The sequence below is a fragment of the Pseudochaenichthys georgianus genome, chromosome 11 (assembly GCF_902827115.2).
Source record: "Pseudochaenichthys georgianus chromosome 11, fPseGeo1.2, whole genome shotgun sequence".
Taxonomy (NCBI): Eukaryota; Metazoa; Chordata; class Actinopteri; order Perciformes; family Channichthyidae; genus Pseudochaenichthys; species Pseudochaenichthys georgianus.
In genome coordinates this window covers 11,412,311-11,474,120 of record NC_047513.1, presented here as the reverse complement: position 1 = coordinate 11,474,120, position 61,810 = coordinate 11,412,311, and the positions used below count along the sequence as shown (strand labels likewise).

Sequence of the window (61,810 nt, the reverse complement as noted above, 5' to 3'; positions counted from 1 at the left end):
ATATGTATATGCAAAACATGTTTGTTGTCTTTGCACAGCGCTGAGGTCTGTAAGAACATCTCTTCTATGCAGCTAAAACGCATACATTCAGCGGTTTGAGTTTAATTTGTTTTTAACATGACATGTCAAAACTTGTTCTGTGACATTAAACCACCTTATGTTTTAAAAAACCATTTCGTCCAATTAAGGTCAAATGTTCAATGATCAATCACTGTCAGGATCATTTCCATGATCTCATTCACAGTTACCACACACTGTGTTGGTCATTGTTACACAGTGAGGTTTAGCCACGGGCCGCTTAACCGACAAACAAGCTGCTGGAGGAAAGGGAAAGATGAAAAACATTTAACCCTCCTGTTGTCTTCAGGTCAAATCTGACCGATTGACTACTTTCGTCAATCATAACTTTTTTGTTGTACGTTCGATTGCATTAAGGCTTCATGATATCCTTCACCATAGACATTTGAACATATACAATTGCTGATCACCACTTTCGTTGAATGTTGGATGATTTAGTCAACTTTGTAACACCCATGGTGTTCCCGGTCATAAGACCGTAAAGAAAAGGAATTAGTAACCATCCGGATCAGATAAAACACACACACACACACACACACACACACACACACACACACACACACACACACACACACACACACACACACACACACACACACACACACACACACACACACACACACACACACACACACACACACACACACACACACACACACACACACACACACACACACACACACACACACACACACACACACAATTTGACACATGTCCCGCTCTTATGTGCCCATCCCCCCACACGGATCACACCTGGCCCACGCAATACATGTTCAGTGTCTATTCTTTGTATATTTACTGCAGTTTTTCATGTACCAGTAGTCTGATACAATGTGTACAGTTTGAAAGGGTGTTCAATGACATTTGGTGATGATCAATGTTTTTTGTGTTAATGTAATAGCAGTTAAAACAGGACCGGTCACATTTGACCACGAACACCAAAGTAAGGGGGGGGGAACAAAGACAATAGGAGGGTTAAGTGAGATTTATGACTCAATCACGGAAACGGTTTTACATAAATATGCTCTGGCGGTACTTGCTTGTGCTGAAATTTGATATAACCTCACATGTAGGCACATCGACATGCATAAGTGAAGATGTGTAATGAGGAAATATATACATTTAATATGTGTGCGCATAAGGTCACTAAAGCAAAAAGTAGCAAGAAAAGAATTACTAATGAAAATCTGGGCAGAGGACCACATAAACCAACCTGATCTCACCAGAATGCGTGACTCCACCACGACTTCTTAACACCACAATGCGTGGTGGAGTCACGAACTTTGTTACATTTACGTGTCGGCACCACGCAAACAACCCCAATGTAAAGTGAATGAGGCTCCTTTGTCGTGGTGCACACACACATTTCTACAACGTCCCGCAGTGAGCTTTTATTCTATAAAACGTTTTTTTAAATCTACTTTATAGCTTGTAGTAACTCACGGGAGGCTTCTTTTATTTTATTTGTATTCATAATAATTTTTATTTTTCGTCAGAATGTAAAAATTACATTAGTTACGAATTTGTGTTCTCAAAAAATAGTGCATTGTGTTTAATGCAACTGGGATTTTTATTAAATTAGTTAGTTTCTAAGGAAGGCCAGAGCTTCAGCTGTGTCAAATAGATTGTTCCCTTTAGTTAACGTTATTTAAAAGATAATGATCATGTCCCCTGTATTGTATTACGAGCGTCCATTCCCATTGGATAACGGAGAATTTTACACCCGGAAGTAAGTATTCTCCTTACTGTCGATTGATTTTACAGTGATATCTGCACTACTCATGGACTAAAAAAACCAGATTGTCCTTGTTAATTACACAACATTGATTGGTTTGAATTGTGTGCAATGCTTTTGTATTTTTCCCCTTCGATTCGGAGAAACAAATGTTTTTTCGGTGTTTTAGGATGGCCGAAGACACTACACTACCCAGAATCCTCAGCTATCGTTTGGGACTACACCATGTGCTTAGCTTGACAAACCCCGTGATCAGTCCTCAACCTCTGTGATTGGATGTTGGAGTGGCAGTGTGCAAGTTTACACAGAGCGTCAAAAAGGACTTTGAAATGGAATGAAACCCATCGACGGCACACTATTCAAAACAGGAATCGAACGTGTCCTACCCCCCCCCCCTTAGGTCACAGGCTCCTCCAACAGTGCTACGCAATAAAACAGATAGGCCTACACAGAACAAATAGTGAAATAGTGCAATAAGAGTCTACAAGTGATTGGAATATGATATATTAGATAAATAATTTCTAAGTAGCAACCAGATGAATGTTATAGATGTTGTTTCTAAGTTCAGGTGTTTAATAATCGTATAGCCTGTGGGATGAAGCTGTCTCTGTGTCTGGTGGTTTTAGTCCGGATGCTGCGGTACCGCCTGCCAGACGGCAGCAGACAGAACAGTTTGTGGCTGGGGTGATGGGGGTCTTTTCAAATCCTGAGGGCTTTCTTTAAGGTTAACCTGGTATTTTTACTCAACTACATTTATTTTAGTTACTTTACAGATTTGGATTAATAATGTGAAATATAAACAACCCTTAAATCAGACTTTAGTTACAACTGAGTGAAATTCAGTGAAGGTGATTGTCAAGTGCCAACAATCAGGAGAGATATTTGATAGTTGGTTGCTTGAGAAGACTACATATTTATCTGCAGATCCATTTAAAGCATATTCATTACTCGTTATTCTCTAATAGTTCATTAAAGACTGTATATAATTGCTATTTTGCACATCCCTTTCAAGATTTCAAGATTTTCTAAGGTTTATTGACATATCATATACACAACAGTGTAGTTATGTAATGAATGAAAAACTTGAGTCACAGGTTCCTCAACAGTGTATTACAAGACATCTATCAATATGTGTGTATACTTCCACCATTACACTGTCGTATTCTACACATTTCTTATACTATCTACATACATAAGATTATAATTAATGTGTATAATATCAGTTAAAATAAGTGCTTCAACATAGTTAACATTGCAGGAAAGTTGATTGTCAAGTTCTAAAACAAACCATGCAATTTAGACTTTGTCAGGCTTAATATTTATCTGTAGATAGATACCCCCAAAGCTTTTTTCCTATTTAAAAGAAGACCTTAACCTTAAAGTATTATTTAATGTTTAAATAAAGCCTTATTAGTTTGTCTGTTTTGCACATCCTCCTATCAGGCACTAAACTGTTTTATTCTAGATATCATTTGAGTATCTTCTTGATATTTTCTATTCTATATTTATATCATTGACCTTCTACTTTCCCACTATTTTGTATGTACTCTTAATATTTAAATGTTTTCATAAAATATAACACATTCAAAAGTGCTTTACAAAAATGAAAGACATTAAGAAAAAGGCATTTTAAACAGTCGTTAAAAGCAACACAATCTTCCTGCATTCCAATTACTCTAAACGTGCAATAACGTGCTTTAACCAGTAGGTGGTTTGGGTTAAAAAGCTGTCAAGTTTACAGTGTTAACAAAATAAAATATACTGCTGTTTCTGGTTTAGTTTACGACGAATATTATTTTGTTATTGTTTTGATATTTGTAACACAAAAGCGATGGAAAAAACCCACAGCAACACAGAAAATATGGTCTTAACATGACCCAGTGGTCCAGTAGTGAATAAAAAACAATAATATCAAAACAAAATATGACTACTAACTTTATTGTGAAATTAAAACAGAACGGTAAAAGAATAGTTTCCGGTCTATTCTGAGCCCGATCTCTGTAGATAAATAAAGAACTACGACAGATGTGTAATATTTAATGCAGCCAAACCATTTATTACAATGTATTCATGTGATGACTTTCAAAGAGTAACGGAGCGTCCACACTACAGCTTCAAAAATAGCTTGGAGCTGGGCGTGTCTGGTGCTTGGGGATTTTATTCAAGCAACACGACCAACAACCAATCACATGAATCTCCCGCCCCCGACATACAAAGCAAAAAACCCCGGGGATTTTATGGGAGCAATATATATATAAACTCCCCAAACAGGCGAAAACCTACCAGTTCCCCCCACTGCCTCTGCCTCCTCCCTCCATGCCTGGTTCCTCCGGTTTGTATCCCGGTAGGTGAAGAGGGTCTGGTCAAACAAAACCGGGTGATTGCTACGGCGATAGTTAGTTTCTCCTCCAACTTTTTTTGAAATATAGAAATGAACGGCGGGATATCTCTCCCAGCTTAGACGCGGTTTGATTGGCTACGGCTTCAGCTGTCAGATTTTCAGAAACGGGATTTGATTGGCTGGCGCTGGCTACTCCGGCGTCTCCGGCGACGGCGGAGACGGACCGTTCTGCTACCCACAATTCAGTTCGGCGAAAAAGCGAGGCAACGTGACGTCACCCCATTGAAAGTGAAGTGAATGGGCAGATTGGAGTTTTCGACGCTGTCGACGCTGTAGTGTGGACGGGCCGTAAAGCAAGCACTGCTGAATAAAGTATGATTTTCTCTTTTACGAAACCTTTTTTCATATGGAATGCAGTTGGAGGTCAACCAATCACAGAGCTTGAGGACTAATCACGGGGTTAAGCTAAGCACATGGTGTAGTCCAAAACGATAGCTGAGGATTCTGGGTAGGGTTCTGCCATCCAAAAAATCTTTGTTTCTCCGAATCGAAGGGGGAAAATACAAAAGCATTGCACACAATTCAAACCAATCAATGTTGTGTAATTAACAAGGATAATCTGGTGTTTTTTAGTCGATAAGTAGTGCAGATATCACTGTAAAATCAATCGACAGTAAGGAGAATACTTACTTCCGGGTGTAAAATTCTCCGTTATCCAATGGGAATGGACACTCGTAATACAATACAGGGGACATGATCATTATCTTTTAAATAACGGTAACTAAAGGGAACAATCTATTTGACACAGCTGAAGCTCTGGCCTTCCTTAAAAACTAACTAATTTAATAAAAATCACAGTTGCATTACACACAATGCACTGTTTTTTGAGAACACAAATTCGTAACTAATGTCATTTTTACATTCTGACGAAAAATAAAAATTATTATGAATACAAATAAAATAAAAGAAGCCTCCCGCGAGTTACTACAAGCTATAAAGTAGATTTTAAAAAACGTTGTATAGAATAAAAGCTCACTGCGGGACGTTGTAGAAATGTGTGTGTGCACCACGACAAAGGAGCCTCATTCACTTTACATTGGGGTTGTTTGCGTGGTGCAGACACGTAAATGTAACAAAGTTCGTGAGTCCACCACGCAATGTGGTGTTAAGGAGTCGTGGTGGAGTCACGCATTCTGGTGAGATCAGGTTGACATAAACATGCTCTTATACATTTTAAAGAAAAATATAAGATTGTGTAGGCCTGTGAAAGGATGCAAGAACAATCTATTTTGAGGTAATTGCACTTCTACAGCACTGTGTTTCAGAGGAAACATGCATTTTATAGTTGAAAAGACGAAAATGAACTTCTTTCACAGGAAGAGGGCAGACCGCGTGTTTATGTTTCTGATTGAGGTTCCAGCTGAACTGTGTGGAACGTTTTGTTGCATCAGATAAGATCTGCAGAAACCTTCTTTGAAACCAGGTCAGTGCTTTCTGTTCTATAGGCCATTACCATAGACTGAATGGGAGATAACACACTTTTCTAGTCCCATATTGTCTGCAGAATCCAAATTCAGATTCAAGATTTCTCTTTTTGTCCCACAGAGGGGAAACTTGCATTGTTACAGCAAAGAGGCAATACCGCTTAGACAAACGTAAAACAGTAGGAATCAAGTGTCAAGCACACGTAAATGAAATAAGAATCCAAGACATATTCAAAGGAAAGATAAGTAGCAGCAGAAAACTGTGAACATATTGACGTATCCCTTAAGGCAGATGTAGCACGATTTTTAGAAACAAATGACTGATCTACATGTCCAACAATTACAGAGCTACAAAATCAATTACTGCAAATATTGATGATTTTAAATCCAGACAAAAAATATTATTTAATTCATTAATAATTAATACATTGTTCAAGCACTGTTAACAATTATTTTAAAAATGCAAGGCCTTGTTATTATTAATATTATTATTATTATTATTATTATTATTAATATTATTATTATGTTGAACATTTTCATTTATTCATTTCCTTTCTAATTCTAAATATTTTATACTGTATTATATAAACTTTGTATTGTGTTGTTTTATTCTCTCTGTACAGCTTTAACTTCCCTCTAATGTGCATTAAAAATAAAACTCAGTGGTAAACCTGTTGGCTAAACATGTTATGTTTTATTCAAATTCAATCCAAATCCTTAATAAAAAAATCTGGTCGTTAAACCCATTCAGAGAGAAGGCTCCTAAAGGCTTTCAGATGCCTGGGCTGGATCCACGTACTTGAGTTATAGCCAGTGTTCTTCTTACACGTGTTTAAAAGGAAGTCTTGAAGAGTGACTCATGTACTCACCGTGCCTCAGCAGAATATGCAAATACTCATGCTACATGCAGGGGTGTGCTCCACTGCATGTCAAGACATGAAGTGCTGTTCCTCAATGTCAGAATGAGGAATGAGGGTGAGTGACAGGCTGTTTTCAGGATCACTTTTGAGATACTTTTGGAACATTATTAAATCAAGACTTTACTTGTAATTGGGTATTTTTAGTCTTTGGTATTTGCAACTTTTACATAGGTTACACGTTTAAGTACTTCTCCCACCTGATAGCGTTATCAATACATTTGATTACATATTTTTGAATCTAATCTTATTTCATCTTTTCACAAGATACTTTTGTACTTTTATATTTACCTCAAAGCTTCATTTAAATACTGTTTGAATGTAGTAAGAGAAACCAAGCAAAGGTGGGAGCTGACTTGATGAGAACATTTGTGGGAAATATGATGTGTCAGAATATAAGAAAACCTCCAACTCCGAAACATACTGACACTTGAAAACAAATCACCGGGTTAGGCGTTTGATGATGACTCCTCCTGCTGGATATGCAAATACAATGCAGTAGTGCTTTCAAATTTCACTCTAAAAGAAGGAAACCTAAGTAAAGATTGTTCTTCTTTATCCACAATGTTTAAGTTTGAGATAGAATAAGGTATATTTGATGTTAACTGATGATTTTGGTGCAACCTTGCTTTGTTAGTTTATTTTGTGAAGTAATGACCACAACAGGTTTTCTTTTATCTTCTTGATACCAGAAACGTTTATAACTGTCATTTAGTGAATAACATGTTTTGTGGTCCATTAGTATGTTTAGACTGCTAAAGTGTGCTTTTCTAATAGTATACAATTATTATTTTAAATAGCTGAGCTGTGGGTTTTCTTGTGAAATGTTCTTTCTAGTTTTTTTACCAAATAAATAATTTGACCTCTCATTTTACTCTGGTTCAAGATTAATACAAAAAGGTTCTAGACGAAGAAGAAGAAGAAGAAGAAGAAGAAGAAGAAGAAGAAGAAGAAGAAGAAGAAGAAGAAGAAGAAGAAGAAGAAGAACTTCATTACCCAGAAGTCAAATAGATCTTGCACATGCGCAGTGTGAATCAATATCATGACGCTTATTTTGTTGTCTTCTGAGCCAAGTTACTGTAGCTGCTGCACTGTCTCTGTGATAATAACAACACACGTTGCAGTGATGTAGCACACAGAAGAAGGACTAAACCCTGCTGTGAGCAGCTAACGTTAGCTAATGCTAAAATCTGTTATTTAAACTAAAGTGGCTCCGTTTGACAACCAGCTAGCTAACTAGCTAGCCAGACAGGCGCTACAAGCTGCTGTGCGATGTGCTGCTGTTTGTTTTTCTCCACAGCTAACTAACTCTGCTGGCAGGCGGCTAACAGAGCTAGCTAGCTGCGTGTTTTAGTGTGCGGTGTGGGGCAGAAAACACACCGCAGGCAGACCCCTCCTTATGCTGGTGTTGTTGCCCAGTGTCCGCTAAAATGTGGCAGAGTGTCGGGCTCACACTGCTGGTCATTGTGGCCACACTGGTTTGTGCGCTGCTCTTCATGCTGTTTGGTGAGTTTAAAGGAAATAACCTCGATCAGTTACTTACGTAACAAGCTAACTTTCTGAGCCACACTGTACCTTATTTATCTGTAACAAAACAGCTTTGTTTTTGATAGATTGTGAGGGCACAACACTGCTAACTCATAAGGATATATGAGTTAGGGTCCTATCATGTTCTTGATATACACATGGTAAGGTATTGTTGTTGGGGTTTCTTAGTTCAAATGAAACACGGATAAAAGGAGGTGGATCTTTTTAAAATGCAGCTTGAATGGTAGATATCCGTCCTGCTACTGTGAGATATTACTGTCTGGATGTATCGTTAATGTGTCATAAGACTGGTAACACGCTGCCCCAATAAGAGGCTGCAGGAGCGGATTACATATTGGCTGATCTCCTTAAGGAATATTGGAACATTTTCTGCCCTAATGTCTAACTATTTCTGTTAAGTTGTCTTGTATGACAGGTCAGGGTGTATTACATGTCTGGCACGTTTCGATTTCAGTACGGCATTTCTATTTTTATCACGAGCAGAGCTGAATTCACAACATACCCCTGCTGGCCTCCAGCAGAGTCTGTTTTTCTATCTCCTCCTCTTCCTCCACCTGATCAGTTTATGTCTCTTAATATATACTGTAACTACAGATCCAGGGCTAAGCAGCTGTTTTCTTGAAAGATAAAACACCCTGCCATATTAAAAAAAAAACGAACAATAGTTTTGAAAGTATTTCCAGAGTCCCAAAATAATCCTTTGCCATGGTAGAAGAATTATACAAATGATCTACTCGAGTAAAGTACCAACACGACACAATTAAAATATAAATATGAGTAATTGTAATACATTTAAAAATATTACTTAAGTGTAACTACAGAAGTATTATCAATCAAGTAAAAATAGATTTTATGCAGAATGGCCCTGTCAGTGTTTGTTAAATATAATTTTTTGATATTGTTATTATTATTATTATTGATGTTTTAATATGTTGGAGCTAGTGCTGTGCGGTATGACAAACAACTCGTGACAAACAAAACGTATCTCGTTTGTTTTCTAAATTATCACGTTATATCACAGTATTCATTTATTTTTCACTGATTGGAAATCTATTTACATGTATATGTTTTGGCCCCACACAAAACAAATGATCAGTGGTGGCCCTTTATGAGTCTTGTGTGGTGAAGGGATCAGAATGCATGGAACAACTGCAATATGTAAACCATTTTATTGTGCAAACTTTGCGTACCACATAACAACTTGCAACAAAAGAACTGTTTGAAAATGCACATTTCAATACTTCTTTTATGATTGACCTCCAAACTTAGGTTCAGAATAAAAAGTGCAACTTAATAAACCTTGCTTCACTCCACTGACACTACTCAAGTACACCAATAAAACTAGTGCAAGTTGGCTGGCACTGAACTTTTATCCTTCAATATAGAGACTTTATCAACCGTTTAACACATTTAATACTCAAAATGGCTACAATATGAACACCATAAAGCACTCTAGCTGAACATTATGTACAGGCTAGCGAGGCTACATTAAGGCTTTGCCAAAGCTTGTTGAGCCCTGAGTCGGAGCCAAATTCAACCACTTCTTTGCTTTGTTTAAAACCATAATATTATAATTCAGTTGTATTTAAAACATGGATCTGAGAAGAACTTTAAAGAAAGACACTTTTTTTAGTTCAGTACTTAAAGGGGACCTATCATGCAAAATGCACTTTTGTACGTCTTTTATACATGAATATGTGTCCCCGGTGTGTCAGGGAACTCACCAAGTGTCAGAAAACACAACCCTCTCTATTTTCCTCCATACCCAGATCTCTAAAAAAGGGGCTGCAACGGATCTGATACAGACTGATCCAGATTTGAACACTTTACTGACGTCAGTAAAGTGACGCTACGGCTATTGGTCAATTCTCCACCTATCTGGGGAATGAGAGGTTGGGCCACGGCCGGCCATTGCTGCTCGAAAGCGCTGGAGATGCTGTAGTACATATGCCAGGCCTGTAATGGCGCGTTTCCACTGCAGCGGGTAGCTCGCTTTAAGCGTGCCGAGCCGTGCAGGGCCCGTTTTGGTTGCGTTTCCACTTGGCCTAGTACCGGCTAGCGGGTCCTAATTCACAGTTTTTCTGGCCCCATAAAATCGTGGTTCTAGTGCCAGGAACAACCAGGCTGAGTCGGGCTGAGTATGCTAAATTAGAGAGAGAATTGCTGGCAAGGGGGCTACAACTACAACAAGATGAACATATTTGACCGTGATTTAATTGTAATACACGTTTCAAAATGATGCCGAAGTAACAACATACTGATACCGGTTAGTAAAAACCATGAATTAATGCTTTGACAAGTCTGCAGACAGACGGCAGGCGAAAAAACCTTTTAAAATGCGTGTTTTCTAAATGGAGCTTGGCTGAGCTAACGTTATATATGCTCCGACCGTCCACACTCACAGCAACGGCCTATACAGACATAAATAAACCAGCGACTGTATTCGCCATGACACAGGCAGTCTGTGGTTTGTACTTGTTTAACTTGTGTCTAGTTTCTGAACAGATATGAGGAGCTGTGAGCTCTGAGTGCTAAGAGCTAACGGCTGTGTTGTTTTTCTGGGGCTCTCATTGAAGATGACGTCACGGCTCCGCCTACACTGCGTTACTATAGTAACTACCCCAGTTCCTAAACTGTAATGGAAGCGCAGCATTAAAGTGAGCCGGGCCTAATAAGGCCTAACCAAACCGAGCGAGGCCGAGCGAGGCCTGCAGTGGAAACGCGCCATAAGTGGCGCTGTAGTCTGCCACAAAAGCAGCGAAGAAGACTTCCCTTGCATGGTTGCCATGGTTGCCCTTCTGTTTATTCTCCGCTGTGGCTCTTTTTCCTCCCTCCCCGAGGCAAGCGTTTGTGCCTCGTGCTTTAAAACAAATGAATAATGACTCTATATAATCATATGTAAGGGATAATGTGCAGCGGCGCGGTCATTATGGGGAAAAGAAAACCGACAGGCTGATCAGGAGCCCGACGCGAAGCGGAGGGATCTAGATCGGCATGAAGGTGTTATTATCCCGTTATGTTATTATCATTATCCCGCTTATTACATGGCCACATGCTCAACAAAGTAACGACATGACTCCCAATATTAATTGAAATGCTTTTATGGAATTAGAAAATTATTTGATTGATTTAAAAAATAGTTGTATTGATTTAAATTGACATGCATCCGCTAAGTAAAGTAGTCCGTTGTTACTGTTTGAACTATCGTAGCAACGGCAGGAACTGCTTCGATAGCGTTTTTGAGGAGCTTTTTGAATACAGATTTGAAAACATCGTTGCTTGCTTTAAAAGTAGCACAATTCATTATGTCAAACCTTGGAAAGTATCTAGATACCCCTGCCCTAATGCCAAAGTAACTGCCAACTCCCCTCTCCTGCAGGGGGGCGTGGTCAGTTGCAGCTCACAGAATCAGCCCCCTGCAAAAACAGGGCTGGAAAGAGCAAATAGAGCGAAATGAGGCATGGCTAAAATGGGGTATTTTTTTTTTTTATATTTATATACTTTATATAGGTATGGCCCTACAATATATGTTTCAAATATAGCATGATAGGTCCACTTTAAATAAATACACAGCTGTTATTTTCCACAGCTGCCCTTCTGTCCATCTTGATGAAAAGTAAATACGATATTGAAATTTATTTTTGCAAAATAGCCCATTTACCAGCTCTATCCAGTCTGTTGCCTTTAAAAATAAATAAATAAATAAACATACTATTAATTTTAAGAATATGAAACAATAGAAATTGAAAAATATTGTGTCAAATGATACTTTTAAATGTTGGTTCATGTTGTACACATCTTGGAAGAGACGTCATTTCTGGCCGCCATCTTTTTTTTTTGATTGGGTTAAAAATATTCTGTACCACTTTACAATAAGACTACCCTTATAAAGGGTTCATGAAGGGTTTATAATTAGGTTGTAAACATTTTATTAATCATTAACATCCATTTATAAAGCAGTTCTAACATAGTTGTCATGCATCAACAGGCTCACTATTTGGAAAGATGACTAAGCCTTATATTGGCTACTTAGCAAGAATCAACTCAGTGAGCAACAGACACCAAGGATGCTGGCTGATGAAGAAGACAAAGTAAGCTAGGTAGCCAATATAAGGCTTAGCAGTACAGTACATGTGGGCTCTCTATTTGGCAAACAACCGGTCACAGTTGCCCTGTTTATCTCATGTCTTATAAAAGCTTATTAATCATTTATAAAGTGTTCACAACCTAATTAATAAATGAATTGCAAACTATTCGTAAACCCTTTATAAGGGTAGTCTTATTGTAAAGTGCTACCAAATATTCTAATCAGAATCGGCTTTATTGGCAAAGTCTGTACATTTCTTTGTGTATACTTTCCTCTGTGACTCAGTGTAATGTTACTACATGAGGTTCACCTGTGGTTTTAAGACTGCCTTTATATGCCAGTAAACATCCTCTCCCCCTGTCTGTTTGCCCCTCAGGTTGGTATGTAGTCTGGCAGCTCTTCCTGTCCAAGTTCAAGTTCCTGCGCGAGCTTCTGGGAGACGCCAGCAGCCCGCAGGCGGAAACGCAGCCGCCCGAACCCAAGAGCGAGTGGACAGCCAGCGCCCCGACGAGGAGTCGACCCCGGAGCGCACGCCAAAGAGTCGCCTTCACAGAAAACACTTCGTAAGATCCTTCACACTGCCACTGTTTCCCTCACTCACCACCCCTCGCTCTGAACCGCCATGTGTGATCGTCAGAGGCGTGGCCATTCAGCCCTCCTCTCCACCAAGACACTTTAAACTGACCAGGCAGATCTCCTGGTTTCAAAGGGAAAAGCCATTACTGTCCTTTTCTGCGTGTTCATTCTGGGTCATTATGTTCTGGGGCTCACCTCACGCTCCTCCTCTTATCCTGCAATAGTGACGGCCACGCTGCTTCCTGCCACCCATGTGAAGTATCAGAGGACACAAAGAGATGTGCTCATTTTAATCTACATGTTTTAATCTTGTCTTAGAAAACAAAGTCTTACTTTGAAAAAAGTAGGCGGTTAAAAATGAGCTTGTCTGCATCATTTCAACAACTGAAGATAACCCGAGAGTAATTTGTACAACTGACGATTTTCTTTTCTTTGATGGAGTGCAATGAGAGGAATGTGTCTGCTGGTGTTTTGTTGTTTCTTGCACAGTGTACTCTGCGTTTAATGGACAAACATAGAAACTGTCAGTAGATAAGGCCCAACGCCTCCCAGATGAAGATATCAAATAACTTGTTGTGTAAAATGTGACCTTGCAACTCCTCGTTCTTTAAAAATAAATAGATTTATACGTGAAGAGTCAGGAGAAGGTTTGAAGGCAATCTAAGTGTTGAGAATCAACGTTGTTACTTTATCAGTCGGAGCAGCGAGGCTTCCTCTCCTGTTCCCCGTGCCTCGGCTGCACATGTGCCAGTTTAGATGGCATCCACTGTTCGTCACATGACCTCCTTTTTGTATAGCTGACCGGTTTGAATCCATTAGAAATCAGAGCTGACCAATATCTGTGTGATATTCTCCCTCCAGGTTCAACTCATGTAACTCTTGCACCTTTTGATCAGCAGTGATTCATTTTCTTCTTCAGTGGAGCAGTAGCTTCAAATAAATAATACCATGAGCACTGACCTGTGTGTTGGACTGTTTGTATGGACATTTGATTTATGGTACCTTTGTCTGTAAACATACAAATGACTTCTAACTGTAGAAAGATGACGATTAAGTTGAACAAAAATGTAATCCTCCAGCTATATTAATACCTGATCAATCATTAAGGTTATTTTTTCATCAGAAATATTTAATATTACATTAAATTAAACATCTCTTTGTTTTGTACTGACAAAACAAGACGGCCCTTTTGACTTGATGAACTTGGGTGGGTATTATTCACTATTTCCTCACATTAAGAGACCAAATGATCATTCGATAAATCGAGAATATTATCGGCAGATTAATCAAAGACAAAATAAATAGTTAGCTTAATGTTAGCATTATATAATATTTAGTTTCTCCCTTCATGAATCTGGACTCATTACCACAAATAGAAAAATGTGGAAACATGATTTGCGGTCCAGTCATTTGATGGAAAATGACAATTGCTCAGAGAATCTAGCTAGTTAGCTATATGCTAATGTTTTTCTTCTATTATTACAAGGATTTGTGATATACCATTATCCCCTTTCCTTTGGTAAAGGAGGGTCCTGTGTACCCTATGACGAGCGAGGTCAGATAGGAAGAATTGAAGCACCTTTCCTTAGCAGCCAACCACCCTGTTTATATAAAGGCCTCAAACCAACTGCCTGTTACGCTCAGAGGCTTCATTTTGTGGAGGCAGAGCTCTGGGGAAGGTCCCAAAAAGAACAGCAGCCTTTGTAACAACTAAGATATTCTTAGTTATAAGGAATCTTCCTTGAGATGACTGCTTGTCTAGACTGGGGATCACTTACAGAAGGATAACCATCACTGACAAATCCTCAGCTAGAGACTAATGAAAGCATTCTTGGAGTTTGAAATAATCCATTTAAGGAATCTCTTAATTTGAAGATGATTTTGCTAAGAGGTGAGATTGGATTGTTTGGCCTCCTTTCCAAGCAACTTGTCAGGAGGATATCAGGCACGGCTCATCATGACTAAGGGACAAGTCGCCATAACGTGAACCCAGCTAAGCTAAAGATTGCTGTGCAGATTTGAAAATGTCCGGCCTTTGCCGAGCCCCATCCAACCTGACTGAGCTCAAGAGGATCCGCACAGAAGATTGGCAGAACAATCTCCAGATCCAGGTGAGCACAACTTGTATTTCATCATATAAGAGAATGTAATCTGTGCCAAAGGTGCAGTCTAATGAAATCAATCAATTTGAGATGGTCTGAATAATGTGTCATTGGTTAGGTTTTCACCAGGTTTTCGTATTAGATGGAATTTGCATAACAAAGTAAGAGAAAAGACAAAGAAAAGCAAGCAAAAATCAAGAAACAATATTGAAAAATAAAAGACACAATATGTTTAACAAAAATACTAAACCAAAGAGGGATATTTACAGGTAACTTGTTCCAATCAGAAGGAACACAAAACAAAATGTTTCAGATCAAGGGTCTTTGTAATAATTGTAAGTGTAAAGTAAAAGGAATAACTTTTTTGGAAAATAAGGATTTTAAAAGTTGAAACGTTTTTTTTTTAAAGACATTGTTCTCCAGTCAGACTTGGACCATTTTTGTCAAATAAAATAAAAATCTGATTAGTATTATCCTGGAGGACTTTCATTTGAGCTACAGCTCTCCCACCGTCTCCCAGCTCCAGCAGTATGTTCAGCTGTCTTGCCAGCAGATGGCAGTGTGGCACAGATAGAAAACAGACAAACTGTCACAGCCGAAAGGGGAACACTTATGAGCAGCATGCTACATAATACAGTCGATTCACTATTGGCAGTGTTGGAAAGGTTACTTACTAAATCTAATATGTTACAAATTAAGTGATATAATGAGACGTGTTACTTTAAAAACGTATCTCACAAATGTGTAAATTGGGCAATAAAGCTATACAATCCCGAAAGACATAAATCTAAACCAGGCAGTTTAACCCTCACATCACCAGTGCCAAATAAAGATAATCAACATATATAATATATATATATATTTTATTCTACATAAAGTGTTTAAGCGAAAATAATATATCTGGCTTAAACCCCTTCGAATTAATGACTTTAATTTAATGGCATTTTTCATTAATTTGGTAATTTGAATACATTGCTGTGTTACATGTATTTAGTTGCTATTTGTGAGATAAAATCCATCTACATAGAGAATAAAATCCATCACTTTCACACTTCTTTGAGGATGGTTTCAAACTTATAACTAGATTTAAATAAACAGTTAATTTGACCTTTCTTAGTTTTGAAGACAGAAATGAATGATAAAACATATCAAGCACCTTCTCCTCTTCTTGTTGTCTCTGCACCCTTTAAGCTGTGGCTGGATTACCATTAATGACTGCCCCTGGAGTGAATGCAGTGAATTCATCTACTATATGCATAATATCATTTGAGCTTTAAAAGAGCATTTTAGTCTTTGACTAAGCTTAATCCATGTCAGCCCCGGGGGTCATTAGTATTCCTAAAGTGCTTGAGCATAATACAACGCAGGGATGCAATTATTGTGGCGGCAAACATGCAGCACAGTGAGGCCCAAAGGATTCCATTGACTTATTGTCAAAACTGGCACTCTTTCAAAGTTCAAATGTATTGATTTTCCCCAGAGCTTGTGTCTTTTCTCAGTCAGCTCCTTCAAAACTCAAATTATTATTTTACTCAAGGCTGCAACAACCAACGTATCCTCTATCTGCAGGCTTAACTTTATATTTAGGTCGAGGAACTAAAAAAGGAGGTGATGGGAAGTAGCTACATTTACTTTATTAAGTTTGATTTGCTTACTTTACTTTAGGGTTTGCAATTTCTGTTACATTTCAGAGGGAATTATTGTACTATTAACTCTATTAACGTTATCTGACATCTGTAGATAGATCAAAAAGGATTTAAGATGTATTATTAAAGAACCTGCACCTTATATATTGCTTAAATTTGTTTACCAGCTGCAACATTTAAATGAACGCATTAATATATATGCATACATCTAATCCATAATACTTCATTCAGATACAGGTCAATCTTCATGATGAGTTCCATGAAGTACTCAGGTCTTTATAGAGGGCCCTATCATGCTCATTTGTAGGCTCATATTTGCATTTTGTTCCTCTTGGACACTTTCATGTTCAAAAAGCCCTTTATTTTTCTTGTACTGCCTGTGCTGCAGCACCTCTTTTTACCCTCTGTCTGAAACCAGAGCCCAGTCTGCTCTGATTGGTTAGCTGGCTGACTCTGTTGTGATTTGTCAACTGCTTAGAAATGTCCCGCCCTTTAGCCTATCACGTACAATGTGTCTAGCCAATAGAAGCGTGCGTGTTACATAGTGATGTCATTATGTTACGAAGTGAACAAAGGACTACAATGGAGGCGTTTGAGGCAGGGGGGGATGTGTGGGAGAGACATTTTGGGATTTCAGACCCTTTACATGCACATAAACCTATAACCCTAGATTGAAGGGGAAACCCCCAAAAGCCTAATACTGTAGGGCCTCTAAGTAAAAGTGGAAATACCAGTGTAGAAATCCTGATACAAATACAAGTAAAGCATTTCAAATGTGCATAAAGTTTGAGCATTCAAAAAACACTTGACCTTTGGAATACATATAGCATATATATCATGATTTTATCAGATTATTCATATTTTGTATTTTAAACCAACATTGTCAAATAAATGTGTGGATTAAAACATATAATATATGCCTCTGTATTGTAGTGAATTGGACATATAAAGAAACTGGAATATTTAAACTAAAAGTAGCCTACCTACACATTATAGTTAGGAACAGTAGTTGAGTAAATGTACATTCCACCACTGATTTGTATGATTTCTAATTGAGTCATTCTGAATGCATGGCTCTTACTTGTAACAGTATGTATGCACTGTAGTGTTGTACTTCATCCATGACTGCCCGCTCTGAGGCGTTTCACTGTGGTATGACTCAGAAGTTGAGCATCCCCTGCATCCATCGTCTCCTGGAAACACATGCAGGACATTAAGAAGCCGCCCTTACAGTAAATTGACTTTGAGGCGAACCTTCACTGGTACTTTTATTCATCCTAATGATGCCCCTCTCCCTCACAGAACTTTTCTGCCTGCAGCTGGGGCAGCTTTTCAGAAAAAAACATGCTGAGCTACGAAGCTGTAATTTCAGAGCCTGCAAATACGTTAGAGGAAATGATTGTGGTGAACCAAGGAAATGACATCCTCTCTCCTCCAACTCTCTCCTCTGTGTAAACAGTCCAGCTCTGCTCCTGCTGTCGGCTGCAGATACTACACATTATCTCCTCCATGACCTCTCCCTGTTTGTTCACTGGCAGACAGGTGAGCAGCTGGCTGTCCCCCTGCTTTATGTCACTGCTACATTTCCATCTCAGCAGTCCCAACACCTGTTAGTTGTTTCTCGTCCTGACTAGACGGTATCTCATCTGGGAGCGCGGTGGAGACAGCTGCTCAGGGGATTCAGCATAATGCAGCTTTAGCTCTGTCTCTGCAGCACCTGACGTAGTTGTTGAATTGTGGCGAAGCAAAGACACTCATTTATGAGATGTTTGGCAGGCCGTCCCCTGGTGACAGAAGACACACAGGAGCAGAGGGACTGAGTGTTCTCCTGGTCTGAGTGCATCTATTACAGCTGCCGGGACTCAAATAACTCATGGATTCAATCCATCCACAGGTCGAAGCATTAATCAGCTAAAAGCTGTTTTTCTCACTTCAGAGCCATGTCCTCATGCTGTGGTGGAAGATCGATTCAGATCGTCTACATTTACTTCCCTTTTGGAAGTAAATGTCCTGCGAATACTAATCTCTCGGAGTCAAAATATATTTTAAGTAGGCCTAAAGAAAGTAAAAGTATCCATGATGCAGGATGAAAAAAAAAGGATTAGATATCTGGATTACAATGATTGACTAAATGCTGTTGCACCTGGTAAAGGTGGGGTTAATTGTACTGCTTGCTAGCTAATCCCAATACAGTATATGGTACTTTATTAGTTTAGTCCATATTTGCGAAGAAATTAGTAAAGCTAAACAAATGTAGTCAAAAAAGCACATTTGTTGACTCTAGTCACATGATCTTTTGATGAAATATCAGCCTAAATATCATACAAGTTTCTATGTATATTCTCAAAAAGATTATCAAGGAAGCATCCTCAACTACAAAACTAGTGCTTATAATTAGCTAATAATAGGCTAACGCTAACCAATCAGAGCAGACTGGGCTCTGGTTTCCAACAGAGGGAGTAGATAGCTATATTAAGTATAGACATAGAAAAACAGGTCAGAGTATAGTTTAAAGCATGAACAATCAATTAAAAGAAGATAGGACACAAGGCTTTTGATCAATGGCCTCCGAGTCCATGTTTAAGGCCTTTTGAAGATTATTCATGTTTAAGGTGCACTCTCACTGAATTAAATCTTTGCCATACAGTAAGCCAGCTTTAAAACTGTTCTAAACTTCACTGCTTCTGTAGTTTTTCCTCTGTTGGCAGGGAATGTCAAAAACAGCCTTGTAAAAATGGGCCTGACATCTCCTGATTTACCGTGTCTGTGTGCAGTTTGTTAAATGGGAACCCTCATCGCAAATTCCTTTCTTCCTCATCTCCCCGGAGAGCTCAGAGTGGGATGCAGTGAATAATAAAAGCAGTTGGGTTGCTTGTAAGTGCCAGCCTTTTGTGAGCCCGAAGGATTTTTAATGTGATTTTGTGATTGGGAGCTGAAGCCTCACTGCAGTCATCTCTTTACTCCTCTACCTATAAAGCAGCTTTTCTCCACAGGCAGAGACTATATTTCACTCGGCTTATAATAAAAGAGGGGCAGGTGAAAACAAAGGCTGCATGGAGTTATATCCTATAGCCAGTTACTGTACACACACATCAGGCCTCAAACTCAAATGTTCCCAAGAGGCAGTGTCTGAACATGTGATCAATTCACTTCACTTTGAACCAGAGAAAATGCTTTGCAGCTGATCGGGTAAATCTGGAAAAAACATGTTTCCCACCGTCCAGGGAACATACCTCATTATTCTCCATGTGTCATACCTAATGTTCTTAATCAACGTGAAGAATTATTTGGCAGAGGCACATCCAGTGGCGGAGCCAGGACATTTTCAGTGGGGTGGCCAGGGTGGAACCAGTGATCATTTTGGGGTGGCATTGAAATCACTATTATATGAACATAAAAATACATCTCACTAGAAAATAAGGGTTTATTTAAGGCACCTACAACACACCTCTACATTATTTGGGATTAAGTGGTGGAATAGATCAAATAATATTCAGTATATCTAACTATTTTTTTCGTATTCCCGGCAAAGTATCAACGAAGCTTACATTATACAAATATATGCAATATACAGACTGTTTAGCTTATGATGATCAGCAGCACTATGAGCTCATTCTCTCAGTGTATCATCAGGAATACAGAGACACACACACATCATTTAAATTAAGAGTTTTTAAATTAAATGATAGGTTAAGAATAAACATCTTAAAGTAAATTTACAATAAACAATAGCCCTTAACCCTGTAAGGCCCCCGGTTGTAATTTTACAACATTACTTGAAGCTATCCCAAAAAAGTCAGTAAATGTTTTGTTTTTTTAAAGACTACATGTACATAGTCAAAAGGTACTTTTGTTCAGCCTCACAATGCTATTGGGTAGTAAATGTGTTATACTGTAGGTCCTGCCCTCTGGCCATACACACCAGGGATTTTGGGCCCCATGAAAATATATATCACATTGGGCCCCACCACCAGGCACAGGCCACGCCAACCAAGCACAATTGCTGTAACCACACCTCCAGAACCCAACCGACTCATTTATGCTTTAAATAACTCTACCTGTACAGGTTTGCATCTATCTTGTAGTCCAATACTAACTGCACAATATTTACTGACACTGAGCTGTGAAAATATAACACTTATGGGGGGGACAGGGGCTGCTAAATCTAGCGATGGATCTGTTGGTCCTGGCACCAGGGGGAGGGACAACTGATTTAGTATGAATAGCTGCTAAAAATGTACCTGCATTTACTAAATGTCAGCTAAAATAGGAGTGAAATTAAAAACCTGCATAGATATTAACAGTACTTAATGTCAGCTTAGTAAATAAAAAACATACAAATTATTATTTACAATGGACTACGCTTAGCTAACAGACACATTTCCACCACTCATAGACCACACCCACCTTTTCTTTGAAAAACTGGGTGACATAGGCCTACTGTCACCCTTTAGTCCCTCTCTCTTGTCTTTCTCTCCTTTCTTTTCTCTTTTGAAAGCCTGACTTTGTTAGTCGTTGAGACATGGTTCACACGTAAGTACTAGCATCCTTGCTCCTAACATGCTCTCACTCTCTGCTAGAAAGTGCCGGCGGTGCTGCACCGCGTTTGGAGGCAGGACCAAACCATTACATGTAAATAGAGGGGGGTGTTCAGAGGTTTTGGATAATTAACTTTTGGAAGAAAATAAGTTAAATGAATTGTAAGTTTAGTGAGTACGTTATCAATATAACGTCCTATTAATGTTAATTCTTGATGAATGATGAAAGGTTACTTTGTAGTGACCACTCATTAATACACTGGGTTACATAATTCACACATGGAACTACAGTTGGGGGTATTGTTCCCACACGGACATGTTACGTGTGCCCCTCCTGGCTTCTCACTCTTCTTCCTGGACTGCAACCGGACAACATGACCTTAGCTGCTCTCAAATAAAGTACCCTTTTGCGCCTTCATTGCACCGCCTCTGACTCCCTATTTCTCGGCACTACACTGGTGACCCTGACAACGTCTCGAGAAGTTTCCGGGATGGACCCGAACACAGTTTTTTTCTCGAAATGTCGGGGATTTTTTGGAGTCGTCCGTGGCTGCCACCGGCACGTGGACTGAGGCTCGGTGCGCGCCCCGCAGAATGGCTGGGGACGTTGCTCGCCATTCCCGCATCGGCCTTCCAACCAACAGGGGGACGATGCACGACCTGCTGGGTAGGGATGAACCCGATTGCTACCTCGTGGGGTTGTTTCTTCGGGGCGTGCGGCTGCACGTCTCGGCTGCGCTAGCTGACGACGACTAGCGGCTAACCACGTTGGCTAACGACGGCTAGCAGCTACCGTTGGCTGCCAGCTAGCGGCTAACGGCTAGCTGGTAACGGCTGTCGACATTCGTCGGTTAACATCTGACTGTTAACAATTTTTTTCCGGTGCCGGAGAGGAGGTTCGACCAGCCGGTTGACTTCGTGTGGACACTCTCACCTTTTCACCACCTCGACGGCGGTAACCAGACGTTTTCATCGGCGCCTGGGTGGCGCGCTTCTGGTCCCCGTCTCACCTCGACAAGTTCGGACGTCGCCCATGCTTACATCGACCCATGGGTGGCGCGCTCCGGGACCCTGTCTGGCCTCTCCTCTGTCCACGGCTCCTTCCTCCCGGGGAGACTGCTCCTGCCTCCCGGCGATGCCTCAAGGCTTGCCAAGGATTTCGTGCCCGCCGCCGCTGTGGGTTTGCCTCCCGGGGAGACTGCTCCTGCCTCCCGGGGAGACTGCTCCTGCCTCCCGGGGATACCTCAACGCTTGCTGAGGACTTCGTGCCCGCCGCCGCTACTCGTCTGCCTGCGGCCGGGTTGCGCTCCTTCCTCCCGGGAAGACTGCTCCTGCCTTCCGGGGATATCTCGATGCCTGCCGAGGACTTCGTGCCCGCCGCCGCTGTGCGTCTGCCTGCGGCCGGGTTGTGCTCCTTCCTCCCGGGGTGACTGCTCCTGCCTCCCTGGGATACCGCTCCGTCCTTTCGGAGACTTCATGCCCGCCACCGCTGTGCCTTCATCTGCGGCCGGGCAGCGCTCTTTCCTGCTGGGGACCACCGGGATGTTCACGCCCATCCCCACGTCGCAGCACAGCGACCCAGCTTTCTATATCTGGCGGAGGTGTTCTTTGTTCGCCACAACGCCTACTGTGGCCCCCCTTTACGATGGCCCGTTCCGGCCCGCCCCCACCCCTGGTGGGGATGCCCTCGTTGGGGCCCCTACCCTCTCCTGCGGCCCCCTTTCGTCGGCCCGTTCCATGGCCCGGCCCTCACCTGCGACCCCACCCTCCTCGGCCCCTGTGGTGCTTCCTCCCGGACACAAGGATTTTATTTTTATTTGTTTTACTCTCAAATAAAGTACCCTTTTGCACCTTCATTGCACCGCCTCTGACTCCCTATCTCTCGGCACTACAACTTAAACATTTTTTTCTTAATGTTCTAAAATAGTTTGGGCCCCCGTGGTGAGGTGGCCAGAATTCAGCTGGGGGTGGCCGTGGCCACTCCCAGCCACCCCCCCCAGCTCCGCCACTGGACACATCATCCAGCAGCCATCTTAGCCGGACCCCTTTCTTAAAGGTCCCATGTCATGGCCATTTCTACTGATCATAATTCCATTGTTGAGGTCTACTAGAATAGATTTATATTGTTCAATGTTTCAAAATCACATTTGTTTCTCATACAGCATCTCTGTATAGTATGTGTATTCACTCTCTGTCCTACATGCCTTGTTGGAGCTCCTGCCCCCTCCCCCCTCCCTGTGAGCCCACTGTGCTCTGATTGGTCAGCTCGCCCACTCTGTTCTGATGAGTCCACCACCGTTACAGCGGAACATCAGTGATTATGTGTTACAATGGCGTTAGCAACCAGGAAATGAGACCAGTAAGGACAAACAGATGAGAATGCTGCGTGGGGTCTGGGTGCCGTGTTGGCGGGACGTTGCGGGGCTCTCTGCTGTGAGGAGGGGACAGTGTGAGCTGGGTTCATTTCCTGGTTGCTGCGTAGGGTCTGCGAGACAGCGAGACATCGCGAATGGACACGGGAAGGGGTTAAGGGGGCTGCAGCACCCCCATCTGCGAGGCTCCACTAGCACCCGCACCCACCCACAAACGCGGCGCACCTACAGTGTAAGCGAGCCACAGTTTCGCCACTGCGAGGCTCCACTAGCGCGTGACAGTTTCGCCGCTGAGAGAGTGTGTGGGTGTGTGAGGAGCTCCACGGATTGGTCCATTTGGACCAATGGGTCCATTTGGGTATGGTCACGTCACTGTACCCAGGAAGAGAAAGAGAAATCTCCAACGAGGCGTTCTGGGGCAGCATAGACAGGTATTTTCTGTGTTAGAGTTTTACTCGCTACAGAGTGTACTTTGAGGGTTTGTGACTCTGCACACCGTTTACATGCAGAAAAACCTTCATAACACACAAGGGGACGGGTAATAACCAGAAAAACATGACATGGGACCTTTAAGATTATTGGGTACAGTTTACCCTGTGATTGAGTTTGACAAGACGTTGGGTTGCTACAGTTGCATAAAACCCCTAAAACCAGCAACATTTGATTTGCTTTGGATACATTTACTGTTCTTGTAAATTCAGTTTATGAAATCTTGCCGTCATACAAACTTAAAAAGCTCACTCAAGGTCCAAGTTTCACTTTTTTGCAAGAGCCTAAAACAACAACCGGAGCTTTAATGTTCAAATAGAAATGCATTATGTTTGAATCTTTCTGAATCTCATGGTCTTCATCACTACAGACAGTTTCATGCCAAGCTCCAGAGGAAAAATAAATATTATTAATATTTTCTTTTCACAAGAAACACTTTGACGCTCTCATAGCATAGCATTCCCGTATGTGTCGTTTTTTCTGTTTCCGCCAACAACTTGTGGCCAACAAATGGCAGCAAGCTGGTGAAGACCACAAGCATTAAAGTTCATTCTTTACCTTGGAAATAGAAATCTTAAGGTCCAATTACTAGATTTTCTTCCAACAGGGCTTTATATGAAAACTGAGAAAAAGCCGTCTGCCGATGAAGCCCATGAAATGATGATAGCTCCAAAAAACTATACATTTATATTTCTGTGTTAAAAGTAATACATGGCAAACTAGAAAATGCATTTCCAGCAGAAAATGCGTGCGAATGCTGTATAGTGTGAACATGTATGGCTGAATTTAGCTGAAAATGCAGAAAAAGCTGAATGTGTTATTAGCTGAATGGTAGCTGCTTTTAGCTAAATAAATGCAGAAAAAACTTAATATTTAAAAGAAAATGTTTAAAAAAGGTATAAACAACAACATGTATAGCCTTGATGTCCTGAAATAGCTGAATAATGTAATAGTTGAATGGTTTCTGCAGCTGAAAATAGGCTGAAGGAGTTAAATATCAGATATAAGTAGTAGTGAATGAATTTGTATTAAGATGAGAAAAGAAAGTAAAAAGGCTTGGGAAACCTTTGAACTAACTTGATGGTGAATGATCTGTTTCCATGGCAACGGCATTTTATGACATCCCATAATACTCTTAGATGTGTTGATGGCTGCATCGTTACCAAACCTGTGAAGTTTTGGGCCATTTCGAGTATTTTCACTGAAGTTATGAGAAAACCATGTTTCATGGTGAGCATTGTGTTGCCATGGCAACGGCATTTGAAGAAATCTCAAAACTGTCCTGGAGATGTCTTCACGGCTGGACTGTTAGCACACATGTGAAGTTTGAGCACTCTTTGAACATTTGCATAGGAGTTATAGTGACATCATATTTTATGGCTAGGGATGCGTTTCCATGGAAACGGCATATGGTGAGATCTCAGATTTGGCGTAGAGCTGTTGAGGCATGGACCGGTGATATACAAGTGAAGATTGGGGGACGATTGGACCGTGTCCATTGGACTTATAGCGACATCATGTTTTATGGCGAGGGATGCGTTTCTATGGAAACGGCATATGGTGAGATCTCATATTTGGCGTAGAGCTCTTGAGGCATGGACCGGTGATATACAAATGAAGATTGGGGGACGATTGGACCGTGTCCATTGGACTTACAGCCTCATCGTGTTTCATGGCGAGTGGTCTGTCGCCATGGCAACAACATTTGATGACACCCCATACTACGCTTAGATGCATTGATGGCTGCATCGTTATCAAACCTGTGAAGTTCTGGGCTGTTTGCAGTATTCTCACTGAAGCTATGAGAAAACCGTGTTTCAAGGCGAGCATTGTGTTGCCATGGCAACGGCATTTGAAGAAATCTCAAAACTGTCCTGGAGATGTCTGCATGTCAGTTGGAGTGATGACATCATCGTGTTCCATTACACAGGTGTTTATAGTTGAGCTAACGAGCTCTGTAGAGATCACAGCTTTCCATTGTTCTGAATGAGAGATAAACCTCTTACATGTGAACATTTTGTGGAAGAACCGTAACAGATATCTGTGAAATTTCAAAACGTGAAGCATGTCAAGGAAGTTGAGTATCTGAAGTGTAATTTTTGTGTAGTTTACGGGTTAATAATGTGGCCTTTTTGGCAGTTTAACGAAAGGTGTGCGGCTGCTACCGTGAGGAAATATCTGCCTGAAATTACAATGGGTTTCAATGGAGGAATGTTGAACGTTTTTGTCACTTCATGCCCTCAAGAGGCATTTTGTTTAATATTTTTCTTATTTTTTTTTTATTTTTCAAACTTGGAGAGGTTTTCCTACGTTTTCCATGAAAAAATATGTCTGAGCAGTGTAGGGTTTGGGAATTATGGCAAGTTTAAAACATTTTTGGGGGAGAATTTCGAGCTGTCCTGCACTCTGTTTTGAGATCAAAGCACTCTAAGGCTGCGGCCCCACGAGGACGAAAACGGCTAAACGCATAGGATTAACGCAAACGCAATCGCAAACGGCTTCCGTCCACATGCAATAATTATCCGGATAGTGTCTGCCCACACGAGACCGCTCCGTTTAGCTCCAACTGCTGGAGAAGCTGCAGTACATATGCAGGAGCCTCTACGTGGCGCTGTAGCTTCCTCCACAAAAGCAGCGAAGAAGCATGGTTGTCATGGTTGCCCTTCTGTTTATTCTCCGCGGTGGGGGCCGAGGGAACCGGGCAGAGTTTTTCGCCAGTCAGCGTGTATTAAAGTTGAAATCTTCCGGACAAAATTATAAAAGTGCCGGTCAAAGGTCTTCTTTGTTATTTATTGAGCTTTAAAACAAATGAATAACGACTCTATATAATATAATGATAAAATACACGGAGCCTCTCTTTTTCCTCCTTCTCTTCGGACAGCGTCAGTGTCTGTCTCATGCAGCAGCTGATCCAGTAATGAGTGACCCGGCCGACAGTAAAAAATAAACATATTTATAACTAGTTTAGGGAGTTTGAGAGGTAATTAAAATAGCTAAGGGTGATGATCTGACTTGAAGTGTGTGTTTTGCTGCAGCGGGAGGAGCTGTAGGTGGGCAGAGCTGCGTGTCTCCGTCCTGTCAGATTAGACTTCACTCGCGAGAGAAAGATAAATAATCTGAATTCAGGATGCAGTTTACTTTGACGTGGGGGTGAGCAGCAGAGGTGGGGAGAGGCGGGGCTATTGCCTCATCATTATTGCTGTAGATGTTGCACAAACAACTGTAGCATGGTCAATAGCGTCCGGAGCACGATAGCAACTCTGCGATCCGCCATTGTTGTTGTTGTTGGTGGCGAAACACTTCAGCACTGGCGCGGGGTAAGCGGAGGTGAGCAGAAGAGGTGGGGAGAGGCGGGGCTATTGCGCAATCACTATCAGTGATCTGAAAATGTCCGTATAGGGCGCACACACGGAGCTGTTTGACCCCCCATAGAGTGGCGTATGCATTTCTATCCACCTTGGGACCCGTTGTCGTTTCCTCAGTCGTTTAGTGCCATATTCGGTCGTCCTCGTGTGGCCGAACGGTCTATATGACACTAAACAGTAACGCAAACGACCGAATTCGTCCTCGTGGGGCCGCAGCCTAAGAGTTAACAAGCTGCTGCAAAAAGGCCTCTCTGCTAAGCTCCAAACTAATTCCAATATCTCAAAAAGTTGAAAAGATATCAAAATTCTTTTATACAAGTTTTATAGCTGAAGGTATTGTCTGGCTGAAATGATGTGGAAGGAGATGCATTTGGCGCAAAGTGTAGGAAAAGTGGATTTGAAGGCATCTCCCATTGACTTCAATGTTAAAAAAAGAGTTTAAAAAGCTGAATATTTCAAAAGGTTTGAAATATTTTTAAAAAGTTGAAGGTTTCCCATCGATTCCTGAACAGGCTGAATAGTTTAATATTTGAATGGTTTCTGTAGCTGAAAATAAGCTGAAGTTATGGAGAGCCAAAGTATTGGCTGAAATAAGGGGAAGAATAAAGATTTCTTTAAAGAAATCTTTAATTTTTTTATTTAGTGGCTGCTTATTAGTGCGAATGCTGTAAACAGCATTCACACTAATAAGCAGCCACTACCCAATGATGAAAACCATGATTTATGCTTAAGTAGATCTTTAGTTGTTAGTTTTGTTTTCAGTGTCCAGTGATATCCTTCATTGTGTTTACAAGATGTTCACACTGTTACATATTTTATTAATTAGTCATTAATATTTCATTAGTATCGCCTGGTGGCTTCATCTGAAAATATCAGACCTTAAATCACGAAAGGCCAAAGGAACTTGACCTTTCCTGACATCCCGCTGAGTAAACCATAAATAATCCCTTCCTCTGAAATATTCTTCTCTTGCTAAATTATCTTTTACTGTAAATAATATGTTCTGTCAGAGATATTGAAGACACAGTCACATGGTTAAGAAGTCTTTACTTTGTGGAGAGCTCCACACACACACAGACACACCACACACACACATCAACATTAACCTGGTTTAAAAGCAGATTTACTGTCACACCAGCAGGAAGACACATCAACAACACTACAGGCAGAAAATGAAAAACACAGAACATCTCATAAGGTGCTTCATAATATGCGACAGGAATGTTATGAAAAACGTCTACATAATCCTGCGGAGACACCAATACTGCATCTACATATATATATTCATATTCATATTCATTCATATATAAAACAAATCTACACAAAAATAGAGCAAATATTTACAGAACACAGACTTATTTACAACATCCAAAACGTAAAGATGAAGAGCAATATATATATAATGTAAATATATATATTTATGAGAATATTAATGTACACAAAGTCTGTTAAGTGGTTGACAGTCACAAGTTGGCCAGTTGCATTAGCTGTTCTTTGAACTTCTGCGCGTCATGCGACAGGTCGGTGACTCGGTCCACCATCTCCTGGATGGCGGCCGTGTTGGGGTAGTTCAGAGCGGCCGTTTTGGTCGCCGACACCACCGTCTTTAGCAAGTCGCACAGCACGTTACTGGAGTTCATCACCCTGTTGGCCACCTCGGGCGCCGACGCCTGCCTGGACAGGGTGTCTCCGATGAAGACGAGTTTGTGCGCGCTGAGGATGACGAACTTGCTGTGCGCCACGAAGATGCGGGGAGGCTGACCGGCGCTCACGCAGCCGAAGAAGGCGTCCACGGCGCTGAGCAGCGGCACGAAGTGCTGCTCGCACTGCTCCGAGTAGAAGGCCAGCAGCTGGCGGTCTCGAGCACACACGTGGGGGGAGGGGGGGAGGGAGGAGGAAGAGTCCGGGTGGGAGGCCGAGGTCATGTCCGAGTGTGAGATCCACTGCGTGACGTCGTTCTCCACGGGTCTGCTCACATCCTGCTCCAGCTTCTTGAACTGATTGATCTGTGAAGGACACAGGATCCAGATTATTGTCTGAGATTGTGAACATGTACAGAGGAGGAAGTACTCAGATCGTTTACTGATGCAAAGGATCTAAGATTTAAATTCTTTCATTAACTTTACTTAAAATGTACTTTTTCTTTTAATGTCATGTAGGTGGATGCTAATGCTCTTCCTGCATTATATATTATCTTTTATGTATTTCTTGTGCAAAAGAATAATAAAAAAAAATCCACAATGACCCATTTTATATTCTGTTTTTGTTCATTTAGTAACTTTAGAAATACCTTGCCTCCAAAAAGTGGAGTAGAAATATAAATTGATATATATATATATTCAATATAAAGTCCAGCCCTGAACATGTAACCCGGCATATTTCACAGAATGTCCTATGAGGTGATGCTCTGCAGAAATGCATCTAAAATTAAAACTCTACCCCTCGCTATTGGACAGACAAACATAGAAACTCGCTTCGAGTTATTATTTGATTAATTATAATTTTGAAGCAAAGATGCCACATATCTTCTGGCTAATGGGGATTTGATGACATTTATTTTGTTGTAATCCTTGGTGAAATAAAACAAGCAATTGAAAGACACCACTTAGTCACTGTGAGGTTGTGATGTCCTTTAAAAACACTTTTTGTATGTTTAAAATGAGCACTTAACAGAGAAATTGCATATTATTTATAATACAAATAACCTTTGGTTGCAACGGTCAATTACAATGATTTGAAGTATTTGAAATTAAGTAAATATTGCAGCAATCCAAATGTGTTTGCTTATTTTTCTCCGTGTAAAGCTATATGGCTGCAGATGCTGAACGGTCAACAGCTGTGTGTATCTGCTGGTATGAATATATAAATATGCACAGCTGATCAGCCACAATCCAGTGCACAAAGGTCCCGTGAAGAGGAGAAAGAGCCTCACCTGCTCCTGGCCCAGCGGGACCTGACTCTGTTTGATGATGTTTTCTTTGTCCAACAGCTCCTTCTGCTGACGTTCAAAGTCTTCTTTGCCCTGTGGAGGAAGAGGAGCAGATGATGAGAGGCATTCAAAGGTACTCACACAGCCTGGCTTTAACTTTCTGATACTTCCGACAGGAGGCTCTGCATTCAGTCAATGGAATCGATGCTTTGACAGGAGTGAAACTACTCTTCAAAAGACATGGATGGGTTAAAAATGATATTTAACTTGGTGGCTATTTGAGGTGTAAATATACTCATGACTATCGCAGAAACAGACGATAAATTAAAACCCCTTTGTACAGTTTTGAAACATTTCTGACTTTTGGTGACCTCTAGTCACAATAACCCTAAATGGACCAGAACCTAAGGCTGTTAAAATGAATGGTCTAAACGCAACACTTGGACTTAAGTGGCTCGACTGGTTCTTGGAGATTTACCTGGAGATGTACATAGTCGTAGTCCTCCATCCAGCTTTTGACACACTTCTCGCTGTTGTTCATGTTGTCTTTGTCTTGGCTGGAGGGCACGGGGAAGGGCTTGGTGGGTCCTCCGTAGTTGTCGTTATCGGAGGAGGGGGAGGTGAGCGGCTGGATCATGTTCTCGTCAGGCGAGCTCCCGATGGAGAAGGACCCGTCCATGTGCGTCCTCCTGAACAGCAGCTCAGCACTGCTGCCTATCGTGGAGGCCAGCTGCTTGGCGTCATCGGGCACCGTCTTGGAGACCATGACAAAGCGATCCAGGTCGTCGCTCTTGTTGTGGTGCTTTGCTGAGGCCGCCAGGGCGTTCAGGGCCCAGCTGCAGTTCTCCAGGACCTGGTAGATCTGCAGGAGGATCTGCTGCGAGTCCTCCAGGCGTCCCAGCTGCCGCCTCAGCTTACAGTGCAGGCTGGAGTCCGACAGGGCCGTGGCGTTGGCCGCAGCGCCTCTGCCGAAGACCACAAAGTCCCCCAGGGCCGCCCGGACCCTGTCCAGCACGGTGCGGACGTCGTTGGCGTGGCGCTCCATGAAGGGAAAAGTCCTCCAGTGAGGGGAAGCTGACATTGAATGCAGCGCCCCGACGGAGGCCTCCACGCCCTGCTGCAGGCGGCACAACCTCTGCACCGCCGTGTCCACGTCCAGCGCCAGGCGGCCCTCGGAGTGGGAGCCGGCCGAGGACGAGGACGTGGACATGCTGCTGCGTGTGCTGCCGGTGCTGGAGAAGGACAGGCGGTTCACCCCGTCCGTCACGTCCCCTACCGCCCGAGCGTCCTGAGCGGGGATGTCGTAGATCCCTTTGCTGTCGTTGGGCGAGGTTCTGTGCTGGGGGGGCGGCATGCCCCGGGGGATGTCGTATATGTCCCTGTGAGACCCCGCCCCCGTGTGAAGGGCGGGCGGAGGCACGTCGTAAATGCCCTCGTTGCCGTTGGTACTCGGGTGTTGGTGATGGGCAGGATGCTCCACCGTGGGGGGGAAATCGTAATGTGACTGGGGGCTCTGTGATGGCTTGGTGAGGGCAGGTGGGGGTACGTCGTAGATGCCTTCCTGTTTCTGTTTGAGAGGCTGTGGGAAGTCGTAGTTTCCCTCCTCGACAGCGGGGTTAGTCCTGCAGGGAGGCACCGAGTACACCTGAGGGCGAGGAGGGTCATTAGTGCAAATCCACAAGCAGGTAGCACATCGCTGTGTTTATGACACAGGCATTTTATTTGACAAACATGGACATCATTAACATTGTTTTTTTGTCTTTACGTTCTTCATCTTCAGTCCTTTTTAATTGTAGAAAGCCAGTTAAACACCCACACAAAATGTTAGATTTTCCAGCAGAGGCATCGCTTGGGAAATCAGGTTTCTCTTCTCCCTTACCATCATCAGGAAAACCAGTTCACATGACATTTAAGAAATCAGCTCACTGAAAGAAGTGGACCATAAACTAAACGGCACTAAATGTCAGTGGGTTTTCCTCGGATAGAGTTTGCACTGCAGTTCGAGGGTGAGGGAATGAAATACCTCCGGGCTCTCTGTAGATGCAGTGTTTGAAACCTCAACTCTTCTGCCTGCAACCCTTCATCTGATGCTGAGTACAACAAGGCTTTAAGCAGTAGAGGAACATTACTAAGGACCCTTACTCAAGTATTGTACTAAAGTACATTTTCAGGTTCTTGAGTTTTCCATTTTCCAACTTAACCCGATGGTTAATCGGTTAATCTGATTCTGATACTACATTTCATATGGAAATATTGTATATTGTTCATGAATATTTTTAACAGCAGGGTTAGGGCTAGGCTAACCTTTACCCTAACCCTAGTATCACTGGTTACTCTCCAATGTCTGGCTTTAGGCTCCCACTGAGTTGCCCTAGCAGAGTGTATGAGGTACATGGCACAAAGCATGATGGGAGCGCAGTGGGGGTGAATAAAAACAGTGGCCTGTAAGCGATTTCCATCAGCCTCCAAAAGCACTATTTACAGCCAGACGAGGCAGCCCAAAACTATAATTAAGAACGATGCAAATAACCGGTCCCGGCATATTTCAGGTTATTGCAAACAAACTGATGGCTGTCCGCCTGCACGCCTCTGGGAGTCTGCTGAAATCTTAGAGGGTCTGGAAAGAGAGGAGTTATGTCCTTGACACATAGCGACTTGTGGAGCTTTTGGTTAAACTCTCCTGGCGGGCAAAGCTTTCATTAAGTACCGCCGCAAGCATGTCATAAATATGACATTTAAGGTTTTTTCCCTTTTTTTAAATTAAGAGAAATTGTAGGAGCTGTATCAATAAATAAGTTAAGCAGCTACCACTTCCTTAATTCAGACTCGAGTCTCTGACTGATCACTGTGGTAATAGAAATGTTGTCTCACCCCTTGTGAAGAGGGAGGGACGTCGTACACGCCCTGTGATCTGGCGTCCATTTGAGACGGAGGAACATCGTACACTCCTTGGTTTCTGGCTCCTGGAAACATCTGACCAGGCGGAATATCATACACCTGAAATATAAAAAGGATTAAGGTTAACATATATAAAACCTTATACAAAGAGACTTAGCACATAGTGAGATAGAGAACATGGATTACGTTTGTAAAGTACTGAACATGGAGTATCTGTTTGTTATTACTAAGTGGTATAATAAATATTTTGGGAACGATTTTGATGACATTTCTTATATTTTGCATCAGCTTTTATATACCTTTTTGAATATATTTATTATTACAGTTTTTATTTTTATTTTTTATTTATACTTTAATTTGATCACAGAGAACAAAGTACATGCTTGGATTAAATGAGTGTATCAATTAAAAGGACATAAAGAGGGGTACTTCAAGTTTAACATAATTCATATACTAATATCATTTAAGAAGACATGTTTGATGTTTGATTAAGGAGAATTGCAGCCTTTAATTGTTCTGATCCTACTCTTGATTTGTGTTTAATAATGCAACATGCTATAACACAGAAGGAGTCATCAGCTGACGAGGAGATGACAGGACAGAATGTTTTACTGTCAGAGATCCTGTGTGAGGAAATGGGGTCACTGCAGAGAACAGGACATGTGCTCCATCAAATACAGAACACACTGAACACCAAAGGAGTTCAGACCAATCCAAACCACTGCTATGGCGACTACTGACCGTTTTCTTTGTTGTAAATGATAGACGTATCATTCTATTTAATGATCATGATGAGGTGACACTTTTATCACCATAACAATGACTGGTTTGATTGAAAACTACAATTTAAAGTATCAGTGTGGAAATCTATGGAAGCCCTAAAACGTTAACAAACATGCATTTAAAAACAGCAGAAACACTGTTATGATTGATCAAATTAAAAACAAAACTGATTTTGAAAATGTTCTTCATGTGCAGTTTTGCATATGTAATGGAAAATCTTGACTTTAAAAGTTATTCAATTATATGTGATGGTACATTTCAGATACCTTTGCAATCAATCCGAAAGTACACTGGTAATTTTTAATTACAAGTGTCAGTTTTCACAATATGTAGTACATGAGGGAACACGAGACACCTACCCCCTGGGATCGACTGGGGGGGACATCATAGAGGTCCTGCTGGTTGTGCTGGCCGGGGCTGAAGGTGTAGGACTGGCCCACTCTGGTCGGGGTCACCACCTGTCCATCAGAGAGGGGGGGGGGGAGACAAACAGTCAGAGTTGCTCAACACAAATACTGTGAATCACTAATTACATATACAGTCCTCCATTTTGTGTCCATTCTATGCTGTATAATTACAAGTAAAGGCAACAGATGACAATGGAAATGTGTTGATTTAACAGCCTTGTAACAAACAATTACATTCCGAGATTTTTTTTTTTTTATCCGAGCCCAAAGGGAAGTCTTTAAAACGTCTTGTTGTCTGAAATCGACAGCCACACATATAACATCTACAATAACATAGAGCCGAAAGAGTTCCCTGCGAATAAACTGGTTGGTCATAAAATCAGAGTCCTGCAGTTCAACTAATAAAACACAAATGTGGTAACAATTCAGCATAACTCTGAGAAAAACAAATGGAAGGCCTTTATCTGAATAGTTTAATGATTTATGATTCAAATGGTTTACGAGGGCGAGTTTTATCGTAGTCCTGGCTGGATTGTGAGCTTTCAAACTTGGTGAAGTCACAACCCTGGCAGTTTGTGTTTGTGGATTTAACACACCTTTAAAATATTTAACACCGAGGCGCAGACAGGCTACAGAATAATAGTGTGATTACTGCGTGGAAAAAAAACACAGACCAACCATGACACTTTAGCTCCCGTTAATTTGTTTTACCACATTTCCCCTGCTCTTTTCCCCTCGGTGCTAATCATTCCCTCCACACCTCCTAATCCCACAGTTTCCATCCCCCTCCCCCTGCGCCGTCGCCCCCCTAAAAGCAGACCTCCTTGCTGCGTCAGACACACAGGAATGCTGGGAATGTCCTTCTCTGAGCCCCTTTGCTCCTCATCTGCCCCCCCGCACCACTATCTCCACACTCATTAACGGGGGTTTGAAAATAGGAACCATACGCACGGCTTCCTGGCAGAGGGGATCGTCTCCAGGGAGGTTTTAAAGTTAACTCCCAGAATCCACTCACGAGTCCCCATGCAGCCGAGTAAATATCCTAATATCATCTCTGGTTCTGAGCAGTAGGAGCCAACTGAGAACGGGATTAATGTTTCTGAGGAAGCAGAAGCAGAGGGTTGGGGGTTTGTCAAAGAGAGGTGGAAAGTGAGAGTAACGGAAAAGGAGAGCGCGTCGCCTAGTATGGGAAGGAATGCCATTCATCTGACTAACAGTAGTCCATATGGTTCTCATAAACACAACCTGAACGAGCCCCGGGTGATTTAACGCGTCCATTGTTGGCATTCCTGTCCCTGTATACATCATCCCGCAGGGCCTGTGGGGTCAGGGCTGAAACGCACACCGTTGGCTTTAAAACACGTCGTCTGAAATAAACCAGCAGAGGAATAAATAGCCTGCTTTTGGATCTTCTCACGCACTGTCGCTCGCACACTTCAGGCGGTTTGAGCTGGGGGGAAAGATACTGCAGTGCAGAGATGGAAACCCCGTTGATATCCTGGATCTAACATCTGGCTGTATAGCTCTATGAAAACATTCATTATTGGCGATTAATTCGGAGAACTGCCACCCCTCCCATGACTCTTATTACCGTCAGAAATGTTAATGTTAATGTTTTTGTAAAATGTATATTTAATTTGACAATTAATGAAGTTCCCATATTCTGGGGGCTTTAGGAGTTTGAAACAGGTAGTTATTTACAGGAGCTTGAGCCCTTTTAATTCAAAGCCTATATTTTTGTTATTAAAACAATTTTTTTTTTTACAAGGAAAGTATGCCGAATTTGCAATTGAGGACCCCTGTTTGTACAGTGTCCAGATGTAAGTACACATGGCTATAACAGGATTACTTTGAGACTGAAGAAAATCTTAAAACGTGATTCTTCTCAAGCAAGTTAAGGACCTATGTGAGCTACATACTGATAGACCATAATGGTATTCTGAGGGAGTGAATACAACAGTGTATACAATGTATATTTCTCGGCGAAAGAGTGCAAAAAGAAATGCAAATTATGTTCAACAAAATTATAGTCATTTGAATGTAAAGTAGTTGTTTTAGTTTCATTTGCAAGCCTTGAGAGCTTTGGTACTGATTATAAAGCAGCATAAACATCTGATTTAATTTTTTTAAAACGCCGTTTCCAGCCAATTTGACCAGAGCATGTGAGCCTTTCACTAAGTAACAACAAAGTGCTGCCTGGTGAAAGGTCACTTTAGCCCGGCTGCTGTCCCTGTGGGTTAGGCCTGTGTGCTGATGGTAGAGGGGGGGGGGGGGGGGGGGGTTTGGCCTCAGCTGTCACATGCAGATGGCAGCGAGGTGTCTGTCAAAGACCTCGGTGACCTTTATCACAGGTACATGTCATTGCTTTGAGCAGCACTCATCCCAACAGTGGCTCCTCTCAGCTGCTGCCAGATGCACACCGCTCATTTATTTCCCATCTCCACCCTCTGTTTACCCAGCGGGCTGTTGCTCCGAGGCCGCACGGCGCTGCTATAATTGCCGGTGGGTAAATATTTACCGCGTCCAATGAGGTTGGTGCTTGCTCGGCAGCGGTGGCAGGGCCTTTACGGGGAGCGATGACATCATGAAGAGCTGCGGCGACTGAGCAAACATTTTCTCCCACTCAGGTGATAGGTTCTTAGCATTCCTTAACGGAGGAGGCGGAGCAAGCGGAGGGACTAAAGAGGGATCGAGTTTAAACTGGTGCCCGAGGAGCCAAATAGATGCCTTGTTAGCACTCCTACGCCGTTATGATGAGTGACTCATGGCTCTCTCAGCGATATTGTGTTTACTTAGCATCCTGGCTGGCTCAGGTTTTTGGCAAGAAGGACTTTTAAGCTTTATTTCAGTCATTTGAGAGGCGTCGTCATTACGTCAACATGAATTGTTTTGTTTGACACATTCTATGAAATGATGGGCAGTTTATCACATTAAAGATGTTTCTTTTAGGCTCATTATGATTAATGGACAAAATAGTTATTTTTTCAGATTATCTTTGGGGAATTCCTCTTTTTTGGACAGTTGAAAGTGTAGAAGTGGTGAGAAGATACGTGTACAAATACATGATCTGCTGCTACGTGATAAACGTTTCATCTTGGCTGGTGTGTTGACTATCCTCAAAGTCAAATCTTAACGTGATAAGACGGGATGTTTTTATGCAACATGTACTGGCATGACACCTGCAGACAAATGAAGTTCTGTTCCTAACCGTAGGCCTTGTTTGCCAAATTTCATATTTGAGACTACGCATTCAGTCACTTTTAAACATCCAGTAGAATCGTATTCTTCTACATTTTATTCTCCGCTTGAGATCCTATTTATATCTGAGAGATTGAAAATGTGTTGTATTCATACTGTTGTGAGTGTATGCACTTTGTGTATGGGGCAAGGTTCAACAGGAAACCATCATGTCACACCTTTTCATTGGTTGCATACACACACCACTTCCCCCCTGCTCTAAGCCTGGCGACACAAATCAACAACCCTAACGAGACTTATCTCTAAAGGCTGGCCCATAAAAGAGGGTGACAACAAAGGCATTGCGGTCAAAGTGGCACTTTATTGAATTCCAACCATCCATCTCCTTATTCACGCCTCCTCCTCCTCCCCTCTCTTGTGCTCTTATCCATCCATCTGGATGTTGACAATGTGGACCTCCAGCCGTTTTCCCACCCTTAGCTCTGTCAGCACCGGTTCACCTTTTAATGAGTGCCACCCAAGGGCCCCAATCGAACCATGCCATCACTCATATATAAGAGTGGTGTTTTCTATACGACTGCAACTCCTACATGTAGGTTGTGTTTCTGCTCTGAAGTGATCTGCTTGTTTCGCTCAAAGCACAAAGATGTCTCTCGCAGAGTTGTGGGCCAGAACCGCTCGATAACGTTCCCCTCAGCCACTCTGAGCTGCACCAGCCTATTAAAGTGCCAAACTAATTAATGCAGGCAATTAACTGGTGAATCCTGGGAGGCTTCCAGCCGCCCCCTCCGTAACACGTCCAAGTGGCTACACCCAAACAGACAGCAGGCTTAATGAGGACCATTCAAAAGAGGACACACTGATTTGATCGCTAATAAGCATCGTCATTCATCCCCTCTGATCAAAGCGGATTCTTAATCCGGTGGAATGAGTATCTGAAGAGAAGAAATGTTAAAAGATGTGTCTGACATTTGGGTTCCTAAGAAAACTGTATCGTGAGACAGTTCTTAGAAAAGAAGAGGATGATGTCAAATGAGAGCGAACCGAATGAACTTGAAGCAATACGCTGAGTAGGGAGTAAAGCTTAAGATACGCGAGCAGCTCTGTCGGCTTAACATCGGCATGGAAGACGCTTTTGCTAGCATGTACAAATAATCGTCACCCTGTTCACAGTCTTGTTTTAGCAAAGTAGCATGCACATGTTTGCTAAAAAGGACACGAAACCAAGTAATGCTGAGGCTAGGTTTAGTGGTATAGTAGAGTGCTGGACACACCTTATAAAGGCACCAAAGGAAGAGTCATGGGTGCTCCTATTTACTATGATGTATCGTCGGGAGGTCCTGAATGTTAAACCGAAATTCATGGCAATCCATCCAATGGTTGTCAGGATACTCATGTCTGTATTAAAGCCGTGGAGATCTCACCGTGTGGCGACAATTCCCCGACAATATTCCTCTGCTAGCGTTTTTTTTTTAATTGGAATATTTCCTGATCTCCTTTGTTTGATATACTGTCGGGTGAAACTCATTCCTTTTCAGCTTTTCAACAGTTGGTTGGATACAAAAAAGGAAGGTTAACTAAAACTTCAGCTGGTAGTTTGCATCTTTACTAGGTTTGCAACAATTAGTTGTCTTGCGGTTCAGTTGACCGACTGGAATCAAATCGACAACCTTTTTAAGTTTTTCAAGCACAACATTGAAAAGTATTCTTATTTCAGCCCATTCAAATACTCTCAAAGCCTCCTGCTTGATATCATATTCAACATCTTCGACACAAAATAAAGTTTGACCAAAGCTCCTACTTCTGCTACCATATCACATCCGCTGCTTTAAAACTTTCAAGTGAGAGAAAGTCCTTTTTAGTATGCACACAGAAGAGCTTTTGGTACAACTGATTTATGACCTCGCTCCCTCCGATCAAACCTCATGGGCCAGCGATTCATCACATATGCGACAATGGCAAACAGACGGGCGTCTGAAGGAGCTGGCCATGCAATGCAGGAAGAAATAACTCACTTATCTGGAGCTGAGATTGTCCTGCGCATGATTAGGCAGAGTAAATACGTCCCAGGCAAACAAACAAGCCATTCATCGTATATAACCTGGTTACTTCCAAAAGGGGCTTTTATCAAGGTAGATGGCACACCCTTACAGTCCATAAACAGCCATTGGAGCACTTCCTTGAGTTGTGTGGGAGTTTATGAATCCTATTGTTGCACCTCTACCTCTTCATGGCACCAATGAGCAGATTGGATCTATGGGTAGGACACAGTGAATGGAGGAAATGCCCTTACAAGGAACAGACCTTGTGAAGTCAGGAAGTGAGGAATGAAAAGGCCGTCTGGTGGGAGCAGATAAGGAACTAGGCGGAGATCTTTGAACTCTGAACCCAACCCATCTTTGAACACAGTGACCTCAGCGCCTGAGTCAGAGGAAACTGTGGAGAAACCGACGGCGTGAAACAGACACACCTTTCAGAGCCCAAGAACAGATCAGCAGCAGCACATTGAGATGGAAAACGGGCCTCTGAGAGCCGGATGATAAAAGACGGTACAAGGCTTCTCCATGTGAGGAGGCTCTTTGTGTGGCCGAGAGCTCGAGGCACACGGTCCCCGCTCTGAAGCCGTGAGGGGGGGGGGGCAGGAGGGTCAACCAAGGACGAGGCTACAGCATCAAACGGATACAGAAAGAGAGGAAGAGAGCGCCAAACCCTCAGTATACCAGAGAACCACACCACATGAAGGGAACACAGCCATTCGCCAGTCTGGATTTGCACTGCTGGGTTGGCATGCAAATCCGAGAGGAGCCCATGCATGCACTCCACACACATGGTGAAGGACATGAAGGAGCCGCGCTCTGCTGGAGGCCTTACAGTAACATGATAGGGGTTATCCGGGGTAGGGTCCTGGTATTAGTCTCCATAATCATTTGGGAAGGAAGTGAGTGTCACTTGAAGACAAGAACAAGTCTGTTTTCCCTTCAGCTCCATCGCCTCTTAGCACATTTACGAGACAACGCTCCGCTGCCTGTCGTCGATGCCGCCGCAGCAGTAAACAAAACTGATTTGGTGTTTGCAAGACCAAAAGGTCAGGGTTTGGATTTCACGTAGACACAAATGTTCTCAACGAATACTATGAGACAGTACTGTGCTTGTAAAGTTTCAAATTGGAAAGAGCCTCTTTAAAGTCTCTTAGATGATTGTAATGTTTTTATATTGTTACCATTTAACAGTTTGGTGAACTTAATAGCTCAAAATGACGAGCAGTTGCAATAAAGAATGAGATACAATGAATAGCAAGAGTCGTTAAAAAACGAAACCTCTTTGTTAACTTTACCAACATTTAATAGCACAACTTTTCTCCAGCATCCCATGCTTTATGTCCCAGATGTTTTCAACAATCATTAGGACTTCAGAGGCTTACATTTGTTCCCGAAAAACAAGACTTTGCTTTAATGAACTTGAATTAAAAGGGTGTTGAGGTTGACTTGACTTGCAAGTGGCTGAAACAAACACAATTGGACATGTTCTGATTAAGACTTGTTGAGTTCAAACGCGTTGGTTTCCATTTATCCAATTAAATCATTTGAAACTGAAATGAAACTGCCTCCAATGCTTTTCTGCCGTGGACCATAGACGAGATGAACCACCATAGTTCCTTTCTTTTTTGCCATTATCTTTTGAAAAATGAAGACTTGATTACATATGAATGAGTTTAGAGATGACAAATAAATAATATATATTTTGGTTGATATATATTTAATATCAACCAACTAGTATTGAAGCTGAAACTGGTCATATCAGAATAAATATTGTGGATGATAATGGTTATTATCCGCTCCTTGTGTTCTTATATGCATCTTTGACTTTTTACCCAGGACAATGCCCTGTTAATTTCTTATACTGATGATTCATCCAGTTGAATTTCCATCCAAGCAGCTAAAACGGGACTTTTCTAACTCTGAAAGCCCAAAATAACTCCTTCAACTTCCTCTCTAGAAATCTTTCACTCTAGTTATTACCGTGGCTACAGATACAAACGGTGATTTGGTCAAACGTCAATGGAAAACATCGGAGCCTTGTCTGAACTCCGGCAATACTCAGAGTCAAACATCGCTCTCTTCATTAGACAGGAACAACCGCTGGAAATTGAACCATTTTGACAACCACAGATTGGAGGGAAAGTTAAACGTCCAAGAGTTAATTTGATCTCTCCAATAAAATTATTACAGCACAATACGCACTCTCATTAGAAGCACATTTCATTTTATCACCAAAGCCTTTTTTAATACCATTCATTACGTAATCCTCGAGGCCTGTTTGTGTTAGTGTTGGTTGGCAGTTTGCAGGTTGATTGACAGGTCGATCCTCTCAGAATGACTTTATCACACAGTCAATCACACAAAGTCCTCTAAGCCGTGGGCGCCTGCTGCCTATTTACCTTCTGAAAATGCACACCTTAGCTAATTTCTATGATGGCTGGAGCTGATTTGTAATAACGAAAATCACCCTAGGGATTTCTAAAGCTTATCCAGCATATAATTAATATGCGTCTCCTGAAGGGATGATCTCGTCTGAGGTGCTCGAACTAGTTAAGCGGTTGAATAAACAGGAAGGTTTTTCCCTCCTGTTGAAGCACACACCTTTTGAGAGCCATTTTGAATGGAGAGTCACTGGGCTCACTTGTATTCATCTGCCTTTTTGTAATACTGAGACCAAGTTAAATGTTAACGACTGGATAAGCAAAATGGCTCGGTAATAAGGAATAAAGCAATATAGCTTTTTTTTTTGGCTTACATCACCTTTACCAACGTTATTCAATCTGGTTCTGTGTGCAATAATAACCTGATATATTTTACAGCTTGACATATAAGCTTTAAATAATATACTAAACGGCCAGAAAAACAACAAATATGCACAATGGACACACTGCTTTTTGTGAACATATATCTAAGCTGTGAGAGGACCATGCCAGGTGTAATGGGTTTGCCAGCCGCCAGCTTACAGCATTTAAATGCAGCTGGGCTCCACTGAAATCCCAAAAACAGCTCTGTTCTGTTTGCTTTTCCACGAGTTATTCCCATATTCACTGTCCGTCTGTGGCTTGGACTGGCTCGGCGACACACAGTGTGCCAATATACATATAAAGCCAAATGGAAGCTCTGCACAAAACACTACTCTGCTCTGTGGTGAGCACCAAGCCCGGCCGGCACACCCTGTGCACAGTTCACATCACAGACCCACGATCTCTCCGGCCTCTCTGCTCTCGGTGTGTAATCACATTGATGGGAGTCGTGGCAGGCTGGCAGGGTAACGGGTCACGGTGCGAATGCCTTGTCCTTTCACATCTGATACCAGTGAAGGCCACGCCCACCAGAGAGGATGTTTTAAATCCGCTCTGATCCTCAAGGACTGTCTCCAGAGATCAGTCTCCTTTTTCTCTAAACCCACTTCATCATTTTCAATTGTTCAATGCTTTCATCCCTCATTACACAGTTGTATCTGAAACATATAGGATGAGTACATCATTGGCATTGGGTTTCTTAAAATGTGTATTTCACTACTTTGCGACTATGTTAAAACCCAATGAAATATAATAAAATGAATAATGGAAGCCAAATTCTTTTGGACATTTTGGGGCTAAAACATTTGACAATTGACATTTATCGAGAAAAAGACCCCCAAAAATCTCCATTTCAGATTTTCAAATGTTGCTTCTTTATTTAAGTGAATATATGAATGTGCTGGACTGCTAACACAAGCTATTGGAAGTTATGACAAGGTGTGATGAATTGTTTTTCGACACCACTTTATTGATTTATTAGAGAGCCAGAAGTCCACAGCTTCCAACCAATCACTTCAAGAGGTGGCTCCACTGATGAGTTCCTCCGCTACACTTAAAGGAACTTTAATCAGCTGGTCCATGGTGCATGATTGGATTAAATGATTAACCACAATTGTAATTGACAGACTCACTGATATTTAAGATGGTCATTAGTTGCAACCCTAGGGAAACGTAATCAACTATTTTCATGTCTTACCTTGCTGGGGGTGTTATCAGCTGCTAGAGTACTCCTGGGTGGGACTTGGTAGATGTCTTGTGCCGGGGGAACTTGATAGATGCTCTGTGGACTCTGGAGGGAGGGGGGCACCTGGTAGATCCCCTGAGCCCCCCCTGAGCCAGCCTTCTGCTGATAGGCCGAGCTCTGAGGGGGGGACTGGGCAGCAGTGGCCGGCGACTGGGCCTCGAACATGGGTCCGATCAGCAGCTTCAGGCGGTTGCCAGGGGCGATGCCTTGGCGGCCGTGCAGGGAGCAGAGCCACCAGCCCTCCAGCCCCCCCGTGTTCTGCTCGATGACCGTCAGGATGTCCCCTTTACGGAAGGCGAGCTCCTCGGGGGACTCCGGCATGTTGTCGTACAATGCTTTGGCCATCAGGTTCTGCGGAAATAAGGGCACACATTGTTCTTTAGACAAAGTTCATGGTTTCTGTTTCCATTCTAATGAACATAAATGCATTTTAGGAAATCAACGCATTAACTTTCTTGCTTAGACTTGGAGTAGATCAATTCCATTCTCATTCCTACACTTTAAGTTAGAAGCTTCCGCCTGTAGCAAGTTAGCTTATAGCTTAGCACCAAGAGTTAAAAACAGGGGGAAATAGTTGGCCTGGCGCTGGCCATCGCCTCTAGAGCTCAATAAAGAACAAATGTGTAAAAGCATCAAGTGAGGTTTTGTTGTCTCAAGGTGACTATGCAACTTCAGGAAATGGCTGATAGCGGACAAAAAAAGTTTACAGCAAAAAAATGTATACCGGAAAAACCCACAACTTATGTATTTGGATCTGGGTCTGTTTATTGTAGACAGAGCCAAGCTGGCGTTTGTCCCCATTTTCCAGATGTTATGCTAAACTAAACCAATCATCTACTATTTGTAGTTTTTTAAGCACACAAAAACAAGTTGTTCCAAACCCCACACTTAATGCCAAAGTATTATTTTAAAACAATGTTGTTTACTTTTTTTCACAGTACTTCTTCGGCAGTTTTCAACAATTTTGGTGAATGACATGCTGGTGAACTTTTCTTCAAATGACCATGGAGGATCCCATTAGCCCCCAGCTCTACGCCAGATGTCTTTCAAACCAATGTGAACTTGATGGGATTTGATCAGCCGGCTCTCTGCTCGAGGGCACAGTTATCTAAAGGGCCAGCGCAGGGCGGAGGGATAATGACTCTGAACCACAGATTCTGGAGATAGGAAAACCCCTAGAGTGTGCCACTTCTGCCTGAAAGAGGCATAATTAAGCCTAATTGCCTCAGTAAATGCATCAGTCCTTTTCCTTTAGCTTGTATTCATCCATGGAAGGAGTTAACTGAGGATGAACACTCCTTTTCAGCTGCTTCATAATCGCTCGATAACAAACTTTAACTCTTGGGAGATGCCCAGCACAGCAACAGTCCTGTGCTTAAACTCTGTAAGCTCCATAAATACAATTAGCGATTAAGTGCCTTGCTCAAGGGCAACTAAACTGAAGGAGAGGAGAGTGTTTGGTTTTCCCAGCTTGACTGTATTTTGTGCAAACCCACTACCTAAGTGAAACATGTTTTGTTGTTTTATGTATCGCCTTTTCTTCTGTAATCAAGTCAAATGTATATTTCTAATGACGACAAACCTACAGAGGGTTGAAACCACACTGCTGCCGACGTTAAAGCTTTATAAACTCATCCTGCAGTTTGTATTAACCCCACTTGTATCAGAATAAATGAGCTGCGTATAATATGATTCCTAATCTAATTTCAAACTACATGCGCATTCGGATTAGAAACACATATTTCTACAGAGGGAGGATTATCAGAAACATGCAACCAAGAAACCGAGACTAACTGCTTCCACACCCAAATATAGCTTCTGAAAGGGAAATCCAGTTTCTCTAACGCCTAACCCCTTCAGTGGCAGTGTGGGAATCAGGAAGCCCAATTTGAGGCTTTCTTGAAACCTCTTTGACCTTCCTCTTTCCTACCCGGCCTGATTCAGGCAGTTCCCATGTGAAACTCTTTCTGCTGCCGACGTCGTTATCTCTCACTGCGGGCCTCTCTGGCTATTGTCTAAGTTTGCTGTCAGGGCCATTAGCCGGCAACACCTGTCGCACAATTACATCCCCACAATCAACCCCCTGCCACCAGCTAGCTGCAACAAGTTTTGATTGTGACCACCCGAGGTCGAATTAGCCCAATGGGAGAAGACCTGGATGTTCATGCTCATTGCAATAATGTCATCAATGCTGGCATCCATGAGGAAACAACATGCTGATTACTGTGATTACAACTGTAGCTCCAGCCAGAGTTTGAATCATTTCAAACATGCAAGAACATTGTGTATTATCATAAACCTCCCTCTCTGTCTAATGTTCATTTGTACGAATCCCATTCACTAAACCCTTTATTCGTCTTCAAACTGCACACATTTGTTGTAGAGTGCTTGTTTAAGCCTCATGAATGTCAATTGCCCAATTTTGAGATTGAATTATTAGCATATCAAGGCCTTTTTAAATGCGCCATATCATTTGACTTTCTCTTTTCTGTTTGATGGCCAAGTTTCATCTACAGAATAAATTCACACAAAGGTCATGCAGACAAAAAGTTAACAAGATTGGCAGATGTATCACTATTGTTGTTAAGGGAATCAAAATAATCCCAAATAATCCAATTCAAGCACTGAAGGACAGGTCAGGGGAGGATATCAGAATAACAGATTGACAGAAAGTCTATGCTGTCATGCTGAAATATGCCCAAAAATATATAAATCCAAAGTAAAATGGCTCCATTAATCGAAAAAAGTAATTAAGATATTCAGGTAAAAGATTAGAAATGATGGCATCATGATTGTTACATTTTAATCACTTCTCCCCCCCTGCGGCGAATGGCAGACTACCGGACACGTCTGGGCACGATAATTGGTGAATTCCATCATTTAGCTGAAATGCCGCGTCAGAACTGTTTGCACAAGTCGTTCCTGCATTCGCTCCATGCTGTGGTAAACGGCTACGTGTTCAGAACAGGTCATTAAATGACCTCACAGAGCACAGAACTGCACGTAGCACACACTGCTTTGAGAGGATGCCACATGCACACAATCACAAACCAATGTGTACACATACAAAAGTGGCTAAAAGTTTGACCTTATATTTGTCCTTCATTCAAAAAGAGGAAAAATATCTCAAGCTTTACAATTATTTAGTTTTCCAGTGTCGTTTATTTTTTTTCTCGCTACATTGAGTCAACTAAATATAAACTGTACCATGATGTCCTTTATACCATGAAGGTCATTTCACATCGATAGAACGCTTAAACTTTAGTCTTTTCTAGCAGTACATTGCATTAATAAGTCACACATCAGTCTGCATTTGTGTTCAAACAAATCTGAACACGTACGTTATGGTGTGTTGAGGTGAGTGTGGCGAGTGAGAAACATGTTCACACACTTAACCCTCACACTGTAGTTTTGCTTTATCGGAGCAGAGCTTTCGGAGGTAAACATACAGACAATATAAATGAACATCATGACCACTTGAATAGCACCTCGACTAATAACGATTGAGTCATAGGCTACATGAGCCATACATATGAGAAGATATGAGAAACAGAAAACATCACCCCTTATAATTTAGAACAAACCTGTTGTTAGCTGTAATGGCTAACAGCTACATGCAGATCATCTTTTGAAGTGATGCTCCTGTTTTTGTTTGTGCTGCTGCATCACTGTAATCGCAGCAGGTGAAACTGAGTATTAAAGCGGGCGTCAGATCTCTGCTATAAACATTGGTTAGTCCCAACACGGTGACTGCACCGCTCGCCATTGATCTTCCTCTAAACACATGTGTTTGTCATTTGTCAGTGGGCAGGCGGGGAGGGCCCCTTCTGCTTCACCCACTGACGACCAGCTTCCAGGAAGTTATGTGTTATAAGTCAGCGAGGCGTTCTGCTGCTTCCTAATGTAAACACAAAGCTTTTCTGGTCCTGCCATTTAAATATTGATGTAATAACAGAGGTTAGAGGGGGTGTTCAGAGAGGGTTAGAAGGCAAGAGCTTATCTCAAAATAAGCCGAAAGGTCTTTTAATGGTTTTGCTCATTGCTATTTTTCAAACCTTATTGGGCCCACTATGTCTTAAGCACGTCAAAGGAAACAAGGCAGTCAAACCTGGTATCCTTTTACATTTCCTCTTATATAACGTTTATGAAAAAGTTAACCCTGATTTTAATTTTAGATTTTTAACTGGATTTTGTTATACCGTATTTCTATGTAACCTCCTAAGGTTATTTATCAGTTATTTGCATAATCTATGGCTTCTACCATTTGTTCAAATGTAGAGCTACATGAATCCATTATTAGTTTTACAAAGAAGTCATTATTTCTAAGCATCCATTCATCATTGAAAAAGTGTCTTTAAATATTCTTTGATTTTAGCTTCTTAAATGTGATAATATGCTACTATCTGATAGTTGTCTAAATATTTTAGAGCTGATGGTCGAATAAAATAACAAACACATTAATTTTCAATAGATCTAATAATTCCTTATTTGAAATATGTAATGGTCTATGAAATGTCAAACAATAATGGAACAAATGGCCACAGTGTTGATTCAGAATTTGTTTTCCTCCGAATTATAGTGCAAACCCCAAAACATACAGTTTACATTTATATAAAACTGAGAAAATATTTTTGGGCTATTCCTTTTAAAAGTGAATGAAATGTTTACCTGTAACTATTTGGTTAAGGATGAAGCTTGACAACCATTAGCATGATTACTGAAGAACGTATCTGTTGCAGATAAAAGGAGGTATGAAACTTGTGTACACATGTATTTGATTTATTATTGGGGGTTTCCCATGTCTAATGCCGCTCTCTACAACATCTGGTTTCAGGGGCGTTCTCACAGCCTTGTATGTTTTGGTCATTAGAAAACGAGGAATTGTGCAAATCTGAGCCGTCCAGATTCCCACCTGGAGCTGCACTGCAGCCTGAAGACCCAGCTGTCTGAGCCCCTCCACTCTGACTCACAAACCTTTACATCAACAAGGCTTTTTTTCCACCAGCGTCTCGCCTGAGCACAAACAGTGTAAACGTCCTGTGTGAGTAAAAGCCTTCGCTGACCATCCGAAAATAAAACCTTACGTAACTGTACTGCTTACTGAAAGGGCCCCACCTTTGCTTTCAGTCAGTTGTGGCTCTGCCTCTCTGGGGTAGACATCAATCTACTAATAATCAAGGTGGCTTTGGCCAAACAAGCACAACAAAAAAGATTGCCCTGCTTCTGCAGCCAAAAACCCAACCACAGCACCCAGCAGTAACATAGCGTCCCCACAGCAACGAGAGCTGTTCGTCTTTCAAAGAGAAAAGGATATTTTCAATCAAGAATAACAACAACCTGCTCCAAAAAAAGTGGTACGCTCCAACTGTGAAAACCTATTGGTGTGAAAGTTAGGACTGTACCAACTGCAACAAGACCCGGGTTGGTTCGCGGAAGAGGGCGAACCAGCACACTCATTTGGCCTCATTTCACATGGTTAAATATAGAAAATAATTATAGTAATGACGGTAATGAGGACCTGATGACTTTTACAAGCCGCTCCTCAGAGTGCGGGTGAGCGCCAGTTCAAATAAATGGGCCGTGTGAAGGGTTCTGGGTAGAAAGGGCTCATGGGAAGCGGTTCAGAGCTCAGACCACATGGTAATTTCTTCATTTGGACATTTTCATGAAGGTTGACCCTCTGATTACAGCCTAAGCCAGTGGGCTGCCATTAACATAATTACACAGCAGCCTCGGTGAAACTTCACCTCCGCTATTTCGGAAAAAGTCTTGTGGAAAATGACATAACTTTTGTAGCTTTTATTTTAAGCCGGGGAAACGTGATCCAATACATGCACTGCTGCCACACAGGGACTGATTGATATGTTATGCACGCAGCTGTAAATCAATATGACACAGTTACAGTGGCATCGATAGAGCTACAAATCAATGGTTTATTCCAGCTGTGTGGCTTCCATCATCGTCATCAGCCATTGATTGGTTTCCAATACCTTTTGGTCCGAGGCACCCAAACAGCCATGACATGTTATGACTTTATGTACTGACTGAATGTAGGTTCCAAATAAATAGTACTATTTAGGGATGTCCCGATCACCTTTTTTTGCTCCCGATCCGATTCCGATCATTTGATTTTGACAATCTGCCGATACCGATTTTTCCCGATCCGATCTTTATGCAATGCATTAAGAGAAAAAAAAGGTAACAGATAACGGCTGGTCATCCAACGCGATGAATTCAGCTATCTTGGCTGTTATTTGTTTGGCCTTTTCACTGTTCTGGGGCAGTTTCTCTTTCCTTTTAAAAGTCTCTGAAAGTGTCGGTTGTTTCAGTGCCGTTACCTGAGTGGCCGCTGTGTACTCGCCGTGTTGTTGTTGGTGTTTGTTTCTCAGGTAGCGTATTAGATTGGTCGTGTTGAACGTAGCTCTGTTCTTTCCACCACGCGGAACCTCTGCCTTGCAAACATTGCATCTGGCTGTTACACTGCCTTCGCTTTCAATTTTATAATACTTCCAAATAGACTCCCGAGTCACCAGCTGAACGTAGCCTCTCGTTAGCTTACTGCTACTATTAGACACTGCGCCCTGCCCGATCCCCGATTTTTTTCTCCCGATCCCCGATTTTTTGAAAATCACGTGATCGGCTCCGATCCCCGATCACGTGATCGGATCGGGACATCTCTAGTACTATTCATTATATTATTACATTCGTTCTACAATTGAACCATCCACATTTAGTTTGATTAGTTCAGCAATAGTACACTATTATTAATACTAGTACCATGACTCTCAGTTGCATATGTGACAGTAACTACAATCTTTTCTTAAACATAACAAAATTAAGAGTGGTGTTGCCTAAACCCAACTTCCTTTGAATAGGGAAGTTCAATTTGAAATTGCACTGTAACAAGCAGCACTTCAATTAGGTTATTGACAGAGACACTACAGGGGTACCTGTTGGTTATCAGAAAGAAATGTTTTTTAATGAACATCCCCTGCAATAATTCAAAACTTTGTATATGGTTATTTCTACCATTAGCTACCTGTTTTAACCTCTGTGCTGGCATGTTAACTCTTATATTGACTCAACAATCTTTCCACGTACTACCTGGCAACTGCAGAAGTTCCCCCTGGGGTAATTCCCCACTGTGAAATCACTCTGTTATTGGACAGAAATAACATCATTGGCTTATTCATTATTTTTCCCCCCAACATCTGAATAGCATGATTTTGTGACTTGATTTGTGACTGTGTAATGATTTTCAGTGGACCACAGACATCAAGAAACAGCACACCAAGCTCCTCCAGGCTGATAGAACAGGCTCTATTCATCCTGCATAAAAGACGATTGTATCCCCAGTGTAAATATGACACCCACCACCTTCCCTCTTCTCCTATTTGTGATTCACAAGCTGTTGCAGCACTGCAAGGAAATCTCCACACCCCAACACTTCTAAACAGCAACAGTGTGGTGACTGTCTCTCTTAGACGGGATGTGATGTGCAGTTTTTTGTCTAACCACACTGCAAGCTGTGACCACTGAAGCTTAAAGCATCTATGTTTGAGAGCTGACATACTTGTTTAGTCAGTCGATATGCATCGCTAAAACTGTGTCTAAGACATGGCATTTACCCAGAAACAAGAATAAGCACATTTTGTCTTTGTTTGGCTTTCTCGCCATCCTGTATATTGTATGTTAGTACCAAGAATAAAAAGACGTATCTATCGAAAACATAATGGTTGGACATATTTATAATGAAAATGACCATTAGTTGCATATTTCTACCATTCTGATTGTTAAACTGTGCCAACCTTTTTGCAAGTTACAGCATGGAAACTCGTGATGCAACACAAGCATGCCGTCAGCCACATCTTGCTTTAGTCACAGGAAGTGATTTGAATAACTTCTTGGTTTTCTTCCGAACTCTATCCATTCATCATGGGTGTTTTATTTGTTTACTGTCACATAAACTACAAGGTAACTTCTTAGCCTGCAGCACTTCCAGGCTTCCTTCCACTGACCTCGACTTATCACCTCACATCTTGGACTCCTCCTCGCTAGTCTTGAACACTAACCTATAATTAGATGAAAAGCTACACTGGAGATGTTCTCTCTAAAAAGTGTATTGAATTCTGTGAACTGTAATGTCTGCTTGGCAAACATTGTGCAACGTTGCTTCTCATATTCTGCCAAATCGTTCCAGGACTCTGTGAATGGTGCAGCAGGAAGAGAAAGTGTCATTCAATTTGAGAACCCAAGTTGGCATGTTGTTGTCGTTGAGCAAAGCTATGAATCTTTTCACGCTCTAAGGGTTTTGTTCGGTTGGCGACACCCTCTGACCTACAATAGACCATTTCCCGCACCTCCTTGGGGTCAAAAACGTAAAGTAAAAACAACAGTATGGATGGTATTTATGGGGCCCATGCCAAGAGGCGCTGAGTGTTGGCAGAGCGGAGGCGTGGATTGCTTCCAAGCTCGACATTGATGCCAAAAGAGGGTACATGAGTGCATCGTGGTAACCCCCGGAGACGAGAGCTAATCCCTCCAGGGGGCATTAGCCGAGTTGTGAAATATGTTTCATGGTATCTCCGCAGGGCCACATTGAATGGTTTTTACATATAGGAATAGCCAATGAGATGGAGATTCACTTCAGTGTCCTCCCGATTTCACGCTACGGAAAGATCTCACAGACACAGAAAGACAAACAACTGAAGCTGCCATCTTCCCCCTTTCAAACATGAAGGGCATCTGAGATAAAAGGAGCATCTTTTGTTTATTATTTCGCCATTTTTAACAATTTAGAGCTTTTCAATACATCTACTGAGGATGTGCTTTCAGTTTTTTTATTTCCCTGTCAGAGGGTGGCACTCTTTCTTTCATTATATATTCATATGTCAAGTATTTTTTATGTTTTCTATTGGATTTATTTTTTTTAAATGCCCATGAGAAGCACTTAGGACCCAAGTTGATATGTTAAAACTCTTTTGTCTAACAAATGGTTTCATCCAACCAAACAGTCAAAGAGCCAAAGATATTCAGTTGTCATATATGACAAAGAAAAACATAAAATTGTCACATTTTAGGAGCTGGAATTTTAAGAAATCCATCTCGTGGCTTCTCTGAGTACTCAAAGTACAGAATGAACCAATTCAGTGCAGTGCCATTAAACACTTTTCTCACTGTCACGCTGACTCTTATCTGCCAACAGGACGGACTCTCCACAGGGTCGAACCTGGCCAACAGTGGCTCGCTACATCTTGAGAGATGACCCTGCAAAATAGTTGGCATTCCTCTGGGGGAAGGAAGGGGCTGGCGGGAATGATTTCCCCCAAAGGTCAAACATGGAAATGATTATCTGCATTGTTGCTGATATTGGGTAGTTTCTCTCTCTCTCGTTGGCTGGAATGAGCACACAATGCAGTCTATCTGCTTCAGACGTCTTTTTGAATGTTTAATACTGGCTCACGGTGCGAGGGGGTTTAGGGGGGTTGGGCGACTGCTTTTGAGTCTCATTGGGGGAGAAGCTCTTCACGCTTACTTAAAAAATCTTGAGCAAACTTGAAGTCATTCTGCATTCAAATGTTCAGAAAACTGGACGTCACAGCATAAAAATACCCTGACTTTTTTAACAACGTGAGAGTAAATTATGATAGAGAGTCTGTGCAAAAGCTATTTCACTGCTTGAACGTGAGCATAGAACTTGCAGGTTTTCTCAAAACGAATTGTTTGCCTGGTTTCCTTTCAGGAGAACACAAATGTCTCTAGACAAAGAGTAGACTGTCGGTACTGCCACTAGACTCATTTACAATGTAAAGGGGCACCTTGAAACAAATCATGTGCATCTTCCGAAACAACCTTCCCACGCACGATCGCCTGGAATGCTCTCATTCTCACGGGGCACTTCTCGACCTCCAGGCTCCCATCCCCCCATCCAACAACCACCGAATACATCCAACTGTTTGCCCTCTCGTTCCCCCCACAACTTCCTCTTTCTTTTATTTTCTGCAGGCCCTTTCAGCATCACAAATCCTCCTCCTCCTCCTCCTCCTCCTCCTCCTCCTCCTCCTCCTCCTCCTCCTCCTCCTCCTCCTCCTCCTCCTCCTCCCTCTCAGAACAATGTCTGCTCTGCTCTCCTCAAAACCTCTTTGCTGTTGGACCAGTGCCTGGAGCCTGAACCCATAAAAAAGAAACACCAAAGACACACAAGCACACACACATATTGGTATGGGTCCACCTAATCATTCCTCACTGTGGTTGTGAAGCTATTTCTGCAACAGTTACGTCAGCTACCAAGGAATGAGTTTAAGGTTGTGGAGGTATTTGGGTGAGAAGATGGGGGAGGTCTTTTAAAAGCTAACTCCAGAAAATAGTTTAGTGAAGCATTAAAGGAATAGTTTAACATTTTGGGAAATACACTTATTCTGGCGGAGAGTTAGACAATTACAGCTATATCACTGACGTGTCTGAAAAGTCAACAAAGCTAGAGATAGAGAGTTAGCTTAGCATAAAGACTGCCTGTGACCAAAGGTTAGGCTTCAACCTATAGCTGCACCGCACAAGCTCAATAATTAACATTTCCAATTGTGGTTAATCTGTATGAAACTCAAATAGTTAAAGAAAAATATGTTGTTTTTCAATGGAAGTTAAACTTTAAATGGTAGGTTAACAACAAGAAAAAAATATATAGTTGCCATACATTTCACTGACATTGGAATAACAATATGATTCATTGTATTGGAGGGAATTAAGTGTGTGGCAACTTGCAGGCTGGGATATCTATAGCACTCAGCTTTCATTCTGAATTATATTTTGACACATTTTAACACATATTGTGCATTCTTATTAAAAGGACTAGTCCATATTGCAATTTTGATGAAATCTAAACAGTAGTTCCTGCCTGCCTAAAGTCCAAACCTTACCATTTGTGTACACAAGGAATCAGCCTTTATGCTAAGCTAAGCTAACTAGCTCTGGCTTTATACTAACTATACAGACATGAGTGTGGTGTTGACTACTATCTCATCTAACTCTCCAACCAGAAAGTGAAAGTGCAATTCCCAAAGTGTTGGTACTCCTCCTGCATTTGAAACCTGTGGGCCTCACTGACGCTGTTAGAAATCTCTCTGTTTGCGGACCCATCAGGGGGATTATACGCATAAAATGACCTATGGAAGACAAGCCTTCCCTTCACACCTGAGCACATGGGAAACCAGGAGGGGAGGGGGGTGAAGGCTGTGGCACCTCACCTCAGGCCATGAGACGGGGCGCCAGACGCTCGTTAGGCTGGTGTTGAATACCGCTCTGCGAGGAAAATAGCGCTTAATATAGCTGTGAATAATTCATCGCGGCTGAGATCAAGAGCAGAGATTTGATAGGGGACATAGTTAACTTTGGCACTATTTAACAGATTTAAAGATGGACACAGTGACGGAAAATGTGTAATCTGATTTTCCAACCTTTCTTATGTCTGCCTGTCTGCCACACTACTTTTCATCTAGCAGTGTTGCATAATCCAGATATGTTTATCATAAGCAAATAGCGCTCTGCTTGATTTCTGTCCTCTCCTTATCTCGCCTCAGTCAAACAAAGAAGCACCGTTTTACGTCAGAGATCCCCTTTTGCTTGGAAACACTGTTGTTGATCGCAATAACATTATCTTCCACTAATCTCCAGGAGGAGTTTTCTGAGGCTGGCCTTGATCTGAAAACCCATCATCAACACTCTTGATTGCTCCGGCTCTCTCCGGGTATGTGAGCTATGTAACTAACTGGACAATGACTCAGTCTGGACCATGACGCAGACACACAGCCTGCACCACCCTCCAATCACAACCCCACCCTGCTAAACATTGACACAGCCCAGTAGACGCTGGGGAAAATGGATCCAAAACTGTGTCAAGTCAATAGCCTGAGCCAACACAACTACTTCACACTTCACAAAACAGCCACTGCCCTCCAAAACCTCTGAATCATCCAAACACTTTGCACAGTTTTTACTTCCCTAATATGGTGAGGTAGAATTCTCACTGAAAGAGGGGATGACATTTAAATGCAACAGTTCAGTAACCAAGGTTCTTGCTAAATGCCCATTAAAACAGTGTTAAAAGCTCAAAGGCATTCACACAGCAGAGCTCCAGTAAGACCATGACATGTTAACATCCAGCAACAGTTCATAATGTAATTGAGATGGGCCTGAAGTCGAGCTGTCCATCACAAAGTAAAATCCTAAAAGAATCATATTGACAGACATAACAAAGACTCTGATTGGCTAAAGGGAAGAGTAATATGAGAGCATTGAGGACCTTTCATGCAGACACAATTCATTGTATAGTGAAAGCGCCAAACAATCTCAGCAAGAAGCGGAAAATACAGTTAATGGTATTAATTAGAAAATATGAAAATATGTGTTGTGCCAGTGTGGCAGCTTTCCCTGTAACACCTCCACTATTAGGTTACAGGAACCCAAAGATTTTCTCAAAGGAATATTTGGCGAGTTAACAGTTTGGCCAATTTCAACAAATAAATCTACTGACTAAATGGTTATCTGGCAATGACAATCCATTCATACTTCAAGATATTTCAACAAGAAAGCCAAACAGTTCTTGGTTCCTGTAGTTTTGATGATCTCATATATCTTTGGATGTACAGATATAAAATTATGTTTGAGTTTATGGTATAGTTATAGATCATGAAGACTGTTTTAGGTGAAACCCAAGTAAAACAGTTATAAATTGAGTTACAAATAAATTAAGACATACTTTTCTGAGGATGATATCCATATTGCCCAGCTAAATAAAACGATAACCAAACAAAGTCCAACACCAACAAAAGGTGGTGATCAAATAGCACATTGAATGCAAAGTGGAATAACGTGCTTTTGTTGGCAATCTGACTTTCAAGGGGGGGAGGAGGGTACGCTTTTCCTCTATTTACGCCCTTGTGATCGTAATAAATGTAGCCCGAAGGCATAGATAAAACAACTGAATGCTGTAGACTCAAATGACACACACACACACACACACACACACACACACACACACACACACACACACACACACACACACACACACACACACACACACACACACACACACACACACACACACACACACACACACACACACACACACACACACACACACACACACACACACACACACACACACACACACACACACACACACACACACACACACACACACACACACACACACATAGACCAGACACTTCTACCAAAAGTGACAGCATCTTCTCAGCAGTTTCGCTTTTATAACCTGATGATTTTTTCAAACAAACCCGGATGCACTCATTTAAACAACTTATAATTACCGCGTTAATGCCAACAGTGGAAAAGTTGTACAATCATCCACGTCGACTCTTCTGACAAAACCAGCTTTGTAAATAAGTATTTCTTTAACATACATAATGACAAACGAGAAAGTGCTGTTCCAATCCAAGTCGCATTACTTACTTTGTATTTCATTTTGCAGAGGTCTCTTCTGTGACTCCAGTAAAAAGTGAGTTAAATATCCGCTTTATCGCATTCAAAGAGCGCACATGAGTGAGTGCAGGGCCTGAAGAGTTTTCTGTGTGGTTAACCAGCCATCCAGAGCTTCAGAGACGTAGAAACACTCTCTCTGTGGACCCTGCACCGCTTCTTTCTGCTCTTCCAGAGCCAGACTACTCTTCATCACATTGACGCTGCGAGAGGCTCATTTGAGTAGAACGCCGCTGATTGGTCGGTGGAAGTCCCGCCTCCTCCCCCCCCCCCCCCCCGCGCGAACTGCGGAACTGCTCTGTTACAAACCTGACCTCGTTATTACAATAATAACAGATATATAATTATACAGATAGAACACATGTTTCAAAAAGTGTTCAGTAATGTCAAGTATTAAAAAAGTGCAATACAAAATGTAAATGTTAATATACTTCGCTTTTCCTAGGTCTTCTTACGTTTCTTTTTTCTTAACCTTCTATTTGACCCCACACTGTATGCCAAATTAGCTTTAAGCACGTCCTGTTTCCATTGTAGCAATGGAAGTACAGAAAACAATTGGTTACACATATAATGTTTAAATCTAAATTGGGATGATTCTTATTGAAGTTCTGCAATATTGTCAGAAACCTTTTTTCTATGATTTCTTCTATGATTTAGCCGATTTATCAACTTAAGTCAAAATCAATCATCATTATTTATATCCTCAGAAAGTATTAGTCCCATTAAATGGCAAAAATAAGTGTATCATGTCTGTGTTTAAATCTTAGCCGAGAAATTACTCATAGTAGAAAAACACATTTTGACGTAAAATGAGACAATCTGGCAATAGGTTTTAGTATCATGAATGTAATCATTTTTATTCTGCCCCTCGGGTATTGTGGGGCTTTTTAGATGTTTAAAACAAAAGTTCATTTAAATAACTGTAAAAAAAACATGTTGTTAATGATAATCAAACACTACACCTTGTATCGCTTCGCTAGCTAGCAATAGCTAATAGTCAAGTTTTTATCTAATTTGATTGCATGACTGTATACTGACCAAACTTCAATATGACTCATATTTAAATATTTTGTGTACCCCCTCCTGTTGTAATTTTAGTTACTTGAGTTATACTTGTTATGTATATCAAGATACATATGAATATTAAAATAAATGTAGGCTATATTGTTGAAATTACAAAAATAAAGCCTAATTTATATTTATTTGTCTACAGTACACAATTGAACAGATTAAGAGGAAGTTCTTGCCCTGTTGCAGTGTTGGCTGTTTTTCTGAGAACAGTGTAACACTGAGTTGGGAGGAAGTGCGATTATGTATCATCTTCTTCTGCATAGTAATGTGTCCGTTGGTTCAGAAGAAAATTACAACACCACACAGCGCTGCCTGTGCATCATCCTGCTCTTCAATGAATACATAAATGCATAAACAAATCAGTTTTCTCTCCGAGCTGTAGTGAACACTTCAACATCAGCTTCAGTTTACATGATTGAAAACAATGGCTGCACAAAATAATCGTTTTTGTATGTTCTCTTGGTCAATTCACCTTTTTTTGGAATACTAGATTAAGAGATTTTTTTAGAAATACTATCATTGATGCACCTTACTGCTCCACCTCGTAGGACTATTCTGCAAAACTGAGTTATTTTTACTTTGTTTGTGCTTATATTTATTGTATGGAGAGCTACTTTTAGTGTTGATGCACAACTTATTAGTAATACATTAAGTAGACACTTAGTTGTGTTAGTATTTTTAACAGAGCATTATTCCAACTTAAATTAGTATTTTAACAGAGTATTATTCCAACTTAAATATCTGATTACTTTTTCTAACACTGGTTGAAACTGACCATAAAGGGGTTTCCAACTATTTAAAAATGACAATCGCTGTTAACAAATTGCCTGACTTTTTCAACGACCACACCTGGAACTGTCACCCTCTTGATTGAATTAAATAAGGAAGATAACACATCTGAAGAATCTCTATCTTTCTATACAAAATACAAAGACTTTCCTGACATAATACTTAACTTATTCTTTCTTGGGAACATGTACAAATTATTTTACGGTACTTTAAAGGTTATCTTTAGTGCTCACCATGACTTGAGTGAAGACGACAGCGTAGATATCAGCTCAGTGTCTAATGGAGGTGACAAGGAAACACCCAAGCTGATCTCTGAACGAGCAGGAAATCCTTCTTCTCTCTGCATCACCCTGCTAACACATCCTCACAGCCCATCTCTGCAAAGTATGCATTATTGTTCTCCAGATCTGCATGTCATGTAACAGTGAAAAACAAAGCAACAGAAGTTATTCCTAACATCTTGCAGGCCTGATGTGGCCTGCAAGATGTCTGTTCATTATAGACTGTTTTCTCTAAAGGGGTAAATCTCCTGTAATTAGCTTTGCCTCTCATGTGTTTCCGAATGCTCTAATGTGTGTACGCTCATTTATCACAATCACAGGGACCCTATCGGATCTCATTGTCCCCCTCTGTACAGTCATATCCTCAGATGAATGCCTCTTGTAAAGGCACTCAAAGTGTGTGTGTGTGTGTGTGTGTGTGTGTGTGTGTGTGTGTGTGTGTGTGTGTGTGTGTGTGTGTGTGTGTGTGTGTGTGTGTGTGTGTGTGTGTGTGTGTGTGTGTGTGTGTGTGTGTGTGTGTGTGTGTGTGTGTGTGTGTGTGTGTGTGTGTGTGTGTGTGTGTGTGTGTGTGTGTGTAACATACACCAGACCAGGCCCAGCTGGTGCCCTTTCTCTGAGCCACAAGTGGGTACTGGGGGGATATTCTTTTCTGTGTATGCCATGTGATTATGTGCACGTGAGCACCTGTTTCCTATGACAAACACAACTCAATTACCCATCTGTTTGTATCAGCGCTGTGTAAAAAAAACAGCCTGAAATAATAAGCCAAAAAAAAGGTTGTTTATCCCATTTTTCAACACATTTGGCTGAGGTTGAATGAGTCCATTTGATTTCCATCTGTGTCATTTCCGCTGGTTTCAACTCGAGCTGTATCAGCTTGTCGCTGGTAGAAATTAGTGATTTACTGTAGAGAGCCTCTTGAGTTACAGCCCCAAAATCCTTCTTTTGATTCTCAGTTGCCCGAGGGAGATTTGTATTGGCATCCGAGCGTCGAGCCCGGTCACCATGACGACTGCAGTATTTGTGGTCTCACACCTACTGTATTACACGAGCAGAAAGGCCCCCGGAGGTCTTTCAGTGCTATTATGGCGCATTTCAGCACGGAAATGACCGGTAATAGTGCGAGTGAAAAATGAGCCTCCTGCCTTTCATCTCCGCCAGGTGCCTGTGATGTTTGGGTTACATAAGCGCCCCCGCAGATCTGACCCCAGGTTTAACAGAGGGCACCGTAGCCATACATCTTCCATAAGTGGAGATCACAGGGCTCTGTTGCCTCCAGCAGGGCTTCTTGCTGCTGTATGGTGGATGGACAGAGGCAGGAGGCGTCTGACTGACAACATCCCCTCTGTGAGGCCGGGCGGAGGTGGCCCCTCACTGCTGCCTGTGAAACACCGTCCCTCAATCTCTCGCAAACCAACTCAGGCAGATTTATGGGACCACCACCCTAAGTCCACAGACAGCGCTCTGACAGGCTAGGCCCCCCACTCTTCCTCTGTGTCTCCCTCTTTGTGCCCCGTGACCTTGTGCAGCCTTGTGGCCTGGCAGCAACGGAGAGGAATGCACAAAACTCACAAGAGAAGAAGAAGAGTGAAGAGTTTGGAAAAATACATGTGTATGAGAAAAAGCTAGTTGTTTTTTGCAAATTCAAGGTAACAGAGGGTGACTTATTGTTTTACAAATTGTCATTTATTCTTTAAAGATTTTCTTAATGTTGTCCAATGACACTTAGATGGCTATAATTGTTTAACTTCACCACACAAGTATCTCAAGTATATCATTTTGATATATTTCAACATTTCTTAACCAACAATGTAAGAGAGTAGACACAACAACTGGATGTTTTAAAATGAACACTAACATGAAACAATAATGAAAACAAAGTAAATTAAATCTGTTTTTTTGTTCAACTTTGCTAAGTTCAACATCAGGGAAGGTTGTGGTTTTACTTAGTACTATGTTAACATACTACAACACATTTTACATGAACTCCACACCTTACACACACACACACACACACACACACACACACACACACACACACACACACACACACACACACACACACACACACACACACACACACACACACACACACACACACACACACACACACACACACACACACACACACACACACACACACACACACACACACACACACACACACACACACACACACACACACACACACACACACACACACACACACACACACACACACTCACAACTTCCTGTGTAAGCTCTACAGTACATGTTCGCATAGACATAGCCATTTTTCTCAATGCTGTTTTTTAAATATATTTTTGGGTGAATAACCCTATACTGGGAAAACTAGAAAACAGTAAATCTTAACCTGTACCGTCGACATTTGGAGTAGACACATTCTGGGAGTAGTCTGATCCTTCCTCGTATTGTTTACTTTTCCTCCTCTCATAAAATCGGAGTAGGCTACTTACGACGAAACTGCAGGCTTACAATCAAGATGGCGGCAAAGATAACTAAAAGGGATTTAATAATCTCATATTCAGACTAACTTTTGAGGATCAAAATACTCAGTATACACCCGGCAAATATAAATTAGTCAAAAATGCCTTCC

The 61,810-nt window shown here is 41.7% G+C and overlaps 2 protein-coding genes across 3 annotated transcripts; one reads left to right on the top strand and one right to left on the bottom strand.

Moving 5' to 3' along the window:
* The first annotated feature begins 7,474 nt into the window (after nt 1–7,474).
* On the top strand, nt 7,475–13,725 carry smim13 (small integral membrane protein 13). The gene is made up of 2 exons (XM_034095120.2): nt 7,475–8,061; nt 12,567–13,725. Exons 1-2 carry the CDS (start codon nt 7,986–7,988, stop codon nt 12,755–12,757), a joined length of 267 nt encoding a protein of 88 aa, XP_033951011.1. The 5' UTR covers nt 7,475–7,985; the 3' UTR covers nt 12,758–13,725.
* A 14,583-nt stretch (nt 13,726–28,308) lies between these two features.
* Nucleotides 28,309–59,195, bottom strand: nedd9 (neural precursor cell expressed, developmentally down-regulated 9). 2 transcript variants are annotated; one of them, XM_034094864.1, is made up of 7 exons: nt 59,167–59,195; nt 43,532–43,930; nt 34,248–34,346; nt 33,079–33,204; nt 30,686–31,852; nt 30,211–30,300; nt 28,309–29,284 (listed from the first exon to the last, which is right to left on the bottom strand). In XM_034094864.1, the coding sequence occupies exons 1-7, from the start codon at nt 59,167–59,169 to the stop codon at nt 28,742–28,744; spliced, it is 2,427 nt and encodes an 808-aa protein (XP_033950755.1). In that variant the 5' UTR covers nt 59,170–59,195; the 3' UTR covers nt 28,309–28,741. The 2 variants fall into 2 exon arrangements, with proteins under 2 accessions (XP_033950755.1, XP_033950754.1); XM_034094863.2 differs by lacking the exon at nt 59,167–59,195 and adding an exon at nt 57,047–57,271.
* Nucleotides 59,196–61,810: the final 2,615 nt, after the last annotated feature.

What these genes read in the sequence shown, in the direction of transcription:
- nedd9 (XM_034094863.2), bottom strand. An exon ending in CCCCCAGTCGATCCCAGGGG is followed by an intron (nt 33,205 to 34,247) that starts GTAGGTGTCTCG and finishes TTTATATTTCAG; the next exon opens with GTGTATGATATTCCGCCTGG. An exon ending in ACGACTATGTACATCTCCAG is followed by an intron (nt 30,301 to 30,685) that starts GTAAATCTCCAA and finishes CTTCCTCCACAG; the next exon opens with GGCAAAGAAGACTTTGAACG.
- smim13 (XM_034095120.2), top strand. Translation starts at nt 7,986, where the DNA reads ATGTGGCAGAGTGTCGGGCTCACACTGCTGGTCATTGTGGCCACACTG. An exon ending in GCTGCTCTTCATGCTGTTTG is followed by an intron (nt 8,062 to 12,566) that starts GTGAGTTTAAAG and finishes TTTGCCCCTCAG; the next exon opens with GTTGGTATGTAGTCTGGCAG.